General features: G+C 37.0%; 1 pseudogene; it reads right to left on the bottom strand.

Moving 5' to 3' along the window:
• Positions 1 to 43,134: 43,134 nt before the first annotated feature.
• Positions 43,135 to 44,606, bottom strand: LOC145109377 (putative galacturonosyltransferase-like 1 pseudogene; annotated as a pseudogene).
• Between the last annotated feature and the right edge of the window lie 27,483 nt (positions 44,607 to 72,089).

The following is a 72,089-nucleotide window of genomic DNA, read 5'->3' as shown; positions in this document are numbered from 1 at the left end:
GTATGTCATCGATGAAGACGATTAAAAAGATGTCGAGGAATGGTCGGCAAACTCGGTTCATGAGGTCCATAAATGTTGTAGGTGCATTTGTCAGACCGAATGGCATTAACACGAACTCGAAATGTCCGTAGCAGGTTCGGAAGGCAGTTTTGGGGATATCTTCTTCTCGGACCCGTAGTTGGTGATATCCGGACCGTAGATCTATTTTGGAAAAGTAACTAGCTCCTTGAAGTTGGTCGAATAGATCATCAATCCGAGGGAGAGGGTATCGGTTCTTGATAGTGAGTTTGTTTAACTCCCGATAATCAATGCACATTCTGAAAGATCCGTCCTTCTTCTTGACAAACAAGACCGGAGCTCCCCAGGGTGAGAAGCTTGGTCTTATAAACCCTTTGTCGAGGAGTTCGCTTAGTTCGCTCGATAACTCCTTCATTTCCGCAGGGGCTAACCTATAGGGTGATTTGGCAATTGATGTGGCTCCAGGTATCACGTCAATTCGAAATTCGACCTGTCTCTCGGGAGGTACCCCCGGGAGATCTTCTGAGAATACGTCTGGAAAGTCGTGCACATTCGGAATATCGTTAATGTTCTTTTCCCCTTTCTGTTTGTCCACCATGTGGGCTAGAAAGGCACGATTTTTCTTGTGCAGGCACTTTTGTGCCTTGATGCACGAGATAAGACGAAGATTTACACCAGGTTTATCGCCGTAAATGATTAGAGTTTCGTTGGTGGTTAGGTGAAGGCGATCGGCCTTCTCGCGACACATAATATCGGCATGGTGGGGGCGTAACCAATCCATGCCGATGATCACATCAAAACTCCTATTATTTACTGGCATCATGTTTATTTGAAAAGAGTGGTTGTTTAGCGTTAGTGTGCACCCTATGTAAATGTCTTTGGTTGTTTCAGTCTTCCCATTAGCCATCTCCACCGTGAAGGCTTCGCTTCGCTTTTGGGGTTGTTGATTTAGTAGGTGTTTGAATTTATGACTCAAAAAACTCCACTCAGCCCACTATCGAACAAAATGCATGCATAAGTGTTGTTGAGGGGAAACGTACCAGTGACAACAGCCGGATCTCGAACTGCTTCACCCTGCCCCAATGTTAGTACCCTGTCGGATCCTCCTGCACCTTGATTATTGGCTTTTGGACAGTTCCGCTTGAAGTGGCCAATGTCTCCGCATCCGTAACACGTGCGACTGGCCCCGACATTGTTGGATTGAGGGTTATTTTGTTGTGGCTGGGACCTGCAATATCGGGCAGTGTGCCCTTTTCTATTGCATTTTGTGCATTGGAAGTCCTTGCATGCCCCGACATGATGGAAACTACACTTGTCACACTTCGGGTGGGAACCTGCGTAAAGTTTCGCGATTGTTGGGTTGGTTGCAGTGTTTGCAGTTGGAGTTGATGAGGTTTGATCGGTAGCAGCGTCAACTGCTACCGTTTGTTGTTTCTTAGAAGAACCTGAAGACTGTCCCCCTTTCCTTTTATTTTTCGAATTCTTCTTGTTTCCTCCTTCCTTCTTGGCTTCTGCCTCTATAGTCTTGGTGCCTTTCTTGTTTCCACGATCATAGAGCTTCTGAGCTAGACGCTTTGCACTATCGAAAGTTTCAAGGTTTGCTGCAATCACGTTCCCCTGAATTGAAGGAGTTCACCCCCAAATGAAACGTTCGATTTTCTTTCCCTCCGAGGTAATCATCCCAGGGCATAGAAGTGCCAGCTCGCTGAACCTAGCAATATAAGCTTCAATATCTGATTTTTGCACTGTGAGATTCCATAACTCCTGTTCCAGCTTCTGTATTTCCCCACAGGGACAGTATTCAGCCAACAACATCTCCTTGAGTTCCTCCCACGGCATAGCATTTGCAACCGGAAGTGTTAAGGCCTCAACATGGCCATTCCACCATGATAGTGCTCGATCGACAAACGTACAGGCCACGAACTTTACTTTACTCTCTTCATGGCATTCACATATCTCGAAAACTGACTCAATCTTCTCGATCCAGCGTTTTGAAGTTATCACCCCACCGGTTCCATTGAATGTTTGGGGTTTTGCATTGGAGAAATCTTTATAAGTGCATGCTTTCGTGGACCCTTGATTCATTCCCTAGTTGGAGCTTCGTGTTCCTTGGCCATTTCTGCCTTCATTGTTTCCATTGTGTATGTGAGCCGATGCTGCAGTGACTGCAGCCGATACTGATGCCTGGAATGCAGCAGAGTTTACCTCCGGTGGAGGCGGTGGTGGTGGCTGCGTGTTGTTGTTTCTACAAACGTACCTTCGAGGCATCTTCTGTCATGGAACAGAATGATGGTGAGTACTTTTGTTTCGGCGATTCGATTTGTACTTATACGTGAAATCATACAGTATCAAGAAATAATAAAAATAGAACTCATAGTAGATAACAACATCACAAATAAAACACACACTTGTTTCATTACTGATAAAGGTTCGGTACATGTTACGTGAAAATTTGGCCTTTATAAAGCCTACAATACATGGGATAATAGTCAAACAACATAACAACCCCATCGAGTAGTGTAATCACTTAATCGAGCAGTTAACCCTACATACACAAACAAAAAGGAAAAGAGATAACATCAAGATCATGATAGTCCTAACTAGTAGTGCGGTGACACTCATATGACGAAATGACGCACAAGGAATTCGGCCAATTCACTCATCTCACGAGTGATCTCATCTTCCTTCTGTTCAACTCGAATTGCCCTAGCCTCGGCTGCAAAGAGTTGTTGCTTGAGAGTGGCTATTTCTTCCTCGAGAGAGCATAGACGATCAGAAGGGCTTTCCTGCACTGTGCACTGGTCTGGTATGGCTTTCGAAGGATAAGACTCGCTAGGGATCCGTCCACTGTCTTCATTCTCGTCTGACTCCCCATCAATATTCTCTCCCTCATAGTCCATTTCTTGATATTCTTCGGGTCACACTCCTGGGTTTCCCCCTTGAACCTCTTCTGGTCCTTCATCAATCCATCCATTGGCCACCAAGGCCTGGTAGTAGAGGTCTCCATGCTGAAACTCAGCCATGGTGTCTGCACGAAAATGGAGGTGTGAGAAGCGGGTAGAAAGTGTACGTGAGAAAGTTATATAACATCCTAAAATACTCCTATAGTATTTTATTCTTTTATGTTCGGTTAATCAATCCTTTGGGTATTAGGTTGACAAGTTTCAGATTCATTGTCCACCCTGATCACTCCCAAACACATGTTGGTCGTATTTTGAATAAATATAGTTGATCAAGCAATATTTATCCCCAATACGATTGCATAACTGCCTAGTTTTAATCGCAATGTCCAACTCCTCCACAAACTTTTAAGTGTTTCTTATCTTTGATAATACTCTAATATGCACACATAGGTATGCATTTTATTTTTGTTTAGAGTATTTTAGTCCCAATGTATTTATAGTTGCATATCTTGTATGATTAGATATGCTAGTTCACTATAAACGTTGCTCTGATACCAATCTGTAACATCCCCCCTCTGGCACGTATCACAATATTGTCCACTTTGGGCTCCCGGCGCGAAAACTTCCCAGGGGGTCACCCATCCCTGGATTGCTCTTGCCCGAGCACGCTTAACTGCAGAGTTCTTATGGGATCTACTGCCGTCACGACTTTAAAACGCGTCGGGTCGGGGAAGGTATCCACACCCCTTATAAGGAATGCTTAGTTCTCCTTCCCAGCCGATGTGGGATCAGGTGCAACCCACCATCACCCCCCATTATAGGGTTCGACGTCCCTATCGAACACATCGACCCGTGCCCTAGCTCTGATACCAATCTGTCACACCCCCAAACCGGAACGGCGAAAACGTTCGGCGGTGAATGACTTCATCTTGTGATATCATAACAAGTGTATATAAATGAAACATAGACAATCATCATCACCATACATGAAATATAACAACATACATGGTTTGCTTCATTGTATCATTCATAACTTACATCCAAAAATTAACAAGTGTATGGTGAAAACAAAATACTGCATATTCCCAAAAGTCCAAAGCTGCCGACCTGCTTAATGAGTTCCTAAGAATACAAGTTATTTTGAAAGCGTCAACATATAAAATGTTGGTGAGTTCATAAACATGTTTATATGAAAACTTTACGTTAGTTTGAAAACTCCAGAAAATCCGATATTTTCTGTAAAAATAGTTTGTGTGTTTTGTTTCAAATCTTGTATAATAGCATGTGTATCCTTGTTTTATCTTGTTTGAAAAATGTATAGAGAGTGATTCCCATAAAATCCTGTATTTTCTGTGTCATGAGAAATTATGGTCTTAAACCCAAAGACCGGAGTGAGGTGAATAGTACAAATAATCAACACATTGTTTATCCTTTGCAAAACTGAGTGATAAGTATATTCAGCATAAAACTTATAATAGTTTTGTTATTCTCTATGTGAGTCGTTATAACCATACTAATATGACGGAGTGCCTGTCTTGACGTTCTTCAGGCGTCGGTTTCTGAGAAGACATTTGTCACCCTAGACTGGCCTGTGTAGCTGTAGCGAGTAGCTCAGGTGTGGGGTGCCATCCCCGTATAGATCTATACACAAAATCCCGTTCTCCCTCCAGGAGACTCTGGTTATAACTACAGGGCTTACGGTGTACACTAAGGTAGGTACGGTGAAGGTGCGTCTCACAAGAGCCTTAACGAACTTTCTACGCGAATAGTGTGTTTCATTATTTCAGCGTTAAAATAATGTTACAAGTGTATATTTTGACTATAACTCATAAATAGTAAAAATGCAATCATTTTTATCGAGAGTGTCAGAATAGTTCATCATTTCATCGTTGTTATCAAAATAGTCGATTGTTAACGATATGTTCACGACAGGCCCAATATACATAAAATTGACACTAAGGCCCAATAAACACAGAAGGTGTCATATAAGGCCCAATTAGGATGGAAGGGCCATACAAGGCCCATTTTGACTTAAGTATTCAAGAATGGCCCGTATTTGTTTATTTGTTCACTTTCGTACCACTTTAATTAAAAATGACAATTTAGGCCCAATAAAACCGTGAATGACATTAAAAGCGCATTTTTATCAAAAATGACACCTTAGGTCCAACAATACCGTGAATGTCATTAAAAGCCCATTTTATGAAAAATGACACTTTTGGCCCAATAAAACCGTGAATGTCAAATAAAAGCCCATTTTTATCAAAAATGTCACTTTTGGCCCAATAATACCGTGAATGACACATAAAGACCATTTTTATGAAAAATGACACTCTTGGACCATTTAAAACGAGAAGGTCACTAAGAGTCCATTTTTATCTTTATTGTCAAATATGGCCCCTTTTTATACTTTCTTTAGTTCATAGTAACTTTTAACATGTTTAATCTTTCCAAACATAGGAAATTACATAAAGTAACTTGCTTGCTCAAAACTTTAGATCTTGTAATAGATTTCGAGTTTATGGGTGTTTTTCATGGTTTCATAACATATCATGAAAATATACACATGCATGCATAATACAAAGATTATACACAAAACCAAGCTTGTATTCCTCCCCCCCCCCCCCCCGATAAAGATGGAAAAACACGAAAACAAGGGGTATGAAGCTCACCTTGAGGTTTGATCGGTTTTGAAGAGAAAAGGGAAGGAAGTTTTCTGCCTTAGCTAGCTTCTTGAAGAGGTTTTCGAGTGAAGATGTTCCTAAGAAACATATACACGAAAAATAGAGTGGTTTGAAGAAGATTTTTAGTGTATACTTGGATTTAACTATAAGGATTAACAAGAACTTACCAAGAGTGTGCTACTTGAATAGATTCTTTGAGAAAACGCACACCAAAACCCATGGTTTTGATGTAGAAAAGTGAGGAAGTTTCTTGTGTTTTGAGAGAAAATAAGATAAGAAGTAACTTTGAATTGTGAGAAATAGAGAGAGGTGGATGATGGTTTGGCCGAGATAAGGAGAGTGAGAGAGAGAGAGAGAGACTTTGGCCTTGATATTTGGTGGAAAATCTTCTCCCTAGAAACATGGTGGTCTTATGCATGGATATCTTCCATGCGAAAATGAGGTGTCACAATTTGAATTTTATTCCATCTTTTTTTTATTTAGAACCGAGAATAGGAGAGGGGAGAAAGAAACAAATTTTTGGGCTTGGGTTTGGAGTGTAACCGAGAACCATAAGCCCAATGGGTTTTCGGCCCATGAGGGCCCACATACAAGTTTGCGGCCCAAAAGGGTAAGTGAAAGGGTTCTCGGCCCAAATAGGGCCCATTACGTCTTAAAATAATTCATCATGGCCTAATAAGGCCCATTAGAAGTTTACGACCCAAAACTATTTTGATGAAGAGTTTTCGGCCCAACTATGGCCCAAATAAGGTGTTCACGGCCCAATAAGGCCCATTAAGGGTCTTATGGCCCAAAATACTATTGCTTAATGAATTTCGACCCAACTAGGGCCCAAATGTGAATTCTTGGCTCAAAGAACCAAGTTGAGGGGTTATCGGCCCATTAGGGCCCAATAAGAAGGTTTTGATCCATTAAAAGGTTTGAACCGAGAATCCAAGGTCTAAACCCAAAGTTGAGTGAATGAAGCTTCTTGGATTAGGTTTAGGCTTTTACGAGGAAGTTTCGACATGAGTTCAAGTTTTTGGATGTATAAACTGATATAACATTTGAAGTTTGGTTCGCGTTTAAACACATCGTTACATAGTTACACAAAGAACTATCTTTTACATGGATAGGAAGTCCTGGCCCTAAAATGCTAGTTGTGACAACATGCAAATTGAATACCAAAGCATAGAACCCTAAAACTAGCATACAATTCGAAATTCACAAGTAATTAGGGTTTAGATGTTACCTCTCTTGTTATGTAGCAATAACAAGATCACTTTGAAGATCCTTGACCTTTGAAAGATTAGTGCCCCAAGTGTTGCACCTCTAATGGAGTCACAAACACTCAACATAACAAGGATGAAGAAAAGAGACAAGAAATCGGCCACCTTAGGGTTTCTCAAGCTTAGGGCCGAAATTCTCATGTAGAAGGGTTCCTTATATAGTTGGGTGGGCTGCTAGGGTTTCTAGAGGAAACCCTAATTCCTGATTATGGCTTAAGCAGCCCATAGACCTCCACAATAGAAGCCTTGGACGAATTCTATAGGGCCTCCTATAGATTTCGTCCAGTCCTCCCATAGGAGTCCATCAACCCAATTTTGCAACTATTAATGATTTGCAAAATCAGTCCCTCCATTATTAATCAGTTCCTTTAATCACTAAATTAATACTAGATTATTTTCTGATTAATTACTAATTAATAATATGATTTCCAAATAATATATTAATCTTATAATGAATTAATAAAATCATTCTGAGTACCAATTTATTATTCATATAATAAATCCTACTCTCTCTCCACTTGTCATCCTATCAAGTTGCATGAGTGAAGGCAACCCAAAAGGACCATGCTCATAATCAAATCAAGTATATACCAAATATAGTTATGGGCTTAGACACCTAATCCAACATAACACCGCTACCCAGAGCTACCTAATGCCAAACCAAGATCATTCCTCAGCCATATACTCAATTTTACCCAAGTTTTACCTTAAAGTAAACTAATCAAAAGTCAATGGTCAAAGTCAACTCAACAGGTCACCATGCCATGGCCAACTGTTGGTCATGTCGTAGCTGCTAAACGACAAAACAGTTATGATGAGTCTTTCCACCACGTCGTGGGCCTTCCTTGGCCACGCCGTGGTTTCAGTCTGAAAGACTTTTCTTCATTAAGAGCTTAATCCATAAAGACCAAGGCTCAAAACATCAGATATGATACCTAATAGCCTCATAATGAATAAAGTTTCCAACTTTATTGATTAGGATGGTCCAAGTAATCAAGATCTATACTTTTATCTTAAAGGGACAAAAAATGCACCATTCTACTCTTAATCTATTAATTCCAAGTCTCCAACCTTCAGATCTGAATCAACATGATATTTACGTGGATAATGTTTCCAACTTTATCCATAATAATGCCACAAACTTTCAAGATCTAAACTTTAATACTCCAAAATGACCTAAAGGGTCAAAATAAATTACATATCTTAAAGGGAAGGCAAAAGATCATAACTTTCCTAGTCCATGAGGTCCAAGAAGCATTCCAAACTGATTAAAAGGTGTTGGGGTCCTGTCAACTCTAAGATCACCCATAAAATAGATTAAAGGTGCCAAAAACCACAAATAACAAGATCTAAAGATCTAAAGAGCTAGATATGAAATTTATACTCACAATAGTTTAGAAATGGAGTGAATTTGATGGATCCAAACATGAAACAACATTCGTTGCAAGCAAAAGAACTTCCTTGATCTTCAAACTTCATCAAAAAAACCACCAAAAGCATCTAAAATAGGAGAGAAAAGAGAGGATGAGCTCAAATCATGAAGAGGGAGGTTAAGGTTCCTCCCAAGGAGTTCTAGAGGTGATAGAGCCTGCTAAAATGCCCAAAAATCCAGAACCTTACTTTTAAATACGTTGGAAGCCTTAAAACTCATGGGATTGGGCTACCCAGTGTCCACTCCGTGGAACCTGTTTTACACTCCGCGGTGATCACCACGCCATGGAGATTTGCTCTCCATCCCCTGGCGACAAGTTTTCACCCAAATCCCTTCCAACTTCAAACACTCATAACTTTTTCGTTTAAATCCATTTTCGGTGATCTTTATATGCACGCGAAGGTATTGACAAGCCCCACAATTATATATAAGTACGTTTGACTACAACCATACCAAACTAAAATTCATAAATTCGTGCAAGAAGTCTGAAATATCACATTCCCATTTTACACATTGGTTTAAAGCACAAATCAAGGGCTTAGATCACTTAATCAAAATTATCCAAATCTAATAAGGTCTAAGCTTCTATTCCCTTGAAGCCCAAGAACTTTACATGATTGAATTACAACCCAAAATCTTGAATAAGAAACATCCCGAAATTGGTTGTTACGTCCCGAATTTCAAAGGCCAATTTTTTTCATTTTTATTTATTCAAAATATAAGTCTTACAAAACAGTACAATTCATTATTATTTGAAAGAGTATCTTAGAAGAAGTCTATAAAAGTTTATTGATGCTTTAATGCTAATACAGTCATGTGTGAGCCTTTCCACGGTCTGATGAACAACCTACAAAATAGTTAATCAACAACTGTAAGCCGAGGCTTAGTGAATTCCATCAAAATATTCGATACCACAACACATATACAATGCATATGCAAAATTACCTTCAACATATAGTTGGTCCGCCCCTCGGCCTTCAGCATATAGCTGGTCCACCCATTTTGCCTACAACATATAGTTGGTCCGCACCTTGGCCTTTAACATGAAGCTAGTCCATCCGAGTCTATTGGACTTCTTCACGACGCTAGTCCGCCCTCAACTCCATGTATATAAACATACACATATAACAACAGGCAACTAACTATCCTAGTCTAACTGCCAAAGTGCTTAATATAGAGTAACTATATCCTAACAAATAGAGGAAACATACTGGAGTATACAATATAGTAAGAATAACTCACCTTGACATATTCTCAGAAGATTAACATGTAACCGAACAAGTTAGATGACGAGCAATACATCCATGTGGATTCACCTATATTAATATAGTCTATTAGTGCCTATGGGAATATGGTAAAGATGATTAGATCTATCGCTAATCCCAAGGAATCTGATAGTTCAATCAAATAAGGATCAACCAGGCGGGGCAGTTGGGAGGCAGGACCATTTCAGCGTATAGCCTTTCTGAAGTCCAACAATCAAGTCAACGTGACCACTCTAGGCACCTCTCCCATAAGTAGATCAATCAGTATATGGACTTGGAATTACTGATAAATCTTATTTATAGGTTCATAATGACGACTTATGACTAGAAATATAAGTTACACTGAAAGCGATAGAGTGTAGCTTAACTTATAGATCTTTTAGCGAAAACGGGGAAGATACACAAACATAATCCCGACTCAAACACCTCTATTTGCCGAGCACTCCGGGACCTTAGAACCTTACTAAAATATCCTAAAATATGGGCGAAAGTTGGAATTGAAGGAACTAAAGATATTAGAGAGATCTATATAGAATTTGGGGGTGGGAAGGAATGATTTTCAGAGCGACTATTTATAGAAGGAGGGAGGCGTTCCGCGCAAGGCTAATGGGTGTGTCGCGCACCAGGCCCTTGTTGGCTCCTCTCTTCTTTTGACACATGTTGCGCTCCGGTTCCTCCACACCTCACTCATCTAGAATGTGACATGTGTCATACTCTCATGGAGCCATGTATCTCCACTGTATCTTGCCACGCCGCTTGTCTCTTGGAGGAGGGAAAGGTCGGCTTGCCACGTAGCACACTCCGGAGCTACCACATCATCAGCCCATAAGGTTTTTGTAGATCTTCGGACGGCCATAACTTTCACATATGAGCTCCATTTTTTACATTCTTTATATTTCTAGAAACTCGACGAGATCTACAACTTTCCTTTAGATCCCAACAGCTAATTCTTACTCAATCAAAAAATTATAAAAATAATAGGCTTGGGCTGTTAGAGATCACTGCGAAACCATAACTCCTACATACGGACTTCGTTATCGATGTTCTTTATATCGACGGACTCCTATTGACGAGATCTTCAACTCTCTTTTATATTATTTTTCCTAATAATATACCGTTTCTTATATTCGCTTTTTGTGTTGCGCATTGATATACTCGGTTGCACAGAAACTTCAAAAAATCATATATATTCCATACGGAGTCAGATTTGGGCATTCTTTATACTCATGCTCTCGGTTTAATGAATACTATGACTTTCGTTTATATTGATTAAGCTAATCAGCCACCTATCTAAAACTCACTTTTTACGATACGTTGAGCTGTGTCGGTTAATTCGCAAAACTTCGAAGAAGCATAACTTCTTCATACGAAGTTGGACTTAGGCGTTCTATATATCTACAGAAATCGTATTGACGTTTCCTATGTGTCTATGATAATATTTTTGGCTCAAGATTAATATAATTTTATTTCGTATTTTATAATAATTACAATCTATGATCATGGTAAAAATAGGGTGCTACAACGGTTGTTACAACGAACCCTAGCATAACTTATAGATTATAGTGGAACTATTTAGAATATGAAATCCCTACAAATCAAGGATTTAAACATAGCTTTACAAAAATAAAAGATTTTATCATGAAGATAACATATTTGAAAAACCGTGTTGCAAAAGCTTTCTTCACGCTGTCGAGAAACGTGTTAGCCAGTGGCTAATACGAGAATGATGATGTATCGACGTGAAGTAGGCCTGAGTCATCAGATTATATGGTTCAAACCTTACAACAGAGAAATACCCTTTAGGCTAAAAAATGTTGGAGGCACATACTAAATGTTAGTCGATAAAGTATTCAAAAAAACAAATCGGCCAAACCATAGAAGTATATGTCGACAACATGGTAATCAAAATTCGGAGCAATGAAACAGTATTTCAAGACATCAAAGAAACATTTGACAAAATACAAAAGCAAACATGAAGTTGAACCCCAAAAAGTGTATTTGGACCCGAAGAAGGAAAATTTGTTGGGTGCATAATCTTGAAATACGGTATTATGGAAAATCCAAAAAGGTGGAGGATCTTTCGGAGTTTAGATCCCCAAAAACAATCAAAGAGGTGTAAGAACTAACTGGAAAGTTAGTAGCACTAGGAAGTTTATATCAAATACATAGAGAAATAACTCCCATTCTACAAGATGTTGAAAAGTGCAATCCCGACGAAGCATTGTGAATGGACAAAAAATGTCGATACAACTTCCCAAATCTTAAAGGAAACATTAGAAACTATACCAAACTTTGATGAGCATAGTGCCACCAGGAGAGACATTGGTCGTACACTTATTAACCACCAAAGAAGCAATCAGTGTAGTCCTAGTGTCCAAACAAAACAACAACCAATCACCAATCTACTCAGTGAGAGAGCATTGCAAGGAGCAGACCTAGGGTACCCCGCGATAGAAAATTGGCATTATCGCTGGTCTACGCATCTACAAGGATACAAAAGTAAATTCAATCACATCAAATAAAATTCTTGATCAATGAAGCAATGAAGTAGGTCCTACTGAAATCGAAAAGATCACATCAATTGGAAAATGGGCAATTGAACTTGTAGAGCACGAAATTGGGAATTCAATACAAACTAAGAGCAGACATCAAAGGCCAATCATTGACAGAGTTCATGGCAAAAGCAGCACATTATATATACATCAACGGAACTAATATCGAAAAAGAATGATGAATGGACAATGCATACAGACAGATCGTTTAGCAGTCAAGGATCGAGAGCAAGATTAATGCTAACAAACACCGAAGGAGAATAAGCGACATACACATTATGCTTCGACTTCTCCATGCCCAATAATGAATCAAAATATAAATCTTTATTAGCCGCATTGATATTAGCAATACAACATGGATCGAAAATGTTAATTGCATACACTGATTTGATGATAGTTGCCAACCATATAAACGGTAATTTTGACATAAAGGAACACCACTTATCACAAAATACCTGAAAGGTCAAGCATCTAGCACAATCATGTGACAAGATTTGAATTGAACAAATCCCAAGGTAAAACAAAAAAGTGAGCTGATGCATTAAGCAAGGTAAATTCTTCGACCTTCACCCATTTAACAAAAAAAAGTTCTTGTCAAAGTCCTACCGAAAAATAGAATTGAAAGAAAATGAAGTACACGACACTATAGATGAGGAAGAAAAATGGATGACCCCAATAATATAGATAAAGGTACACTCCCTAATGACGAAGGTGAAGTAAGAAAAGTAAGGCTTAAAGCACCAAAGTAAGCATTATAAAATGGTTTGTTATATAAAAAAGGGATACCTCTCCTCATGGCTATGTAGTTTAAGCAAGAAGCCAATGGCATACATAAGCATGGAAACGCATGAAGGAATTGTCCAAGTACATGTCATAAAAAGGGTAATCGTACAAAAAATAGCAAGGTTAGGATACTATTGGCCAACCATTGAAAGGTCTTATTTTGTGGTTTGGGCTAGGCAATTGAATGTATTGATCATATAGGGCTTTTGTGGTTGTTATAGGTCTTATTGTGTGTTTACAATTTGTTGTGACCGTAAACCTGTTTACGGTCTGCCTGGCCGTAATCAGGTTTACGGTCTGTCTTCTTATATATATAGCTTGTCAGAGTGGTTGTTGTCAAGTTGTCAGTCTGTCAGTCAGTTGAGTTTACGGTCATCAAGTTGTACCTGATGTTTTTCAGTTATCAACGTGTGCAAGCTTGATCATTATTCTTCTTCTACTCATTTCTTATTTCATTTGATTGTTTGATTGATCACTGGTTAAGATCCTTGTATTGAGGACCTTACAATTGGTATCAGAGCACAAACCGGTGTCAATTCACTTCTTTTCACATTTACAATCTCAATAGGTGTGTGTTCGTCTGCATTTGAAGCTTGGTTTAGTGTTTTCATAGCGTGGGGAATCAATTCAGCTTTAAAATCCGTGTTTTCGTCGAAATCTGGGTACTTACGGTCAAATTTGTTGCACCCGTGAACTCTAATTCAACCGTAATCTCAAGATCTTTAGAAACCGTATACAACTAATCTTCAGAAACCGTATACAGACAATCTTCATCAACCGTAAACTCCAACCGTATTCTCAACCGTAAACTGTGTTTACGGTCAAAAATCTTTCAACCGTAATCTAGCATTTTGATTAGAGTTTCTTTTAAGTTTTTTTGAAAAAAAAAATAAAACAACAAAATCAAAAACAAAAAATGGAATCTCAAACTATATCTGCTCATCATGAATTGCTTGCTATCATGGGTACCACCTCACGCATTCCTAGATTGTTATCCGCTGAAGGTTTTCCTGAGTGGAAGTATCGCATTGACAAATACATTAAGATGAAAGATTTCAAAATTTGGAGAAGCATTTTGAGAGGACCAATTCGCATCACCATAACATTTGAAGATGGAACTATTACAGACAAGCAAGTTGAAAACTATACTGATGATGATTTTGAAAAAATTGAAGAGCAAGAAAAGGCACTTGCCACTCTTACCATGGCTTTGTCTCCAGAAATTGCACAGGGTTTTCGTGAGTACACTTCTGCAAAAGCATTATGGGAAGCGTTGATTGAAGTATATGAAGGGAATGAAGATATGAATCAAAGTCGTCAAGACATGTTGAGACAAAAGTTCAACATGTTCAATCATGTATTGGGGGAATCTCTTGAAACTCAACTGCAAAGGTTCATTACTCTCACCACTGAGATGAGTTCTGCTGGTGTTCTGGTTACAAAATCCGAAATCAACAAGAAATTGCTGAATTCGTTGCCAAAATCTTGGGATATGAATGTATCTGTAATAAATAAGACTAAAGATCTGAATCGGTGGAGCCTAGCTGAGACAATGGCGATTATTAAAGCTTGTGATCTAGATGACAAGCAGAGAGAAATTAATCACGTTAATTCATATTCTTCTGCTAATCTTGGCATTCAATCCAACAATGCCTTTTCATCCTTCACTACTCCTCAAGTTCAGACCTTCCCTGCTCATCCGTCCACATCATATGTCATTCCATCTGTGCAAAACGTTCAAGTTTCTCAAACTCCAACTTCTTTTCAACAAGCTGGTTCATCTTCAATTGCATTTGTTCAGACTCCTGGAAATACTTCTCAAGCACCGACATCTAAAGAAAATGATGAAAATCTGGCCTTTGCTACTGGACTTGTGAATTGTTATAATGCTTTTGTAGCTGGAGAACTTTCCCCTTAATTGTCGTTTGCTGATCTGGATCAAATTCATCCAGAAGATGTTGAAGAAATGGATATCACGTGGCAAATGGCAATGGCAGTATTTAGAGCAAAACAGTTTGCAAAGAAAACTGGAAAGAACAACTGGGGAATGAATTCTGACAAGAAGGTGGGATTTAATAAGGGAAAGCTGCGGTGCTATAATTGTCATGAACCTGGACATTTTTCCAGAGAATGCCCAAAACCAGATAGAAGAGAAAATACTGAACGAACTCTGGTGTCAGTAAACAACAACAGGGGATCTACTGTCAACAATCAGACAGCAAATCTTGCTATGGTGGCACAATCATTTTATTGGGAAGATCAAATTCAAGCCCTGAACATTTCAGGACCTGAAAATGCTCATCTTGCCCAGATCAATGATGGTACGGAAGAAGAAGCTGAAATGGATCCTGAGGCGGAAATGATGAATCTTCAATTTGCATTCATGGATCAGTCCACACCAGAGTCTGCTAAACCAGAGGTCAGTGAAATAGGTTGTTCTCAATCTTGTATTAAAATTGCTCAATTTTTACGTGACCAAATTGAGATAATTAAGAGAGAGAATGATGACCTTAAGTATGAAGGCTATACCCTCGGGAAAAGTCAGAAACCTCTGAAAACTCAATTAGAGAACAAAATAAAAGATTTCAAGAAACTGCAAGAAGATTACAACAACAAGTGTGAGAATTGTGATCATATTAAAAGAAAACTTGCTGCTGTAACCGCTGAACTTGACACATTGAAAATCCGTTTTGAAAATACTGATTTTAACTTTAAAAAATTCGATGTGTCAAGCAAAAGGGTTGCAAAAATAATCGAGGAACAAATGCAGTGGAGGGACCAAAGATCAATAGGAATAGGATATGAGAGTGTCCCCCCTCCATTTAATCATTCATATTCTGTTACTCATTTATCAAAAGAAGAGATCGAAAGAGAACCTTATATGTTATATGGCAAACCTACTGCTGAACAGGCTACAGGATCTAGTGTTAGGGTTTTGGATACTAACATTTCTACTTCAAGTGCAGATATGTCAGTAATCCAGGGGGAGCAAGAGGCTGAGAAGTTTGAGTCAAATAATTTGGTGTCTAAGTTTGGTGTTCAAATGTGTGATGAGTCTGTGTCAAATTCTAAAACTGATGATTTTGTTTGTGATGATGTGATATCTCAGACTAATTGTGATGTTGTTTTTGAAAATTTTGCAAAATCTGATTCGAGTGCATCTACATCTTCTACATTTGCTACACAATCTAATACGTGCACTTGCAAATGTGGAAATGTTAGAAAAGATAATAAAATCCTGAAATCTGATAAGAATGGTACCAAGTCTAGTAATAATAAGCAAATCTGCTTTAATTGTGGTACTTCAGGTCATATTGCTCGAAACTGTTTCAATCGAGTGTTTGTGCATTTCTTGTCCCCAAGAGGAGAGAACGGATCTCGTGGAAGGTCTTCAACTAGAAAGTCCTCGAGATCTCTTCCTCGAGATGATGAATGGAAGGCAAATAATAACACGAAAAGGGCAGTTTTTCAACCAAACAGACAGGTTTTTAAATATAAAGTCAAAAATAATTTGCTGAAATCGAACAAAGCTAAACCGAGATCGGTTTCGTTAAAAGGAGGATCTGGATTTTCAACCAGTAATGGTCCAAACTCCAGATGCTCAAAGCAAAAAGAAAAGAAAAACATTTCAAAATCACCTGTGTCTTTTCAAAAACCTAAATTTCAATGGGTGCCCAAATCTGTTTCCAACCAATCATCATCAACCTCTAAAAGTGTTTTAAGTGAAAATTCAAAAACAAAAGTCTCAAAAGATAAACCTGTGATTGTCAAGGGTAAACCCAGGGCTGTAATGACCTGGGTCCCCAAATCTCAATAATCCCGCTCATTTTGCAGGGACAGTTGCGGAGGAATGTCGTCAGACCTTGGTATGTCGACAGCAGCTGTTCCCGGCATATGACAGGAGACATCTCCCAATTGAACAACATTCAGACTTTTAATGGGGGGGTTTGTTTCCTTTGCGGGCAGAGAAGGTGATAAAATCACTCAAAAAGGAACCGTGTCTAATGGAGTGCTTAGTTTCGAGAACGTCAATTATGCTCCCGAGTTAAAACATAGTTTGTTGAGCGTTTCTCAGATATGCGACAAAGGTTATTCAACCCACTTCACTGACAAGGAATGTCTGATCTTAAAGCCTGGCATTGTCATCCCGGAAGAATGGATTCTTGTTAAATCAAAGCGAGATGGAAATTCCTACATAATTGACATGAATAGCAACGTCCCTGATCAAGTCATTTGCCTCTTTTCAAAGATCTCCGAACAAAATGCTATGCTGTGGCATCGAAGACTCGGGCATGCCAATGCAAAGAACCTGAATCGTCTTGCGAAAAACAAAATGGTCCGTGGTCTTCCAGTCAAAGACTTCATAACTTTTGAGAAATGTATGTCATGTGCTCAGCGTAAACATCATCGAAAACCACATCTACCAAAACAGGTTAACTCAATTAGTCAAGTGCTCCAATTCTTGCACATGGACTAATTTGGTCCGGTCAATGTCCTAAGCATCAACAGAAATCCATACTGTCTGGTTGTGATAGATGATTTTTCGCGTTTTACGTGGGTCTTCTTCTTATCCAACAAAGCTAGGATTGTTGATCTGATCAAGAAGTTTATTGTGATGATTGAGAATCAAACAAACCACCGGGTGAAGGCGCTATGAACTGATAATGGAACAGAATTCAAGAATGTTGTTCTTGATCACTTTTGCGCAGAAAAGGGATTTGTATATCAATATAGTTCCATTCACACACCGCAACAAAATGGTGTTGCTGAGCGAAGAAATCAAACGCTGCAAGACGCTGCAAGAACGATGCTCTGTGATTCCAAGCTTCCTGTCTTCTTTTGGGCTGAGGGGATCAATATTGCATGCTATGTTCAAAATCGTGTCTTGATCAACAAAGCCCAGATGAAGACTCCGTATGAAATTTTATATGGACACAAGCCATCAGTCAGCCATTTCCGCGTATTTGGTTGTCCTTGCACCCTTCTTCACCTGGAGTCCAACCCTAAATTTAATGCCAAAGCTGATGACTTTTATTTCGTGGGGTATGCTGCTCGCACTGCATATAGTGTCTACAACAAGACGACAAAGCAAATTGAAGAATCCTTCGATGTGCGCTGGCTGGAGGAGAATGAAACAGATGCTAGAGTGGGTCCTGATTGGCTGTTTGATTACACATCTTTGTTCAAATCGTTCAATATGTGTTCAGATAGTGTCTCTGGTTCTACTTCTGGTTCGAAGTTTGTACCTGAAGATGAAGAAGAAGAAGTTGTCTACAGACCACCGATAGTTTCTTCTACAATTCCTTCAGTGGAGTCCTTTGTTCCAATTCCTAGTCTAGAATCTCCTAGTCAACAACAAACTCTAGATGTTGATGCCACTCCTCTTACCCCTGATGAAAGAGAGTTCATGTCACGAGATGCTTCCGCTGTCACTCAAACATTTATGGAACTGCTCTTTCCTGAACAAATTGCTGAAGAGTTTGTGGCAAATCCATCTAATGAGACTGATTCATCTACAGTGGATTCCTCAGCAAATGATGGAGCTATCAACATTCATAATCTTCCTGTTTCACTCAATGATATCAGCCAGGAGATCCCCTCTCGTATTCAACACGATCATCCGATTGAGAATGTCATTGGCCAGCTGGGTGATGGTGTGAAAACAAGAAGTCAGAGTGGAGATGTCAATACATGTCTCTATTCTTGCTTTATCTCTCAAATTGAGCCAAAGAATGTAGAAATGGATTTGAATGAGCCCAGTTGGGTAGATGCTATGCATGAAGAGCTGAATCAATTTGAAAAGCTTGGGGTTTGGACGTTGGTTGAGTTACCCAAGGGCAAGTAGTCTCTTGACACACGTTGGGTTTTTCGTAATAAGCAGGATGATTCAGGGATAATTGTACGCAATAAGGCTAGGCTGGTTGTTCGTGGGTTCAGACAGATCGAGGGTCTTGATTACACTGAAGTCTATGCTCTGGTAGCACGCTTGGAGGCTATCCGTATCTTCCTTGCTTACGCTTCCTACATGAACTTCACAGTATATCAGATGACGTCAAAACTGCTTTCTTGTATGGCACGGTGAAGGTAGAAATCTATGTTGATCAACCCCCAGGGTTCGTTACCTCAAAGTTTCCCAACCATGTCTACAAGTTAGACAAAGCTCTGTATAGATTGCATCAAGCTCCTAGAGCATGGTATGCGACTCTCACAAAGCATTTGCTCGAACATGGCTACTCGTGAGGAACAATCGACTAAACCTTGTTCATAAAGCATGTTGGTGCGGATCAAATCTTGGTACAAATCTATGTTGACGACATCATCTTCGGCTCTACGTGTCCGCAGCTGTGCAAAGAGTTTGAAGGTGTTATGAAGAAGAGGTTTGAGATGAGTTCGTTGGGAAAGATGACCATGTTTCTGGGGCTTCAGGTCCAACAAAGATCAACCGGGATCCTGCTCCATCAAGCAAAGTATGTAGACAATATGCTTGAGAAGTTTGGATTTAGAGATGCAAAACCTGCCCTGACACCGATGGCGGAGAGACCCCTGCTGACTCCAGATACTGATGGCGAATCCGTAGATCAAACTCACTACAGATCGATGATCGGTTCGTTGATGTATTTAACTGGAAGTCGACCAGACATTATGTTTGCAGTTTGTCAATGCGCGTTATCAGGCTAATCCTAAACTTTCACATCTTATTGCTGTCAAAAGAATTTTTCGGTATCTTAAAGGCAGCCCAAAATTGGGTCTTTGGTATCCGAAAAATTCTGAATTTGATTTATATGCTTTTGCTGACAGTAATTATGGAGGCTGTGAGCTTGACAGGAAATCAACTTCAGGAGGGTGTCAATTCCTTGGTGACCAGCTGGTGTCATGGCAGTGCAAGAAACAGCACATTGTCTCAACTTCAACAGCAGAAGTGGAATATATTGCTGCATCTACTTGTTGCTCTTAAGTCATATGGATCCAACATCAGCTGTTGGATTACGGTTTGAATTATCAAGAAACCCCTATTTTTTGTGACAATGAGGCTGCGATTCAGATTGTTAAAAATCCAGTCCAACATTCAAAAACCAAGCACATTGACATCAAAATTCATTTTATCAGAGATTGTTATGAGCGATCGCTCATTCGGGTAGAACAGGTTCCCACTGCTAATAATGTGGCGGATCTGTTCACAAAGCCGTTTAACAAAGCTCGATTTGATGTGCTTGTAGGGTTTTTGAAAATGATTCGTTTTGAGGATTAAATTTTGTTAGGTTAGTTTAAATTTACGCATGTTATTTTCATTCTCACACATGCACAAATTTAGGGGGAGAAATAAACAAAAACCAAACAAAAATTTAAAAAAAAAAACTTAAAAAAATCCAAAAACAAAACAACAAATTCAGAAAAACAAAAAAATTATTATTACTGATAGTTTCTTTCTGTAGGTGATGTTTTGGGAAGTGATATCAATTAAGTGATAACAGACAATCTGAATCTGTGTAAGGTACCAAAGCTGAATTGTCTAGGCTCTGTGTTAGATGCGCTGGTAGGCTCGAAAGATTTTTATGGACTTGACTAGGCATATATGAACTTAAGGAATCAAATGACTTGACAAATCTTGACCTAGATAGTTCTATTTTGTCTGACAATACGTCGCTCGAGTAGGTCGAGCAGGGAGATATACATGGGAATCTACCGGTCACATTAAAAGAACCCGTATCTAGAACTATGGTTTAACTTTTCCTTGATGTACGGACTCATGTCCTTAATTCTGGTATTGACGGGGCGGCTGGGGAATTCCGATAAATTAGGTATGTAGAAAATTGTTTTCTTTCTTTCTTACTGTTAGTCATATGTTGCCTCCTCTGCGCGATTGAAATACATCCGACCTGGACTGCAACATATACAATTCTATCTCTCTGCATCTTCTATCTATGCAATTCTTTCTGTCTGTTAGCCATATGTTGTCTCCTTTGCGTGATCGAAAGATTCGACCTGGTACACAGCATATGCACCATTCTACTTCTCAATCCCTCTGAAGCTCTAGTCAGTCATATGTTTCATCCTCTGCGTGATTGGAAGAGATCCGACCTGGGTGTACAACATATGCATTCTAAATCTATTCTCTCTCCGAATAATTGTCTGCTCACCTAAAGTAAGGAGTATTCTGGAAGTTCCTGATTATTGGGGTATGTCAGTAAGCGGGAAACACGTTCTAGTACAACTAAAATTGAACAATTATAGGTTGTCTGTAGATCTCGCTGCTCAATTTAGGTGGACAACAATATCCTTGGTAGTCTTCAGCTGAATGGTCATTTAGGAATAGTATTTAAGTTCATAGGATCTAATGTCTTGTCACTTATAGCATGTCCAAAATTTTTTCACTTTCTTTCGTGCTTAAGTGGACCACAATACCGGCGATCGACCAGACATCGACATGAAATTAAAGGTACTGATACACGGATAAAGGATGTCTAACAGCTTTGATCCCAATATCACAAAAAGGTTTATTAGCAGTAGTTATGGTAATATTAGTGATAATTCATTTTAGTTTTATTTTATTTTATTTTTTATTTTTTATTTTATTTTTATTCCTATTCCTCAAAATGAATTATTTTTAAATAGCCTTTAGTTTTATTTTGGACTCTATTTTTTAAGCACTAAGGTTTGCGGCCCATTGGTCTTTGGGCCAGGTATATAAAGAAAAATGTCTCAATTCGAAATCTCCTCCTCCTCAGTTTTCTGAACTCCAACTGTAAACTGCTCTCACTCTCTCAAAAAAAATTTCGATTTCTTGTAAAATTGATCTGTTTATCTCAAAGGTATGATGATTTCGATCCTATCAAAGTATATCTCGCATCAAATCGTTGAGTTTTCAGGGTTTAATCGTTAAAAATCGAACTGTCGGCGAGTTTACGGTCAGACAGAGCTTACGGTCCAAATCGGCTTAAGGTCGGCTTACGGTCCAAATCGGCTTACGGTCGGCTTACGGTCCAAGTCAGCTTACGGTCGGCTTACGGTCCAAATGGCTTACGGCCTGAGCTTACGGTCCTGAGCTTACGATCTTGACTATTTTGACCGTAAACTTGCTTTTAACAAATAAAATTTGATTTTTATCATTTCCAAGGCCAATTTAATTTGTTTCAATGAGAAAAACAAAATTTTAACTGTTAAATCAAAGGTTTTCTCACTTGGCTTGGTTTGTGCAGGATAAGATGGCGAGCATGAAGTTCGCAGACAGTCACAATGTGGCTATCATCTTGGCTGACCCTCCTGCTTCTCATGCAGAGTTTGGATCAATGATGCATGGATTAAGGAATTGCTGCCTGGCTACTGCACTCACTGTAAATCCAACCATCTTTCAAGGATTGATAAAAGAATTTTGGAGTTCTGCAAAAGTGATGAAAGGAGATGATGGTGTGATTTCTATTCAAGCCACTGTCAAAAATTGCAAGGTGATAATTATTGAGCAGTTCATCTGGGATGCTCTCAAGATTGATGATCAATCATCCTTTCCTACTGAGATTGAGGCCAGCCAGATTGAAAGATTTTTTATCAAGATGGGTTATGAAGGCGACTTTCGACCAACAATCAAGAAGCTGCTTCCACCCTATTATAGGTTTTTGGCTCATGTGTTGGTGAGCTGCATATCTGGGAGAAAGTCAGGATTTGATGAGATTTCCTCTCGTAACACTCAAGCCATCATTGCTCTGGCTGCTGGAATTGGCTTCAATTTCTCAAGGTTTATATTTGAAGAGATGTCTGCCAATGCCAACGGAAAGGTCAGGGAGAAATTCTTGTTGTATCCAAGATTTGTTCAAGCATTTATTAATGAACAATTTTCGGAGATTATCAAGGCTGGAGACACTCTTGACATGAAGTCCCTTGGACCGAACACAGTAGGTCTTATCAAGCAAAATAGGAAAGGAAAGATCAACTTTCAAGGAAAGTATCCTCTTGAAAAGTTTGGTATGTTCGCCGACTCTGGTGAGGCTTATGAATCTCATGGATCATCAGAGCGTGTCTCATCTGAAGAAAATGTCAATCCAGAAGATTATGTGATTTCAGTTTCTGATAAGGAAGAGAATGTGGTCACTCCTAGTGCTATTGTGGCCGAAGAACATGATTTACAATCTGTACGGGTTGATAGTAACTACAGTGAAGGAACAATGGAGGTTATGACTGAAACTGAAGAATGAGAAGATGATTCTTTTGAAAATATTGATTTATCAGGATTTGACAAAGATGATATTCCTATGAATTTTGGAGTCAATGACAACCCTTTGCCAAATGATGAATTCGACAATTTTTTTGACAATATCGATGACGTTGTTCATCAAACAACGGAGATAAGGGAGAAAGAAGATGCTCGAGAGACGATGCCTCCTACTTCCATCCAGATGGCCGATACTTCAATTCCAATGGATACATCATCAGGGATTCCTCCCCTTGATAATGTTGTTCCTACCACTGAGCCTCTCGTGAGTGATCCACTGACGACTCTGACCTCCCAGCCTCCATCGAAAAGAAGAAGACATGATCCAAGGCCAGGAGTGCTCACTCCTGAACAAGCTCAAGCACCTGTGATTCCTCTTTCAACTACTTTTGTCTCTGTATCATCTGTTCCAACACAAGAAGGCCCAAGCTCAATTCATGAAGTTGGCGGTTCATCAGCTGGTCTGAGATCATCTCCTCCTAGGCCTGAACATGATGTTGCCTCTGTGAGACTTGCTATGCATTTGGCTAAAGAACAAAGCTCATTTCCTTCTCCCCAAGCTAAAGGAATTTCTATTGGGGAAGGCTACTCTGGAGAAGATAATCCCACTATCCTTGAACTTCAAAAGGAAATAAATGTGTTGAATCAAAAAATTATTGAGCTTGACATTCGGGTAGCTGATCGTATGACTGAGAATACCAAGCTCAAAATTCAAGTTACTGATCTTGAAGAGGACAAGACTCTAAAGACAAATCAGATCACTGATCTTCAGACTCACTTTGGCCTCCTCACTGTCAGCTTCTTTGATCTGAAGAAGAAGTTGGAAGAGGAACTTGGAGATAAGTTCAAATCATATGTTGATGAGTCAAGGATGTATCTGCCTTCCCAAGCTCCCCCGGTTGTGCCACCACCTGTTCAAACATCTCGAATTGTGGACCGTTTTGAAAAAGAACCAGCTCAAGCTCCAAATGTCGCAGCCCTGAAACGCGCCAAATTGGCCAAAGCAGCTGAGAAAGGTCAACTCCTGTTTAAAAAGAGCTCAGACCAAAATGCTCCTAGAGATCAGCCAAAAATCACCGTCACAGACCTTCAAGAAAACCGTTTTAGAGACACATATGGTGATAGGTCAGGAATCGTCTCATGGGGCTTTCATGATACGCTAGACATATGGCTCGTGAGACGCAAGAGTGGCAACAGAGAATACTATAAAGATGTTCATGATTTCCATTCCTGTACCAAGGTTGATCTTACAGAATTATCAAAAGCTCCTTTTGCAAATCCTTCACAAAATCCCAAGGCAACACAATTCAAGCTCTTTTTGGAAGATCCAGTGAAAAAGGGTTTTACTTCAATGAAGATTGCAGAGTCAATCATCAAACTATACCCAAGTGTACTTGATCCCAAAACTAAACTTCCTATTCGAAATGTGATGTGGCCTGCTACCAGTCAAGTAAAACAGATTCCTGTGCTTCAGAATTATCCAGATGGATCATTGAAGTTCGTGCTCTACTAGGTTTTTGATGAAACTACAGCCTCTACTGTCATAAAACTTCAAGATGGATGCATTCGATTGTATGACAAAAGAGATCTACTTCAATTTGGAAGATGGGATATTCATCAGTTGAACCTTCATCAGATCAAGGTTGCAGAATACATTTTTGAGCCAACTGCTAAAGAATATACCTCCATGGTTGCTGATATCATCAACAAAAGGATGTGGAACGGGGCGATGGGCAAATCAGATGTTCTTTTTGTTGACAAGGACTAAGTCAAGCAAGTCCCAAACCAAGGGGGAGATTGAAAGGTCTTATTTTGTGGTTTGAGCTAGGAAATTGAATGTATTGATGATATAGGGCTTTTGTGGTTGTTATAGGTCTTATTGTGTGTTTACGGTGTCACCCCAAAACCGGAACGGCGAAAACATTCGGACGTCATGTTTAGTGTCACAAGATATGTATTATAGTAAGCAAGTAATGAACAACCATTTCATTTGAAAGAAAGTGTTTACAATGCGTGTGTTCACAAAACATAGAATTCATAAGCAAATAACAAAACAAGACTTGAAGCTATTATGCTCCATCTTTTGAATTCCCAGCACAAGTACCTGTCAATTAGTCTCCTGAGAATACAAGTTATTTGAAAGAGTTGATCAGCAATTGAGCTGGTGAGTTCATAAGATTTTAGTGATGTAAGTAAGTTGTAAAATGTTGTCGTAAAATGTAGTTGAAAATGTATTTGAAAATGTAGTTGAAAGATGTAGTAAGTTGTAAGTTCTGTTTAGAAAAGTTCGCCTGTTCCTCTAGAAAATCCTATATTTCCTACTTTAATGAAAGATAAGTAAAAATGACTTTACAACCCTTTCTATGAGTACTAAATGGATACAAGTTATATAAGACTCAGAGTAAACAAATAATCGATTGTGCGCATCTGCCATAAGGCGGAAAGCACACATTCCATTAGTTGTTTGATCATTGTGCTATATAACCCTGGTGTATTCACTTGTTACTCATGGAGTTAATTGTAATGATTCCTTTATATTTAATGAAAAGATTCTTTAAGAAAACCCTTATTTCTTATAATAAAATGGTGACCACAGTGATTACTTCTATAATCACTTAGTTTGTATTGGCTATATCTGATCTAATATCGAATAGAAAGTTAATTGGGTGAATCTGCCCTAAGCCCACAACCAAACAAGGAACAGGAAGTAAGGCGGAAAGCACACATCCAACTACCTATTGGGTATTAATGATATATAACCATGATGTATAAACTCAGGTATTATAGAGTAATCACCTAAGGTCCATTAAGTTTATACTGGTTTAATAAAATGGATTAAACCCTTAACTGGAAAGTTTCTAGTTTTGAATACCAAAAGTTCTGATTTGGAAAGTATGTTTTGTACTAGAAAACTGTGCATTGACTTTGTGTCTTATGACTTGACCCATACCTGGTACCCTTATGATGACTTAATGTATACTGAGCATATATATACCTAGAATCGAATAGAAAATAGACTGGGTGAATTCGTTCCAAGCCCACAACCAAACAAGGAACAGGAAATGAAGCGGAGAGCACACATCCTATTACCTGTCGGATCCTATTAATATATATATATATATATATATATATATATATATATATATATATATATATATATATATATATCCTTTAATGTATACATTAAGGAATCATAAGGTTAGCCTTATGGTCCTCTCTATTAAACGTAGCCTTCTACCAAGGCATCTACTGTTATGTGTGTTTGTTTCTTGCATGAGTTGTGTATTTTCCCAAGAGAGACTATCATTAACCAAAAATATAGTTTTTACATTACTGTTTATTGTGAGAAGATCACAATGTGAATGAAATGGGGAAATAATAAAGTACTGTAGTGTTGTTTTATAGTAACTACTGCTGTACTTTCTACCTTAAATCAATTTTTATTTAAGATATAATGTGATATGATTGCACCATATTATCGACTAATAACACGATGATGAAAGACGTCGGAAGAAATGACATTTGGCACCCGTAGACTTGTAAGTCCCACTGTAGCGAACAGTAAGGTGTAGGATAGTCAATCCAGTATATGATTATACCCAAATTCATGCTCTCCCTCTAGGAGATTCTGGCTACAAATCGAGCCATGACAGGTGATGACATGCCCCGAACGATGGTTCACATTTATGTTATTGTATACTTGTATATGTAATGTATGTACTAGCTGTATTGTATGTTCCCTTTGTCTAGTATGTAGTATGTTCTGTTTGTTTCTCATCATAGTATGTTTTGACTCATGTATGAACTGACTCTTTGTTTGCTTCATTGTACTAGAAGTAATGAATAGTATCTTCCTAAACTATACCTATTATAGTTTACTAATGTTTTACTTGAACTGTTATTGAAAAGACTCATTTATCTGCTAAGTTATGCTTTTACTTTAAAAACGGAATTTTTGTAAAACTATAAAGTGACATAACTTTAAAAGAGTTTTTGAAATGTTTTGATCACTTATTAAAGACATAAGCAATCTTTTGAAAGATGTATATAACAAACAATTACACAATTATCATTGTGTTCAACTTGTATTTCCCCCCCCCCCCTTAAAAGCATTTAAAACAGTTAAAAGATTCAATACGGGGTATGAACTCACCTGATGTGGGTGATTCAATGAATACGCGTGTAAGGATGATAAGTTCCACGAATGAAGTCCCGAGACACAACAAGTCCTAAATGACATATATTGGCATGAATATAATGTTTATAAGCGACTATATGAAAGGAAACACCTTCCGGGACTAGGAAACACTTGGAATGAAGTGTTGAATCACATGTGATTCAACTAAGGGATGTTTAAGGTCAAGAAATGGTGTTTACGGCCATGGGTTTACAGCCAAGGTAGTTTACAGCCGTAAACTCATGGTCAAACATGCATAAGAGGGTGTTTAAAGGCTAGGGAAACTTGAGGGATCATTGCACTACACAAGGATGATCAAAACCAATGATTTGGAGGGTGTTGATGAGTTTACGGCCAAGCAAGGAGTTTACGGCCGTAAACTCATGATCATTATGCAAATGAGAGTGGTTTAAGGTCCTATTTTCATCCATTAAGGGTTCAAGGTCACAAGCTTTGCATCTAGGAGGGTTTATGGCCAAAATGGCTCCCCTAAAGGGGTTTACGGCCATGGGAGTTGGCTTGGCCGTAAACTCCTTTTGTTCTTGTGTTTTTGATGTTTTCAAGGCTCTAAGCATGAGTCCTAACTAGATATCAAGTGTAGGGAAGAGTACTTATGATATAGAGGCTTGTAATGATGATTAAGGTCCAAGAACACTAGTGTGTGTTCTTGGTGTTTCTTGAAGATCTATGAAAAGATGATTTTCATGGATGAAATCATGAGATGATGCTAGTTAAGACGGATTAACATCAAACTAAAGGAAGAACACTTACAACTTTTGATGATCTAGGACGAAAATCGGCATGATACTTGAGAGTATTTGGAAGTGTTCTTGAGGTGGAAATGAGATAATTAATGAAAAGTGAAGGAAATGAGTCCTTAAGGGGGAGTTTATGGCCCACCTTGAGTTTAGGGCCGTAAACTTAAGTGTTGTGGCCGTGAACTCTTTTTGATGAGGTTAAGGCTTGATTTGTTGAACAGTGTCTCTAGCAGGTACATTCTAGCACTCATTCCTTAAGTGTATTAGGCTTAAAACTCCTTAGAATGACCTTTAACTAGGCTAGAACTCATTACCAATGAGTCTGACACTCAGTGGAGTTGACTGACTGAGCTTTTTTTAAAACAAAACTTTTTCGGGTTGTCACATCATCCCCCCGTTAGATGGAATTTCGTCCCGAAATTGGCTTTCTTAGCAGTACTATTGGGGGCACTCCTCTGATTTGCAGAATACCCACTCGTAGACCTGGCAACTTTGCCCTGGTGTTCATGATAGGATTCGTACTTGGTCCATCTATCATTACCTCGTGTATACAAGTCGTACATAATTAGGATTAGTAAGACGGTCGGATGTGCGACTCTGCCCCAGGTCCACAACCAAACAAGGAACAGGAGATAGGGCTGAAACACACATACTAAATCTGCGTAATCATAATCATATACCACCCTCGCATATACACTGAATAGGGATAGGTGGGCTGTATGCGTCCTTAGCCTCTGTGCTTGAAATTGGTCTGCTGGACGAGTGGTATTTCGTGACGGTCTGCGGACATCTGACGATAAGGCTTCGGAGGACAAAGTATTCTTCGCATGAGTACTTCGGGGTTTTGAATACGAAAGATAAATTTGAGGTTTAGGTCGGACTGTCGATACGAATGACGAAAGTTTCGAGAACTTGTCGATCGAGGCGATAGAAACATATGAACTTAGTATGGTGAGGACCACGCCAATTCATGATGAATGATAGTAACGGACTCTGCACTGAACAAAGTTTTGACCAATTTGAAAGAAATGTATGTTATACGATGATGTATCCCTAGTGTATTCGACAATGTACTCTTTGTGTGTTCCAGTGCTTTCTGTTTTCCCTTTGATGTTAACACTCCTACGTATCGTATCGCTATGTGCGCATACATACAAATGAAATTGCTTTGATACTGGTGATGATACTTTATATCATGATCCTCCTTGGTACCACTACGATCGCCTGTCATATACAAGTTATGGATAATTAAGATGAATAAGACAGTCGACTGAGTAACTCTGCCTCAAATCCTCAACCAAATAAGGAACAGGGATTAAGGCGGAATCACTCACTCTAAGCCTGCAGCCTCTTAGTTATTCACAACCATGATGTATATGCTACGCCATCATAGCTTCTCTAAACGGATCTTTTAGTTCTCTTGAATACTGTGATCTATTTCAATATGTGAGTTATTATAATTACTTTTTAAGTGTTTTCCCCAAGTTTTAATCTTATATAAATATTAATTAATTAATTTTTAAAGTAATTACCATTTCGAAAAAATGTACCACTGCTCGCTGACGACTCCGGGGTAGATTCTCCGGCGGTGATCATCAGAACTCGTCCATCAGCTCCTGAGTTCTTTGCTATCGGGCAGTCCCTCTGATTGTGTCCAGACTCACCACAGCCATAATAGGCTTGGTTTTCTTTAGCTCCGGGGACTTGGGAGATCGGTTGAGTCGGTGCCCTATAGAAACGGACTGTGTGTCCCTTTTTGTGGCAGTTCAGACACTGCATTTCCTGGCATACTCCGGTGTGGCGATAGTTGCACTTTCCACACTTCGGGAGGGTTCCAGCATATCGACTGGCAGGTGCTGGAGCAGCATGCGTTGTAGCGACGTACATAGTACTCGCTTGTTTCTCTTGCGGGGTGTCCTGTGTTGTTCGCTTCTTCTTCCTCTTGTTCCCCGACTTCTTATTATAGTCCTTTCCCTTTGATGGCTCGGGAACGAGGACTCCTACACCATGGCGGACTCCATGATCAATGAGTCGTTGGGCCAGGCGTTTGGCACTATCGAATGTGGTTGGGTTAGAAGACAACACATCTCCTTGGGTCGGAGCAGTCAGACCCCAAATGTATCGTTCTATCTTCTTGCTCTCTAGGGTAACCATCCCGGGGCATAGTGCTGCCAGGTCGCTAAAGCTGTCAGTGTAGGCCACTATGTCTGAGCCGACCATCTTGAGCTCCCATAGTTCTTGTTCCAGTTTTTGTACTTCGCCCATTGGGCAGTACTCTTCCAGCATTAACTCTTTTAGGTTTTCCCAACCTATTGAGTTAGCCACTGATAGGGTCAGTGACTTAACATGGCTGTTCCACCATGTCAGGGCTCTATTGGAGAAGGTGCAGGCAGCAAACTTCACTTTGCTCCCTTCTGGGCACGAACAGATTTCGAAGACCGAATCTGTTTTCTCGAACCATCGCATCAGAGCGATCACTCCACCATTTCCATTAAAGGAAAGGGGTTTGCAGTTGGTGAAGTCCTTGTAGGAGCACTCTCTCGAGCGCACAGGGACCTCACCTTGAGTAGAATGAACAGGTGTTCCACCTCCGTTGGAACTGGTAGGATGATATTGAGCCATGGCTGTTGCCACAGCCGCAGCTACGGCATCATTTAGAGTTGCCGTATCGATTTGTGGAGGAGGCATCTTTTCTAAAAGAGTACAAAGATGAGATGGGAATAAGTCTATAGCAGTGGAGATAAGTCGAAAGCTGAAAGACAAGGTTATCCTAGTTCTGAGTGTATCTGATCCTGACTTCCACAGGGTTCTGGAAACAATTCATAAAAAGTCTATACTACATAAACTTTATGAATTAGAAATGGCTATCCTCGAATGAATATCTGTTACCTGAATAACTGTTACCAGCTGTATGTAAGAAAATAATCCTAACACATAATGTGAGCAGTGTCTCCACTCGCTCATTAAGTTAACCAAGAGTATTATTTATTAGTGTGACTCATAAGACGTTTTGGTTACTTCGGTTGATCCTTCTTTGATAGCTCCTCGTGAACTTGCTCTCGTTTCTTCCTGACTCTTCTGTTGTCTACTATGAGGAAGTGGTTACATCTATCTGGGTTTGTCGTGCGAGAATGGACGTGACTAAAGAATCTATGAGATTTAAGGTAACTTTATGGGGTGATCCTTACAGAGTCCTCCTATAATTGCACAAGGTATACCAGTTGTATATAATTCAAGATTAAATAGACCTTCAAATAAGTGATCCTACTTCAAAACCACAACCATAAGAGGAATGGGTAGTGAAGCGTAGATCACAAATTCTAAGTCTATAAGATCTCAAGTATATAAAACTTGAAGAGTATACATTGCAAGATTATATACCTATCCGTAAGGGTCTTTTAAGTTATCACATAAGTTGTTTACATGGCCTAAAATACTCCTATAGTACTTTAATGTAATGTACTCGATCTAGAATTCTCTTGACTGGTGTTTAGGTAAGTTTTAAGACTGTTGCAACACCACATCACTCCCAAACACATGTTGGTCACATCTCGAATAAATATAGTTGATCAGGCTATATTGATCCTAGCTATGATTACATAACTGTTTAGGTTTGAAGACAATGCTCAACTTTTAAATACTTTAGTTCTGTTCTTCTTGTGATACTTGGTCTACATGTATAAGCAAGTAGGTATATTTTTATAACTTATCGTTATACTCTTAAAATATATCGTTATCCAGAGCACTTAAGCCCCATTGTATTTATAGTTGTATATCGTTTATCGGTTGATATACTTAGTTCACTATAAACAATGCTCTTATACCAATCTGTCACACCCCAAAACCGGAACGCGGAAATGTTCAGGGGTGGAGGACGTCATGTTTAGTATCACAAGATATGCATTATAGTAAGCAAGTAATGAATAACCATTTCATTTAAAAGATAGTGTTTACAATGCGTGTGTTCACAAAACATAGAATTCATAAGCAAATAACAAAACAAGACTTGAAGCTATTATGCTCCATCTTTTGAATTCCCAGCACGAGTACCTATCTATTAGTCTCTTGAGAATACAAGTTATTTGAAAGAGTTGATCAGCAATTGAGCTGGTGAGTTCATAAGATTTTAGTGATGTAAGTAAGTTGTAAAATGTTGTTGTAAAATGTAGTTGAAAATGTATTTGAAAATGTAGTTGAAAGATGTAGTAAGTTGTAAGTTCTGTTTAGAAAAGTTCGCTTGTTCCTCTAGAAAATCCTGTATTTCCTACTTTAATGAAAGATAAGTAAAAATGACTTTACAACCCTTTCTATGAGTACTAAATGGATACAAGTTATGTAAGACTCAGAGTAAACAAATAATCGATTGTGCGCATCTGCCATAAGGCAGAAAGCACACATTCCATTAGTTGTTTGATCATTGTGCTATATAACCCTGGTGTATTCACTTGTTACTCATGGAGTTAATTGTAATGATTCCTTTATATTTAATGAAAAGATTCTTTAAGAAAACCCTTATTTCTTACAATAAAATGGTGACCACAGTGATTACTTCTATAATCACTTAGTTTATACTGGCTATATATGATCTAATATCGAATAGAAAGTTAATTGGGTGAATCTGCCCTAAGCCCACAACCAAACAAGGAACAGGAAGTAAGGCGGAAAGCACACATCCAACTACCTATTGGGTATTAATGATATATAACCATGATGTATAAACTCAGGTATTATAGAGTTAATCACCTAAGGTCCTTTAAGTTTATACTGGTTTAATAAAATGGATTAAACCCTTAACTGGAAAGTTTCTAGTTTTGAATACCAAAAGTTCTGATTTGGAAAGTATGTTTTGTACTAGAAAACTATGCATTGACTTTGTGTCCTATGACTTGACCCATACCTGGTACCCTTATGATGACTTAATGTATACTGAGCATATATATACCTAGAATCGAATAGAAAATAGACTGGGTGAATTCGTTCCAAGCCCACAACCAAACAAGGAACAGGAAATGAAGCGGAGAGCACACATCCTATTACCTGTCGGATCCTATTAATATATATATATATATATATATATATATATATATATATATATATATATATATATATATATCCTTTGATGTATACATTAAGGAAACATAAGGTTAGCATTATGGTCCTCTCTACTAAACGTAGCCTTCTACCAAGGCATCTACTGTTATGTGTGTTTGTTTCTTGCATCAGTTGTGTATTTTCCCAAGAGAGACTATAATTAACCAAAAATATAGTTTTTACATTACTGTTTATTGTGAGAAGATCACAATGTGAATGAAATGGGGAAATAATAAAGTAATGTAGTGTTGTTTTATAGTAACTATTACTGTACTTTCTACCTTAAATCAATTTTTATTTAAGATATAATGTGATATGATTGCACCATACTATCGACTAATAACACGATGATGAAAGACGTCGAAAGAAATGACATTTGGCACCCGTAGACTTGCAAGTCCCACTGTAGCGAACAACAAGGTGTAGGATAGTCAATCCAGTATATGATTATACCCAAATTCACGCTCTCCCTCTAGGAGATTCTGGCTACAAATCGAGCCATGACAGGTGATGCCATGCCCCGAACGATGGTTCACATTTATGTTATTGTATACTTGTATATGTAATGTATGTACTAGTTGTATTGTATGTTTCCTCTGTCTAGTATGTAGTATGTTATGTTTGTTTCTCATCATAGTATGCTTTGACTCATGTATGAACTGACTCTTTGTATGCTTCATTGTACTAGAAGTAATGAATAGTATCTTCCTAAACTATACCTATTATAGTTTACTAACGTTTTACTTGAACTGTTATTGAAAAGACTCATTTATCTGCTAAGTTATGCTTGTACTTTAAAAACAGAGTTTTTGTAAAACTATAAAGTGACATAACTTTAAAAGAGTTTTTGTAATGTTTTGATCACTTATTAAAGACATAAGCAATCTTTTGAAAGATGTTTATAACAAAAAATTACACAATTATCATTGTGTTCAACTTGTATTCCCCCCCCCCCCTTAAAAGCATTTAAAACAGTTAAAAGATTCATTACGGGGTATGAACTCACCTGATGTGGGTGATTCAATGAATACGCGTGTAAGGATGAGAAGTTCCACGAATGAAGTCCCGAGACACAACAAGTCCTAAATGAAATATATTGGCATGAATATAATGTTTATAAGCGACTATATGAAAGGAAACACCTTTCGGGACTAGGAACCACTTGGAATGAAGTGTTGAATCACATGTAATTCAACTAAGGGATGTTTAAGGTCAAGAAATGGTGTTTACGGCCATGGGTTTACGGCCAAGGGAGTTTACAGCCGTAAACTCATGGTCAAACATGCATAAGAGGGTGTTTGAAGGCTAAGGAAACTTGAGGGATCATTGCACTACACAAGGATGATCAACACCAATGATTTGGAGGGTGTTGATGAGTTTACGGCCAAGCAAGGAGTTTACGGCCGTAAACTCATGATCATTATGCAAATGAGAGTGGTTTAAGGTCCTATTTTCATCTATTAAGGGTTCAAGGTCACAAGCTTTGCATCTAGGAGGGTTTATGGCCAAAATGGCACCCCTAAAGGAGTTTACGGCCATGGGAGATGGCTTGGCCTTAAACTCCTTTTGTTCTTGTGTTTTTGATGTTTTTCAAGGCTCTAAGCATGAGTCCTAACTAGATATCAAGTGTAGGGAAGAGTACTTACGATATAGAGGCTTGAAATGGTGATTAAGGTCCAAGAACACTAGTATGTGTTCTTGGTGTTCTTGGTGTTTCTTGAAGATCTATGAAAAGATGATTTTCATGGATGAAATCATGAGATGATGCTAGTTAAGACGGATTAACATCAAACTAAAGGAAGAACACTTACAACTTTTGATGATCTAGGACGAAAATCGGGATGATACTTGAGAGGATTTGGAAGTGTTCTTGAGGTGGAAATGAGATAATTAATGAAAAGTGAAGGAAATGAGTCCTTAAGGGGGAGTTTACGGCCCACCTTGAGTTTACGGCCGTAAACTCAAGTGTTGTGGCCGTGAACTCTTTTTGATGAGGTTAAGGCTTGATTTGTTGAACAGTGTCTCTAGCAGGTACATTCTAACACTCATTCCTTAAGTGTACTAGGCTTAAAACTCCTTAGAATGACCTTTAACTAGGATAGAACTCATTACCAATGAGTCTGAGACTCAGTGGAGTTGACTGACTGAGCTTTTTTTAAAACAAAAATTTTTCGGGTTGTCACATACGGTTTGTTGTGACCGTAAACCTGTTTACGGTCTGTCTGACCGTAATCAGGTTTACGGTCTGTCTTCTTATATATATAGCTTGTCAGAGTATGTCAGAGTGGTTGTTGTCAGGTTGTCAGTCTGTCAGTCAGTTGAGTTTACAGTCATCAAGTTGTACCTGACGTTTTTCAGTTATCAACGTGTGCAAGTTTGATCATTATTCTTCTTCTACTCATTTCTTATTTCATTTGATTGTTTGATTGATCACTGGTTAAGATCCTTGTATTGAGGACCTTACAACCATGTATTGGGATACCGAAAATATAATATCCAAGTGCGAAAAATGTCAACAATAGGACCCAATCCTAAGGCTATTGACTACAACCTTAATGAGTATAACGGTTCCATGGCCGAATGTAAAAATAGGGACTCTACCATCCGACCATCCAAAGCCGAATGGAAATGTATGTACGACCGATACTAAATACGATGGTATAGATATAAGCCCACATTAAAAATAACGGTACTAGTAATCTAAAACATACTTAGTTAAATCCCATGAAATCTTAACCAAGGATGAGCACCCTAAAAGACAACAGTACAACCATGGACAACTAAGCATGGAACATATAAACAATAACATGCCACATATCGGTACATTCATTACCTCACCCATGCACTACCTATATAAACCATACAATATTATCAATCAAAGGCACAGGAAGAAAATGTCACACTCTACATACACATATACTCTAAACACTCCTCGTACAATAATACTACGACCCAATGTCTAACTTAGGCATTAGAGAGTATTACTAGTCCTCACCATGTATTACTCCTGATTTTTCTTGTTTCCTCTTAGATATCCACTCTAAGTCCAAAGATACGCAACAATGCCATGCAAATATCGACGTACCACATTATATATATATATATATATATATATATATATATATATATATATATATATATATATATTCAAGATCAAATAAGAAGGAAAATTTTGGTAGGAAGGTAACAAGTTTTTTTTCTACATATTTTTTTAGCGAACAAACAAAATGAATCATTAGATGATTCAAAAGTTAGATGATTCACAAGAAAAAATTCTCAAAAAAACATCTTCATTATTCATTTTTAAGTAAATTAAGAAAAAATTCACTTTTGTGACAATTTTAGTGAATAACAACAAAATCATTGTATAAATGAATCATCGAGATGTTTTTTTTAGAATTTTTTTTGTGAATCATGTTATTTTTGATTCATGTAATGATTCATTTGTTTTGTTCGTCAAAAAAATATGTAGAAAAAAAAACTTCTTACCTTCCTACCAAAAAAAATTTCTTACGGACTCTTAAATACTTTTTTAGTAATTATGATTGCGATATTAATAAACATTAAAAAAAATTGTTATGAAACCCAATCCAAACCCCCTTAACCTAAAAGAGATAAGTCAACCCGAAACAAAATACAAGTTTAAGTCTCAAAATAATTTATTTATAACGATATTATTTAAAAATATTAATCTAATACTTTGTTAAAGGGTATTCGGTAGAGGAAAGTTAATCAAACGAATAAGATTATCTTTATTCGATTAGCCGAACAAAATAATCAAAACCAAGTAAGCAAAACTTATTGGATTTCGATTTTTATGACACCCCAATTCAAGTATTATCACGGCCGTATTAGGTCTAAATTTTCATATAGTAATTATTTTTAATAAAGTTTACGTCATTTTGATTTGTTAATTTGTTATTGAATTTTACTACTAAATTTGGTCAATCAGTGGAAGCTTTGGAATTTAATATGTTACTTAATGATGTCCCCATGCTATTATTATTTCTCTATCCATGTGCAATAAATTGTTCTTGACAAATTTCTAAACTACTCTATCATTTCTATTCTAATCATAAGAATATTAATCTTCCAAGTTTGAACGTCATATTTATCACTCCGTAATAAAACATATTGGAATACATTAAAACCGAAGGACACATGGTTTACATGATCAATGACATTTTCCACGACTTTTGCGTTACGATCGAAAGAGATATGTAAACAAACAATAATTATACATGAAAAAAACAGTGAATTGGAATTGTTAATGCATGCTGTGTGATTTCTTCCTACATAAATCACATGTTCTCTCCATGTGGACTGTAGATGTCAACCTCAATATTGACTGATCCATCATCTCACTTTCTTTCTATTTATGGTTGATCATCATAACTTTTTCTAATCTATGAAAAGGGCAAGTAGCACCGACGGTCCATAAATTTGATGTTTATGGGTATTTTGTCTAAAATAAACAGGAACCCATGGTAAATACTAAATAGTAACTCGTGGTAACACGTAGCATTCAATTTATAACATTTACTAGTTTATAACCCGTGGAAACCACGGTTAAAAAATTAATTAAACTTTAATAGTAAAAAAACTTAAAATTATTAATCACTTATTTTAAATAAATTATTAATTAAGAGATTTTTTAGTTATATAAAATTATAATCATTGATTTAAATAAATATGTAAAATTATATCACTTTATAATTTGTATTAATTTTAATTTAATTTTTATTCTAATGTTATTAGTTTAATGTAATTAAAGTGGCAAATTTAAATTTTGAAATTTGAAATGGATAATCAATAGGTTGACAAGTGACATGCATTAATTAGGAGACATAATAGAGTGACACATGACAAAAGAAAAATAAAATATACATTAATTATGAAGGCCTAATATGGTGACACATGTCAAAAGGAGATTAAAACTATTCTTTTATTAGAATATAGATTTGAAACCGAAAATCATTAGCATTTATTCGTATTTAAAACTTTTTTAAGGGTGATATATAATTTTATTACAATAGATATGACTTTTTTTTGCTATTTGAAATAACTTTTAAATCATAAGTATTTCTTAAATAAAAGTTTTGACCTCCATGTATTCAAAAGAATTTATATAATTCAAAGTTCAAAAGTTAAAAGCCTAACTTCCTAAAATTTATCAAAAGTTTACTGCCAAAACTCGCCCTATAAGTAGGTCCCACCTATACTCGCATGATATATGCCTGATACACATATAAGGATGTATGTTATACACATGCCATACAACGTAACCACATCATCATATCTTCATCTTCACTCCATCACATCGTGAAGTAGTGATGGCCCTGGGTGTATATATGGTGCAACCGCATAGTATCTCAAATCGTAAGGGTCATCTAATCAGGTTTTTTAATATTACGATACTAAAATAATAGCACATAAAAATAATAATTTTCACTGATAAGACATTAGTTAAAATATAGTCGAATGCTAATAATCTCATCAATGTCAGGTTTGTTAAATATAATATTAATATCATTTAGAATTTAGATACAAATATAAAGACATTTATATATCGATGACACTAAAGGTCTAAAGACCAATCGGAAATATAGCATGAAATTTCGGTTTTAGGTACAAATTAATTATACGACTAAGAAAAAGAATATAGCATTACAAATTTACTTTTTAGTGTTTGGCTGTTATGATTTCAATTTTACAACATCGATAATAGTTAAATGAGAAGTCCCACACATTACAACTCATGAACTTCGCAAGTCAATTGCCAATTGCAATCGATGTACTTTGAATGGTGTATATTTGTAATTGAACAAATAATACAAACAAGTAAGTATAATATTTAAATTTGATTGATATAATATGTATATTTATGATTTTGGTTATAGTTAATTGAAACGTCTGTCCTAATGCCATAATTATGTTAAAATTAATTAACTTTATATACTTTTAAGTTACTAATATTGATTTTTTTTATAAAAATGATGTCCCCAACTAGAGATTTTGAATCAACTTGTTCGAAACATAAAAGAAAACCAAAAAAAGAAACAAATAAATACCTCAGTAAATTTATTATCAAACAATTGCTAAAAATGTCATCATAATGAAGAACCATTTGAAATCGAGCAAAATGTATTCAAAGATAACATTGTAAGTTTAGATAATCTTCAATCTAATGATGATAAATATACATAAGGGGCAACACTAAATCGTGGATGAAGTTGATGAAGTTGTAGAAGAACATAGAAAAGAAGTAGTTGAATTACGAGTGTAAGAAAGTATGCCTGCAGTAGATGAAAACATAGGCAACTTGAATGGTAATGGTAATGACAAAGAAAATATTCCAGTAAACATCTATAATTCTAGAAATTAGGAAACGTTTAATGAATAATTTGAGATATTTACGATTGATAAATAGATAAAATTTTTACAATAAGTACTTATCAAACTGATAAAAACATTATAGTGATTAGCTTTTGTACTATAAGTATATTGATAAAGTATTTTGTTTCCCTTATGAGTTATCTAAGAAGAAAGCAAAATGAAGTAATCTAGAACATGAGGGAATAATTATGGACATCTTGTTTATAGTTCGAAGATATATGAAAATAATGCATGACATGTCGATTATATATCATTTTTGGAAAGTTTTTTTTGTAGCAATCTCAACTTATTATTTAAGAATGAAGACCCGTATAAAGTGCTAATGTAGGGAATTTATAGGATGCATGTTATCAACTTTAAGTTTTGAATTTAGTAGTAGGGAATTACTTAATAACTATTTTACAAGAATTTGTTTTATAAAGCCTCAATTTAATTTTGACACACAGCCTTCAAAATGTTAAGAGCAAGTCTGTCGTGAATGTCGTGAGGAGGAGTGATATTCTCTACCTCAAGTCGTGAATATGAGCCAAACGATAGAAACATGTGGTCATTTGTGGCCTTGGTCATACCCCTCTATGTCACATGGGGTTCTGTGAATGCCAACCTCTCCTCCACCTCAATTTTCACCTCAACACCACGCCCATGACTTGGATGGTATATCGTACGACTTAATTAAAAGTAGGGCCGACCCATGGGGAGTTCAAAAGGTGCCCATGAACATGGCCTAAAAAATCGTAGGGCCTAATTTTTTAGCAATTATAATATACTATGTTCAGTTAGGGCCCAAAAACAAATTAGGTTAGTCTTTTTTGGTAAGCAACAGGCAACGCAAGCAACAAGAGAAAAGAGCAGGAAAATTAGAATTTTTGGGAAAAGAAAAACGTTTCGATTTTTGTTTGTTGATTTGCGTATGAGGCAGAAATTAATGATGGCCAGTTAATCGTATCCCATCCTTGACGGCAATGACCTCATTGTTTCTTAAATATCAAACGATTTTAGAGGCAACAATCTCTTACAATATCACTTCTTATTTTTTTTCGAAAATCAGAAGCAGCAATTCTATAATTTTATTGAAATTAAGCTTTGAGTGCTTCCAATCTCAAGGGGGGGGGGGGGGGGGGACTGAATCTTATAATCGTTTTTCTTTGTTTCGAAAACCAACCTCGAGGTTTCGAAATCAGAAGGTAAGGCATTTCTGATTTGACTTTTCTGGTTCATTTTTTCGTCTTCATTTTATATGGTTTAAAATCAAAAGGTAAGTGATTTTTGATTTTTGATTTTGAAGGTACAAACAAAGTACTTTCGAAAATCGAAAGGCACCAAGAAATCAGTTTCGAAAAATAAGAAAGGAACAAGAAAACCAATTTCCGATTTTGTAGATACAAACAAATCAAATTATGTTTTTCCTTTTAGGTTCTATTTTTACTTATGATAATTTCTAATGTATTATAAGTAAATTATTTTCTTTTCCTTTTATTTTTTCTTATTCCTATTTTTTTAAAGTTAGAGGCATTGAAGCAACAATCTATGGACTGACGATCATTGTTTGAGGTTTAGAAGTTTCTGATTTCAGATTTTTTAGAAGTTTCAGAAAATCAGAAAGTAACTTTTTGATTTCTGATTTTTTTAGATTGAAGCCAGTAAGAGTTCTATATGTTTGCTAATGTAATATAATTTGCTTATTTCATTTCTATTTTTTCTTACAGTTTTATTAAAGGAAAAACACATAATCAAGTTTTATTCTTCAAAATCAAGAACCAAGAAGCAAATCATTGAATCATAGTTTTATTTTTTAGAAGGATTACAATTTTCAAGTAAAGAAGCAAATTTCGTTTGTCGTATTATTTTGAATGAAAATTTTTATTTATATATTTTTCAATAAAAATGAAAAGTTATAATACTTTTGCTAAATTATTTAAATAAGAACATCGTTTTCTTTACTGATTTGCATTTTGCATAGTGCCTCCTAAATCTTGTGGTCAGTCAGTGTCTCCTAAATCTCACGGCCGGCCATGATTAAAACACTATTGGATGGTTTATGTGTCAAACACCCACTATATATGACGAAATGTTCATTTGGCCTTATGTAGTGCAAAACCTATATCTTAAAATATAGTAATTTTTAAAATCTTATGGCATAACCTAAGACACACCAAAGTCACCACCACTAGTTATATATTTACAGTATCTAATGAAAACAATACACCTATGACTGTAGTTCCACGTATACATTAGTAGTTATCATGGTGGATATTTACTATTCAAAACATGAAAATATATATATATATATATATATATATATATATATATATATATATATATATATGGATGTTACATGTATGCTATCCACAAACAGTACGTATAATCGACAACTTTAATTTGATTTTGGAATCTGCCTAAAACTATCGACTTAAAACAAAATTTGCCAAACTAAAACCGACAAATTGGTAAGTTGAAAAAGCTTGCGTTTATTAAAAATGAAAAAGAAAACTACTAGACATTAAACCAAATCTCATATTTAAGTACTCTCAGGTGAATTCTTAAAAATATATCTATCTTTTGAGATAGATATTAAAGTGAAATATAATTATAAAAAAATCCTTACATATGAACAAACAGGAAGTATTGAAAATTTCAGCGACAGCAACAGTGGAGAAGGTCCCGCTATATCAATTTAAAAGAAACAGAATAGAAACTTTCTTGCAGTGAATTATTTAAGTTATAAAATAAAATTCTTTTCCCACCAAATCATTAAACCTTTTGTAGAATCTAAGAGTATACAAACAATCAAGTTATGTTTTAAAACATCTATTTTATCTGATTTTACACTTGAAATTAATATTTCGAATGATCTTAATATACCAATAAACATTCGAATTGCCTCATTCCTTTTCAAAGCATTAATAGGTTCAACAATTCTTCTGACATGAATACCTACCTTTGGTTTACTTCTTATAATAATTGATGTTTTTACCGACACAGTACAATTTGAATTTATGGTAGATGTAATTTAAAAATATTTCATATGTTTGTGATTTTTGTCCATCACACCATTAGGTATAATCTTGATTAACCGGAAACAAACTAGATTTAGCTTTAATTATATCGTGGGTTTGGAGGTGGGGAGTACACATTCGGATAAATTAAAGTGATCACAAGAACGTAGGGTTGTGATGCAGTGGGCAGCACCCCTGGTGGAGTTCCAAAGGGCATCGCACCTGGAGGGGTCCAAGGGACAGAGAACCCCTAATAGTGATCACGATTGCATTTAAATCTTTGATTTTGCCTCCAAATTCTTAACTGAAAACAACTAACTTTTTTATGTATTCAAGATTTTGGTTGTTACATAGACAAAATCTTCTCTTTGTAAAAATTCAGTCCCAAAAAAACACCAAACAAAACAAGGTATTATGTGTTTGAATATTGGATTCTTCCTTAAATTCAGATTGCATTTCTTTATTGGATTCTCACAACGATCTACATGGTAGAAATCACAAAAATTTTGGGAAATATTTCATACACGATCTTTGAGATATCCAAGTTGTTACGTGTTACTAATAATATCCCTAATTTTTAAACACCATATAACAAAATAAATAACTAAAAAGCAGAATTTAGCTCAAAGATATTACTCTGATTTTACCATAAGATAAGATGAGTGTCATATATCTTACATTTGATATCATTTTTACAACACATAGCTTTTCTGTGTGCTACGATACTACACTAGTAAAAAAAGATGGAAATCTAGCACGTGTATATATCTTTATCTTTAAAGGCGTAATAATTTACACTCAACAGTTTTTCCCCCAAAGATACATATCAAAATATTATCTCAAACGATCTTTAACGACTTATTAGAGTCGTCTATAGAGTCGTATAGGTAAAATACGTAGACATACGAATGTATACATGTATTAATGGACGTATTTTGATTTATAATTTGGGGAAAATTGTTGAAAATTCTTGTACCTCAAGATTCAAGAACAGTTGAAGTTTGTAAAAGATCGTAAGGTGCCCAAAGTGTATCCAAAGGACAAGCTCTATTCCCATCTAGTCTAACCCATGGCTTCCCTTTCCCACTCCAATGCAGTAAACTCACCGGCCCCGGATGTAAATCACGGCAAAGACCTTGAAAATTATCACCACCTAATCCATGTTGGTTCCATCGGTGGTCCACCGGAGCTATCTTTCCGGCGAAAACAAGTAGGAAAGGAGGTAGTGATCCCAGTTCGTATATCCTTATTCTTTTCTGTAACTCCATCCATTCTATAATCTTTGTGGTGTAATCTCCCTCGCGCCACCTTGCAAGATCGATCACCATGACTCCGGTGTTGAAGTAACATGCTTTTCGGTCGGAGAATGTGGCGGAGAGAGAAGGGTTTGACCAGAACGTCGGCGTGAAGTAGGATGTGAAGTTGGCGTTGCAGTATTCCGGTGCGGCGAGGACTTTGCGATCAGTTTCGTCTCCGAATGGTGTGGCGGCGAGCTTAGCAATGTCGTCGACGAGTACCAGGTCGGAGTCGAGGTAGACGACTTTGTTGACGCAGGCGGGGAGGAGGTCGGCGAGGTAGTTACGAGCGTAGTTTAGTGGGCAGTCGAGGGCGGAGCGAATGGAGGTTGAGATGAGTCCTAAAACGGCGGGGTCGTCGAATCTGTAGACGTTGAAACGGAGGTAAGGGAAGGAGGTGGCGAGTGTGAGCTGGATGTTGTCGGTGTATGCGGAGGCGGAGGCGACGAAATGGAAGCGAATGTTTTCCGGGCAAGAAGAGTGTTGAAGGACGGAAAGAATGGCAGCCATGGATCCCCGGAGGTAAGCAGCATCAAGAGTCATGGCGACGTGAACTGCATTACCGGAGCAGATATCATCGGCGGTAAGGCAATTGGGTGAGTTGTAGAATTTGGGTGCTTCTTTGAAGTAAAGAGGGGCGGCGGCGGTGGTGGTGGTGGTGGAAATGACGTCGGTGGAGATAAGTAACAGAAATGTTAATAGGAGAGAGAGATTTGAAGGAGGCATCTCTTTGGTGAAAGCATAGATCTTTTCTCTTTTTTTTCCCACTTATCAGTGGACGATGATATGGTCTTTGGTCTTTTGACCGTTCGAAGATTTAAGTCTAAAATATATTTAAATTATTTAATAACAATATTCTCTAAGCCTACAATATATACAAACTGGTATTTAGTAACAATATTCATAAACAGATAAATAATTTAGTCCAAGGCACCAAAAGGTTATTAGTCCAATGGTATTAGTTGATGTCATTCCTTTTTAAGGTGGACGGTTCAAGTCTCGTCGTGAACATAAGTAGATTTAAGTATTATTAGTTTAAAAGTAGATTAGATTTGTCGGTTAAAAAAATTTAGTTTAAAACATCTTAGTGTATAGGAAATACTAAAATGGTTGAAGTGGTTGTTTCTTTTATAAATGGATTATAATCCAACGGTCTCAGATGTTGTTGAAATGTATATTTTTTCAACTGTTTAAGGGTTCAAGTCTTGTTGTTAACAAATGAGTAGATTTTAGAGGTGACGGAGTCATGGCAAAATGAAGGGGAAGTACCCCAAGTACCTCCGGCCAAGACACCACTCCTTCCTCAGTAGGTTGTGAGTGGTGGATTGTTTATGTGATTTCACTAACACGATTCTTTCTCTCTCTCTTGTATCATGTGCTTTAAAACTTTTACTTTTGTTGTTTTGTATTTTTTTTTTTTAAATTTAGTGGGTTGAGTGAGTTGAAAAATATAAATTTTCATATGTTTTGGAGTGGGAAAGATAGAAAAGAGAGGAAAGAGAAAATATCTAATATGGAACTGATGTAATAGTGGGTTAGGAGAGTTAGGAGGGAAACTAAGGCCATGTTTGGGTCCCGGTTGTAAGGCCATGTTTGGGTCCCGGTTGTAAATTGAAAAACTATCTCATAGTTGAAAAGCTAGCTGTCAGATTATAAAAAAGCTGATAAAAAATAATGTTTGCTAAAAGTAGCTAATATGGTAGCTGATATATATATATATATATATATATATATATATATATATATATATATATATATATATATATATATATATATATATATATAATGATATTTAAGATAATAAATTTTCTATAACTAGTTAAATGTATATTTGGAATATTTTAGAAAACTCCTCGAAAGCTAGTTTAAAAATATATTTAATAAACTAGCTTATAATCAATTTTTTGGTTTGTCAAACATGACAACTTAAATACGTTGGAAAAATAAACTAGTTTATAATCTAGTTGTATCATGTCAAACACAACATAACCACCTACTTTGGCAATGGGACATTCTGGAGTAGAATATATATAGCCCATATCCTATGCTTGAATGTCATTTTGGAAAATCCAAAAATCATAACCCTAACTTTGAAATTTTCTTTGTTTTCGACCACAGATTCCATAAACGATGTTAGTTTTACATATTAATGTAGTTAGATTATATGCATATGCGTAAATATCTGTGAGAACAAGAGATCTGATGCGCAGGGACAAGGTTTGAGAACTCAAACCTTGAGTTAATGCTTAAGATCAATGTCTGCTTACTAAGGAATGTTCCAGTCAAGTCTGACAAGACCAGTCAAGTCTGAGTTAATGCTTTCAACAAAGTGTTCAAGATATTAATGAAGAGAGAAGATAATGATCAAAGTAAAGATAATAACAAGAAGAATGTTTGAGAGAATAACTTGAAAGGTGAAGTAAACTAGAATATTGCTATATTTGTTTGAACAATCTGTCACTTGATTTATCATAGAAAGCTCCTTTAAATAGGAGAACAGGTTACATCGAACTGACCAAATACAAACATAGGACCGGATAATAGAGTTGTTTCTGACACTCTGATTATCTAGGTTTGACAAAAGAGACTAAGTCTTATGACATGTTAAATCAAGCTAAATCACAAATACAATCAATTCAGACGGACAAAAGTACATTCGGACAACACTAGCTCAAAAACAACAACTCCGGAACATAGACTTTGTTCCGCACACCAATTTCACTCTGGAACACTGATTGACTCTGGAACACCATCTGACTTCGGAACTGACTTGCCACAGAACATACAAGGACAGAGATTGCTAGAGGTTCACTTTCAGGTTCCAACAATCTCCCCCTAAGTGAACTTAGCAATCTGGTAAGTCTAGCTTGAGTCTTCCTTGATGAAAACGTATGTCGTGTATAGCCATTCTCTAACCGCAATGTACCATTGAAGTTGGCTTATGAACTTTGTCTTCATATGCTTTGGAGCTTCGGACTTGGATGCTCGACTGATGAACTTCTGAAGAGCCTTAGTGGGAACCAGGTGCTTGTCTTGAACTCGGAAGAAGTCCTTCTGATTTGTTTTTCTTTGAAGGTAGACAAAGCCTAACACCGGTTCATCGATGGGTCCTTCCGCAAGGATTTCAGCTTCAGGAAGTTTGAAGTCGATTTTGGCCAAATATTTATCTGTTCTGAACAGGTTGGCCAATTCATAATCACATCTACAAAACTCAGCAACATAATCCTTAAGAAAGCTTAAGGCAGAATTGTAAGCTCCCATATTGAGATCATCTGACTGGATGCTTCAGAAGTGAGCAGCAATAGTCAGGATATCATTTGGATTAAGAGCATGGAAATCAGCATCAGTAATGGTCTTGTAGGTTGGTTTGTTCCGAAAGATGTGATACCGGAATAGAATGCAATTGAGTTCAAACTTTGTCAGATTTTTCCTTCCGAATCCGGAAATCTTAGTAATCCTTTTCCGAGACCAAACTTCTTTGAGAGGAAGTGCGTTATTGTCATAAAAGGTTTTCAGTCTTTCATGTTCAGTTCGGATGATCATTTGAGGATCATCCTCCGGATGGAGAGGAGCAAATTTCGTGTAGAACTTGTTGAAGGGAGAAAGAGGAAGGTCAAGTTGTTCCGAATCATTATTGGGGATGTCATAGTACATGAACGACACTATGTCGACATCCTTTAGGATTCCTTCACGACAGAGGGGAGAGATCTCTAGCATCGGATGGGGATTGTCATCCTTAAAAGATTGAATCTGGATGCTCTCTTCAAGGGCTTGAAGGATCTCTTCTTGACACCAGCCGAATTTTGGCTTTGGTGGAGGTCCATAGTAGTGAGCTTGATGGCTTTCAGTGATGGGCTTCTTACCCTTGTCTTGTTGCTTCTAAAGAGTGGAGAGGATATGCTGCATATTTTCATCGATTGTAAACTTTGGAGGAGAGGAAGGCAGAGGCTCTTCCAAAATTTCATCTAGCTTCCGGAGTGGAGAGCCTTCGTCGATTGGAGCAAGTTTTGGAGCCGGAATAGGAGGCAGCACCGAGGTAGTGGCTCGGAAGGCATCAGCAGTCAGTTCACTTTTGGCCTTAGCCATTTCAATGCTTTTGTGAAGGACTTCAGCCACAGTGGATGGCCATGATACTGCTAACCATATTCATTTTTCTTCCTCTGTAAGGGTCTTGGCAGGGAACTTCGTTGGAGCTTGCAAAGGTAACACTCCATTTGTTACAAACACATCCTCATCGTCGCTGTCATCATCATCATCAACACCTAGGATACCTGAAAGAACTTGAATATTGTCATCAAAATTTTCATTTTCATCTCGGAATTGATATTCCGAGGCAGATTTCCAGGGTTGACTTGGGCCTTCTCCCCCTCTTGCAACGGTGGGCATGAAAACCAGTGTAAGTACAAGAGACTCCTTCAAATCAGAAAAATTTTCAAACACCTTCTGAAAGTTGGTGTTGAGTTGAAAGGTTAGGGTGTCATAGGCTTTAGCAGTGGGGGCCTGGGCTTTGAGATGGTTAAACAGCTCCTGAAGAATGGACAACATTTCATCGAATTTGTTGTTCGGAACATCCATGATGTTCCAACAGGCTCTGAGAAGCTTGAGAAGAACTTGATGCATGATGAGGTTAATCTCATCTTTCTTCCGAATCTCTTTCTCTAGTCGTTGAATCTGCTTCTCATGACGAACATGAGTTTTCTTAATGAGATCATTGTTGGCAGCAACTAGGTCATCATGGACCTTCAGCATCTGGGTGATTGTATCCAAGTAATGATCAAAAGAAGCATCATAGTTGTGTTCAACTTCTTTGATAGTGTGTTTGAGCCGGAGAGAGATAAGATGATCAAGTTGGGCTTCACATTCAGCAATGGTTGGTCTGGACGTGTTGGTTGCGGACAAGGATTTCAGGATTGCATCCAGTTTAGAGTCCAATCTGGAAACCTTGACGTCAAGTATGGTGTTGAGTCTGGCCACTGAAGCTTCTATTGCGTTCACCTTCTTCATGGTATCAGAAACATAGTCTCGGATTTCAAGGAGGGCACACAGATCGACGTAGTTTCCTGCAGAATATCCGGTGTCAGAAGTGGAATCCCGTGACTTGTTCTTGTTAGCTTCTCGATTAGGTTGTTGTTGAGGAGATTTAGGAGGAGTGGGAACAACGTTGATGTTCTTGGGGGTGGACTCAGTTTCACCTTCAAGAGTGTCTTTGACATGATCCTCCTTATTGTGTTGTTCATCAGTTGGTTCCGAAGAAGAGGAGGAGAGTCCGAAATCCAAATCTGGCCTATATGTGAAAAGGCTTGGAAGGGAATGGAAATGAGGAAAACATCTTAGGAGCAGCGCTTGAGGCTCCTTCCTCGTCAAACATTACTTCATCATATAGCTCTTCATTAGGATTGGAATGCATTGCATTATGAAGTGGATTTGTGGGAGTTTCTCCGGAAGCAAATTCCAAGTCGGTTACGTCATCAGTAGGGACCACGCAGGGCATGTTACTTTGGATTGCCCTATTCCTCATGGAGATGAGGGTTGCTTCCACCTGGGATCTTGTGAGTTCCGGATGTCGAGACTTGGCCCTGTCAACAAAATCTTCCCATAGCGGGTCGTTAACGCCTGGTCGTCCTGTACTCCTTCCGGGTATTAGACCAGTTGAGGCATCTGAAGTAGGAGGGACAGCTCCCGCTTCGAAATGCTTGGGGTTCGGAACAGGGCTTCCGGACCGTGCGTGTGTTGAAGAAATTGGGATATCAAAAGTGACACGTGGGTGTGTTCCACGGGGGGGGGGGGGGGGGGGGGGGGGAACTATCATCAACACCGGCATCACCTTTTGGGAAGGTGAGGGTGGATTATGAGCAGACTCCCCGTGAGTGTGTGCTTGTGTTTTTGAAACATCGAGGGGTACCTCGGATGAGTGGGCAGGTGGGGTAGACGGATGGCCAGAGTCATCCTGAATGTCCTTGACTCCTTCCTGTTCAGAGGAGGGGTCAACTTTGGATCTCTTTTTGGCGATTGGCTTTGAGGGAGAAGTCTTTCTTTTAGCGGACTTCTTTTTCTTTCCTCCGGACGAAGTATGTTTGGCCACTTCCGGAGTGGGCTTAATGGAGACGGTGGCAGGTTGTGTTGGGTCATACACAACCGAAGTCTCCAAGTGGTATTTCAAATTAATAGATCCGGAAGGAATAATGGCCAACATATGTTCAAGCAAACGTTGAATTGGTCTAAAGGAAGATTGGTACGGAATGCGATAATGTTTAATAGTTTTGAAAGTAACATATACCTCTTTTCGGAATAGTTGCCACCGGAATTGGTTCGTACCTCTCTTTGTAGAGTTGTTGGATCGTCAGTGCCCAAAACCTAGGGCTTGAGATTTCGTTAGCCTTCCTTTTGATGGTGAATTTTCGGAAGTCTTGCCACCGAACTTCTGGAAGATGCACAACGTTTTCTTTTCCGGAGAAGATGCTGTAAACGACGTATAACCAGTCTTTGCTAAGGGTGTCCATACCTCCATGCTTTCCGGACAACCCACGGATGATGAAGTGCATCAGAACGGTCCAAAGACTAGACACGGCTGATTTCTTGAACTCTTTCGCCTTGTACTCTTGATCGTAGCCAATGTGGTTCAAGAACTGTTGAAATTCCTCGGAAGTTGGTTCTTGAACTTTGAATTCCTTGGGATTTTCCTTAACTTCGATCGCATTTAGGAAGGTATACTTATGGATTGGCACGATGCGATCACCAGTGATTTTAGTTCCCAGAATAGTATTGAAGATTTGAACCCTTTCAAAGGCTGTGAGAAGAAGAGAGAGTGGGAGTGGTGGTTCTGGGATTTTAGTGAGGGGAGTGGAGATGGGATGATTGGAAATGAACTCGATCATTACTCGAATGGGTTCATCAAAATCCATAGGATTTAGCGAGAAAAGTTGTGTCGTATCCCTAAGGAAAGGTTCAGACGACTATGATGATGAAGATCCCTTTGATGATTTCTTCTTGGCAGCAGCTTTCGTGATTTTGGGAGCGGCTTGTTCGATTTTTGTGGGCGAAGAAGAATATGCCATTGAAGAACAGGTGCGAGCTTGAAAAACAGCTTGAATGTATGAAGGAGATGAGTTGGAGGTTTTGTGAGCGTAAAAAGGTAATAGAGGGTATAAGAAGGTTTATATAGGTGATGAAAACGGGCCGGGTAAAGAAAGGTAATGATGAAATCCGAAATTGGAAACGGTTCACATTTAATGTTTTGCTATATTTAGGGTGATTTGACCTGTGATGAAAAAAGTTCTTATTGGCTCAAGGCAAAAATAAGGAACCGTCGTTTGAGTGATGGGATGTTTGCTTTTTGGAGACGAGCAATCGTGGAACGGATTTCGAGGATACAGGATAGGTATCGATAAAAGTAACCGTTGGAACACGTTTCGCCTTATAAACCTTTGGACTGCACAAAGTTTGATTCCGGAACAATGGTGTTTCGGAAGTTTTGAAAATGATTTGCATAAAATGAGAAGTCCAGGATGAAAGTTTATGATTTGTTCCGGAATGAAGCAAATGAGCTTAAAATGGTCCGTAGTGATTTTGAAAATTCCAGAGACAAAAGTTATAAAGAGATTCCGGAGCAAAAATGATGAAAAGATTCCGGAGAGAAAAATTTGAGATGAAATTCCAGAATAAGATTGTATAAGTTCCGGAATGATACCTTGAAATTCTAGAGCAAGATTTTAAAAGTTCCGGAGCAAAAATTTTAGAAATTAAGAAGCAAGGTTTTGAGATTCCGGAACAGAGTTTTGAAAATCAGAGTTTTGAAGTTCCAGGATGATCACTGAAACGTTCCGGAGTGCATTTTGAAAGAATTTATGGAGCATAATTTGAGAAACTTCTGGAGTTTAGAATACAATACCTTTTCTAGATTTGAATTCAGGGATGGCCTTATGAAGTAAGTTCCGAGGTGAAATGTGTACCAATGTAACTATGTGGGCTATGTACATCATATGATAAAATGAACTGTACAACTTAAAACTCAAGTGGTGGTTAGAGATAAAGACAAGTAAAATGATCCTATGTATTCCGAGAGACAATAGTTCCGAGATGAAAAATGATTTTGAATTCAGAACCAATTTCTTTCTGATGTTTCCATCAGAGAGTGCAAGACTCTTGAAAGAACTGAGGATCAGACATCATACCCATTTTGTTAAGAAACCCATTGAATTTGGTTTCGTCTAATGCCTTAGTAAAGACATCAGCAATTTCATCGTCAGATGGAACAAAAATGAGTTCAATGTTTCCATTTAAGACATGATCTTTTATGAAATGGTACCGTATGTCAATGTGCTTCGTCATGGAGTGCTGAATTGGATTGTGCGAAATCGCAATGGCACTTTAAGAATCACAATAGATCGGAATGCGTTGAAAGCGGTAACCATAATACAAAAGTTGAGATTTCATCTAGAGAACTTGAGAGGTACAGCTGGCAGCATCAATGTATTGTGCTTCGGCTGTAGAGAGTGCAATACAGTTCTGCTTCTTGGATAACCAACTAACCAATCGACCACCTAAAAATTGACAGCCACCAAATGTGCTTTTTCGGTCCAATTGCAGACCACCATAGTTTGAATCTGAATATGCTTGAAGTAGGAAACTCTCATTTACTGGGTACCAGATTCCGAGATTCTTTGTACCTTTGAGGTATCGGAATATTTGCTTAATAGCCAAAAGATGAGACATCTTTGGGTTGACTTGAAATCTGGCACATAAACATATTGAAAACATGATGTCTGGATGACTTGCTGTGAGATAGAGTAGGGATCCAATCATTCCTCTGTACTTCTTTTCATCAACTGCTACACCTGAAGGGTCCGAAAAGATCTTGTGTCCGAAACCCATTGGTACCTTGGCTGAGGCACAGGTTTCCATTGAGTACTTTTTGAGGAGTTCTGAAATATACTTCTCTTGGTGAATGAAAATTCCTCTATTTGTCAGTTTGACTTGGAGCCAAGAAAGAAGCTTAATTCCCTATTCATACTCATTTGAAATCTACTGACCATTAACTTAGCAAAGTCAGCAACCATTGAAGAATCGGTGGATCCGAAAATGATGTCGTTAACATATAGTTGGACCAGCATGAGATGCTTTCCATTTGACCTTCGGAACAGAGTAGGATCTAGAATTCCTCTTTGAAATCCTGAACGCTTGAGAAAATCAGTGAGGGTCTCGTACCATGCGTGAGGAGCTTGCTTAAGGCCATAGACAACTTTCTGGAGTGTGTAACAATAGTTTAGATATGATAGATTGACAAAACCGGGAGGCTATTGAAGATATACTTCAGTTTCGAGTTCACCACTTAGAAAATCACTTTTGACATCAATCTGGTAAACCTTGAATACTTTATGAGTAGCATAAGCAAGAAAGATGCTGATAGCTTCACGACGTACAACAGGAGCAAAGGTCTCATCGTACTCAAGCCCTTCAATCTGTGTAAATCCTTTAGCCACCAATATTGCTTTGTTTCGAATGATAACTCCTCCATCATCTAATTTGTTCTGAAACACCCATCTAGTACCAACGATGGGATGATTCTGAGGAGGAGGGACGAGAGTCTAAACTTCATTTCTGTCAAATTCTGCCAATTCTTCTTGCATGACTGTAATCCAATCAGCATGGTCAAGTGCTTCTTTGATGGATTTGGGTTCAACAATAGAGATATATTCCGATAAATGACATTCATTTTGAAGACTTGTAGCGGAGCGATTTTGTACACTAGCGTTTGGGTTTCCAATGACTTGGTTCGGAGGATGATCCTTGGTCCAAACAAGTAATCTCGGAAGTTCTTGTGCATCAGATGATCCAATATCAACAATGGGGTTATGTTGCTCCCCTTGAATTTGTTTGAACGTGTGGATGATGCTCCCCCTGAACTTCTGAACTGGATAGGTTGACGTCATCTTCAGGTGGGAATTCAAAGAAGTTTGCATCATCATCGATGTTGATAGGATTGGAATCGAATTCAGCAGCTGCATCTTGAAATCTATCCACATTTGATTCAAGGGAACAATGACCATTCTCCCCCTCAACCTGAGAAGGTTGAAACGGTTCGGAATCAAATGGAGGAAGACTAGGAGTTGGATCGGAGACGTTTTGCGAGACCGGAGCTTCGGGTGTGGTTGGTCTTGTTCGGGATTCCGAATCAAGAGCCGTTTCTGAGGGTCCGAACAAGGTCTCAAAGTTAACTTCAAAGATTGTTTGCTGGTTCGGACATCATGGCGCTGGAGCATCAGACTCCATAATGTGTGTTGGGCCAGAATTCCGAAAAAAATTGTAATCAAAGGTAACATCAAAGCTTTCTTCCAGAACACGAGTTCTCCGATTAAGAACTCGATAAGCCTTTGATTTAGCAGAGTATCCAAGGAAGATGGCTTCATCAGCTTTGGGTTGAAACTTGGTAAGCTGATCACGGTTGTTCTTGATGAAGCATCTGCATCCGAAAAACATGAAGAAACGAGATTGTTGGCTTCCGACCATTCATGGCTTCATACGGTGTTTTGTTGAGGCGTCGATTGATGATACTTCTATTCTGAGTAAAGCATGGTGTAGAAACAGCTTCAGCCCAAAGATTGAGTGGAAGATTTGCAAAATTGAGCATGGATCGAGCAGCTTCAACAAGTGTTCTGTTTCGTCGTTTGACTACACCATTTTGTTGAGGAGTGTATGGAGCAGAAAAATTATGGTCGATGCCCTTCTCGGTAAGGAAGTTTTCAATGGTGGAGTCAGTAAATTCCGAACCATTGTCACTTCGGATTCTCCTTACAAGGAGTTTGATGAGAGCTTCAATTCCTTTGATAAAGTTGATGAGCTCGGAGGCTGTTTCTGATTTCAGCCTTAGGAAGAAGACCTAGGTGAACCTAGTAAAGTCATCCACAATCACAAGAATGTACTTTTTGTGATGCAAACTCTCTACTGTTGATGGTCCACACAGATCAATGTGTAGAAGTTCTAATGGTTCCGAGATTGATTTTTCAATGATGATGGGATGACCATTCTTTGATTGCTTTCCAAACTCACATGCAGCACATAAATGATCATTTTCGAACTTGAGGAGTGGCAAACCTCTAACCATTTCACCCGAAACAAGATCATTCATATATGTAAAGTTCAAGTGAGCAAGCCTCTTATGCCATACCCAACTGACGTCAGGAACAAATTTTGAGCGTAAGCAAAGTTGGGGCTTGCCAATGATCATGTTGATATCAAGAGGATACATGTTCTTGTTGCGATTGGACTTGGTCAAGCATTCCTTTCGATCTTCGGACATGACGTAGCTATGTTTCTTGTAGAATTCAACTCGACGATTTGCATCAGTGAGTTGAGCCACACTTATAAAATTGTGCTTTAAGTCAACTACATATGCCATGTTCGAAATAGAGAAGTTGCCATTGGTAAGGATGCCATAACCTTGGATCTGATAATTGGAGTTGTTGCCATACGTCACATAGCCTGCATTTGGTGCAAGTTTGAGACATCGCAGAAAGTCCTTCTGCCCCGTCATGTGCATGGAGAAAGCACTATCAATATATAATATTTTCTCTTGATCTGAAGCACAAAGTGCCTGCAAAATTAGTGAGTGGTGGAGCTTTTAGGCTCCGAGTTAGGTTTTGGGACAAAGGCACGAGTCTTAGGCTTCGGTTGTGACTTTTGAGCAACAGATGGTTTGGAAGGTTTGTTCCGAGATTCCTTAGGAAACAAATAGAAGGTCATGGTTCTTTCATCTATTCTGTAGTCATACTCAATGACATGACAGTTCGGAACAACTTTCTTTGGACATTCAACTTCCGGAGTTACTTTGTCTACCAGAGTTGTTGTTTCATCATTGTGTATTTTGACTTTCCAAAGAAGGTTTTGTTTTGAAGATTTTGAAGAATTTTTTTTCTTAACACTTTTTGTTTGGGTTGATGGCACATTTGATTTTGAAAGTTGAGGTTTAAAAATTATACCATCAGTTTTTGCAATGAAAACCAATGAAACAGTCCGATGAGAGGTGTTTCAGACAGATGTGGTGCTTACACTTGACTTTTTCCTGAGTGGGACTGACGGCTTTCTTTTATTCTACAAGACTGGGAGGATTGGAAGGCCTCTTGAGGATCTTAGTGGGTGTGAAGGAGTTTTGACTATGGGTTGATGAATGAGAATTCCGAGATACACTCTTTTTGTAGTTCTCAAGGAATCTTGAATTTTATCTAGTCTTAACTTCCTTTTTGTGTGCATTCCGAGCTTCCACTTTAGGATCTACAATATCCTTCCTATTTAACATTTGCTTTCTTTTGGAATGAGACAAAGATTTAGAAGTTTATCCTACTAAGGGATTGTTGAACATAGGCGTAATGGGAACTAGATTTGTTTTGGAAATCACTTGAGGTTCCGAATCACATGAGATTGACTCATCAACATCACTATCTAAAGATGCCCAAACACAATCTGAATTTTTAGGTTCAGTTGATTCCGGAAAAATTTCCTCAACAACACAGTTGTTAGGAGGGTTGTGGTTCGGATTTTGAACAACAGACTTTGGAGTACTAGAGTTGAGTTCCGAGGTCCGATTTTGGTCCAGGTTTATCAAAGGCGGAAATTGCATGGAATCGGGACTCTTGACAACTATAGGCTTAAAATCAGGAATCAGGGATGCAGAATGATCAGAAGTCTCATGAAGGGGTGACAAGGGAGAAACAGGTGTATCCGAATGTTTAATGTTCGAAACATCTCCCATAAAAGTCATATTTTGTAACTCCTTTAAGGGACGAACAACTGGTTTCGGAAACTCGCTTTTGAGACCAGGAGCTTTTGACCAAGGATGACGAAAATTATGAGTCATCCGTTCATTTTCTTCAAGTATGTCTATGGCATGGTGCATGACATCAATCTTAGCAATAAGACGTTTGTTATCAGAAATTAAAACATTTCTTTCCGAATAAGTGATTTTACATTTGTCCTTAAGAATGATACATTCATCATTTGACATTACAAGCTCATGTTCTAAAGACTCTATTCTTAACTTCTTATCCTCGAAACGTAACCTAAGAAGACTCAATTCACTGTCCTTCTTCTCACTGGCTTCTATGGCTGACTCATAGGCTTTGTAAATGATGTTCATATCTGATTGGATCTGGGTTAGATACGGTTCTAAAAGAGACAAATTAAAATTATTATTAGTAATCATAGATTTTACCCGTTGAACGATGCTTCTGCCAGGTGTATCGTTGGTAGCCATGTAGAAGTAGTTCGACTCAGCATCTTCATCATCTCTTTCGGACCCAGACGACCAATAGCCTTCATCAGATTCAATTTCTTATCGAGCCATAAGACACATGTTTCTGCCAATGGTTATGTCATCATCATATCCAGACGACCAATACCCTTCCACATCTCTTGATACAGTAGTAAAAAAAGCCTTTTCACTTTCAGCTAATTCTTGAGCTTGGCGAGCATAGTAAGCAGAGTCCTTCATCTTCAGTTTTTGTGGGACTTCAGCTAAGCAATCTTTGGCAAAGTGATTTGCATGTCCACATTTTTGACACATAATCTTGGGTTTTTCAGACTTTGGAATCTGTGAAGGTTCCGAGGTAGGATTCAGAGTAGGAAGATTTGGCTTGTAGGCTGGAGGATTTTCGGAAGTTTTGTTGAATGGTTGATGATTATTTTGGTGAGGAGCTTGAAAATGATTGTTGTGGTGAGGTTTTTGGAATCGATTGTTGTGAGGCTTGTTGAAAGGACGGTTGTATTTAATGGAAAGTAGAGCAAACTCTTGTTGAAAAAGTAGTTCGGAGTCCATTTCATCAGGATTCAAAGTCTCCATAGACTGATAGTTAGAGTTTGTGAGAACCGGAACGGTTGGGGTGAGGATTGGACAAGAGGAATGTATGGAACAACAGTAGTGAGAGGGTCCGAAATGGTTGGGTTGGAAGTTTGTGGATCATAGGAACTGACTAGAGCTAAAGGACATACGGGGAGTTCGCGTAGAGTTTGAGCAACATTTGACTCATGACCTTGAAGCTCATCAAAAAGTTGATAGAGCTTGAACTTTTTCAGAGACCCATTGCTCTGAAGACATGATTTCACGTTTCCCCATCCCTTTCCTAGACTGTTAATGAACTTAATATTGTACTCAAGTGGAGTTCGGACTATCCCATGAGTTGTCATGTTGTTGACAACGATTCGATATCTATTTGAAGCTGAGGCAACAGATTCACCAGGTGTTGTAGTGAAAGTGTCGAACTCATTGACAACCGAAGTCAAACGCTTATCCTTCACGTTCTCTGACCCTTCAAACAAATCTTGAAGTGTGTCCCAAATCTCTTTTGCGGACTTGCACAGTTTGATGTGCTCAAAGAGAGAAGCTGGAACACCAAACACCATTTCTGAAAAGGCAACTTGATCAGCATGCAACTTTTCGAGATCATCAGCAGTGAGAGGTGCTTGACGTTGTTGATCCTGTCCCAAGAGAGTTGCAACAACATATCTAACAACGGTTCGAACTGGAACATGAGGACCTTCTTTAACGGATCTCCAGATAGATTCACCTTTCTCTTTTCAAGTAAAAATCTTTCCATTCTAACTTTCCAGTGATCATATTCTTCAACAACTAGCAGTGGGGCACGTGTAGGGTAACCCACGCTATTTGCTATTTGCATTGAGTACATTTGTTGAGTATTAGAAGCAGCCATTGAAGTTAAGATATCTTGAGCAAAAGTGGTATATAGAAGAACTTTTATCCTGAACAGAGAAATGATCGAAATACCAAGGTAATCTCGAATCAACTATAATCTGATCTTATGGATTCAAAGGACAAGCACTCAAGCTCTGATACCAAATGTGAGAACAAGAGATCTGATGCGTAGGGACAAGGTTTGAAAACTCAAACCTTGAGTTAATGCTTAAGATCAATGTCTTCTTACTAAGGAATGTTCCAGTCAAGTCTGGCAAGACCAGTCAAGTCTGAGTTAATGCTTTCAATAAAGTGTTCAAGATTTTAATGAAGAGAGAAGATAATAATCAAAGTAAAGATAATATATGAATAACAAGAAGAATCTTTGAGATAACAACTTGAAAGGTGAAGTGAACTAGAATATTGCTATATTTGTTTGAACAATCCGTCACTTGATTTATCATAGAAAGCTCCTTTAAATAGGAGAACAGATTACATCGAACTGACCAAATACAAACATAGGACCGGATAATAGAGTTGCTTCTGACCCTCTGATTATCTAGGTTTGACAAAAGAGACTAAGTCCTATGACATGTTAAATCAAGCTAAATGACAAATACAATCAATTCAGATGGACAAAAGTACATTCAGACAACACTAGTTCAAAAACAACAACTCCGGAACATAGACTTTGTTCCGGACACCAATTTCACTCTGTAACACTGATTGACTCCGGAACACCATCTGACTTCGGAACTAACTTGCCATGGAACATACAAGGACACAGATTGCTAGAGGTTCACTTTCAGGTTCCAACAATATCAATTTCGAAATATGAAGACAATATTTGGAATACATAGAATATGTATAGAATTCCATATTACATGTACTATTTTTTATTAAAAAATTTCTATATAATAATTGGTTACCTGCTAGTAGCCTAAAACCCTCATTAATACATCATGGAATGTTAGGTAATATACATAATGTTTTAAATTAGTTTGTGGAATGGGAAGAACTAGTGCCGAATATGAAGAAAATATCTTGAACGCTTTTAACTAGAATCAGATGTTATGTTCTGAAAAGACATGAAATGTCTAGAATAACTTGTATTGTTTTTCATATTGCTCTATTTCTAATTTAATAGCTACTATTTCTTTACATAAAACCAATTAATATCATCAAATTAGTCTGAAATCATAAGCAATGGTTTAAATGAATTTTTGATCAATTTGTGTGGGCATTGTTTAAGAAAAATTGGGTTTTACAGATAACATAATTATATACGATCAATAAGAACTTTCAGAATTATACCAAATTATGGTAAAATGAATTAAAACACTTCTATTATATTTGTATTTAAGACACTAATAGTATAAGTTTTTATTTGTAGAGATAAATACATAATATGGAAATTGAAAAACATTCGCATACAGACTATCCAAGGTCAAACAATAAAATAAAAAGCAAATTAGAGAAGGTGTTAAAGCTTAAACTGAAATTAGATATAACTATCAAAGATGAGAAGAGTCAATCTTACACAAATCTATTATTTTAGACTAGTTATTGTTTTATAATGTTTGTTTTGGATGTCAATAACTCCATGTCGAAGATATCGTTTTATAATGTTTATTTTTAGAACCATTTGTTTTTTTTAAAGATTTCTCTATTTTCTTAATCATAGTCTTCAACATCCACTACCGCACCGCCCTTACAAATAAAATATGAAGTGTTATGTGTTGAGGTATTGTTGATAGGACTTTATTAGAAATTATTCATAGTTTTCAAAGAATGAAAGAGAAAATAGTAATATTGGAAATCTCATTACCTCCTTCTTCTATAGTCGAGGAATGTAGAAAGCTAGCAATATATAATATAATTGCTTATCATTACAAAATCTGAATATATACAACAGTTTGTCAACTTAATGGAAAGCATCGAAGAAGCATATAGGAAAAGTGCAACACTAGATGAATGAGTGGAAATGGTTGATAATGTGTTCGGCCTAATTGAGAGTCACATGGAATTATTTGAAGTTCGTGTAGACACTGATAGTTTGCACCAGATGCAATTCCTAACTTATCATGGAAATCATATGTAATATAGAAAATGTAATGTAATTTTAATCTTAAATATGTAAAACAATATGTTTTTCTTAAATGGAAATATTTTTAATTAGCATTAGGTAAACGAACCATACAAAATCTATTACATATTTAACTTCCTTTCCACAAATTAAGAAATTGCAAGCGATGCATATTTTGTTAATGGTAGACAAAATCTCCTATAATTATAACAACATCTATAAGACGGTCACATTTTATGTTGAGGTTTATCAATCTCTGTATCCGTACCTTGAATCCACTTCTTAGCCTCTTTTTAATTTTTTCGGAGTTTCAACCAACCATTTTTCTTTTTCATTCACATGTGTTGCTAGAAAGCATGAATGGTGATTAAGTAGTCGAATTGTTTTAGTCCCTTCGGTTTGCTTATTTAGCTTCCGTCATTGCTTTGAAAATTGTCATCGAGTATCTTAGCCGGGAGTGAAAAATTTGGGCATTTAGGAAATAGATTAATATCAAAACAAATATAACAATCTTCATATTCATAATGCCAATCACCAAATTTAGATGAACTCATTCTAATGCAATTACTTTGATCCTCTTGTTGGGTTATAACACTTTATATAATGTTGAAGTAAATTGGTAGGTAGTAAACTGAAGGCGGTATGTGGTGAGTCGAAGGTGATAAATTTAAGCATGTAGAAGTGTTAAGTGTGTGTCCGGAATGCACTTATAAAGTTTGGAATGTGTGTCTGGATTCTTGAGTTTCTAACATTTTATCCTATAAATAAGACCTATTACTCCATTAACTTTTCAAACTTGTTTTCAATTATTCAACCTAAAATTGAGGAAAACGTATCACTTTCATTGACTACGAAGGAAAATATTGCATTCATACGTTCTCGAAATATGATTACGGATGATAGTATCATCATCGGCCCCCTATATTTGATTGTAGGTTCACTTTGGATCCTCTTGACACATACATTTCACTATGAATTGGTCATAGAGCCTATTTAACAAACAAAGTAGTCAAGACAAAGTTTAAGGATTTAAGAAGGAAGGTGAAGATTTTCATCATAATTTATCACAACATTACAAATGCACTGCCGAAGCTGACTTTGCACACTAAGTTGCTTGGTATATTATCAAACATGTCCCTTAATTCTAATTTGTAGTTTTTTTTTTTGTTATTTGTAGTATGTAATAAAAAATAATGATAAAAATTGTCATTCATAATTTCAAACACATAATTAATTCAATTACATAGGTATTAAAAAGTTCATCATTGGGTTTGATATTTCTTATTCAGAGGGTAGAGGATTCGTAATTTCCAATTGGTATGAAATTTGATACACTACAGACCTCCAAATAAATTTGAACCATATGGTAAAAGTCTGAGAAGGAGAAAGATCGTGCTACAACCACATCATAACCGTTCGATATACGACAACTACATCATTTTTCACATGGACACGTTCAAATTTAAATATTGACAACAAAGTGTTCATAAAAATCTCTTACTTCTTACATGGATAATGCCATTTTTCTCACCCCCCCCCCACCAAAGAAACTTGTGCATCCTATTTTTAAGCACCATCTCTACATAAATGGTGAGTTCACTAGAGATCCCACCTACAAAAAATATTTTGATTTTGGTCAGTTAAAAGCTACACAATATTTCCTTATTTATACGTTATTTTACCTCCACATATACTACATTGAATATAAATTCGTTGAATGGTGTAACATATAACCTTAATGAACATCGTTATTGGTAAATTGTGTTCATGAATCGATAACATGTGGATAGCATCTGGAAAATCAAGGTTCATTACAAAATGGAGGTTGTGGAAAAAAGAATTTACCCATTTCGCATGACCGGTATTTTTAAGACAATCATGTTCATTCCTGATCGCATGAGATCCAAGGACATATTCTAGTCTACCAAAATTTTGTTCAAAATCTGACAATGTATATGATTTGCATGTCATGAAGAACAAAGGTTCTATTAGTCTACTTCGCCTAATCTTAGATGAAAAACTTAAAGTCACGCTCTTATAATAATAACCATGATATAAATCTTGGAAGACCTAACCAAATGAAGAAGTTTATCACATCGTCCATATTGGTTGTAAATGCTACTTCCATGGCGTTCCTGAGACATTCTATGAGCCTCAACAGGAACAAGATATAAGAGTTGAAACTATATATCAAACCCAAAGAAAACGTTATAGTCAAGGTCTAATTGTTTCCATCCATAGCAACCGCTATGAACATTGAGTATAGGTAGTCCCCTCTCAGAGAGACATTACCTATAAAGATCATTGGTAGCATGCATGTGATGAATTTATGAACCTACATTTATTTGCCATATCAATTGTAACAAACATAATGACTAAAAGTAAACAATTAAAATTTGGCAAAAAGTTTATTACCACACATCCAAAATCCTTAACCACATAGCTGAAAATGATCCAAAACATTTGTTCTAATGTTGGTAAAACTATGGAGGTTGGTTATTAAAAGGTTATGTAAGCAAACATAGGGGTTCACAAAAATTTCTTCGTGATAACGATCTAATTAAATTATTTTCAAAAATTGTTAAACACAATTATGAATTTTTAGTTGTAAGTGAAAGAAAAGATGATTGAACACATAACATATTTAGTGCAAAATATACCAAATTTGTTGCCCAGAATTTACTAAGACAATCCAAAATTTACACAAACTATCAGGATTGCTGAAAGACAATCCAAAATGTAAGTTTGGCATGTGCTATGCCATATTTGAAACCACTTTATGTCAAAAGTCACCTAACTCATACCAACACCAGAACAAACATAATTACTAGGAATACAGTATTCCGAAGAAAATGGTTACATTATAAAGAATAGAAAAAAACAATTATTTTTTATAAGGTCTATATAGGTTAGATTACTCAATTTTCCTTTAATTTAGACGTAGTAAGTTAGTGAGTTCAAACAAACAATGCTTAATATATTACAATTGTCAAAGTTAATTATCCATTTTTTTTAAATTAATAAATATTACAAACTTAATATATTGAAAAAAATAGAATTTTAGTCTAATTTATATGGTTTATTTGTTCTTAAAAAGGCACATAACTTATCTACACGACATTTTATCTAAATGTAAACAACATTTTATCCTAAAAAATTTCATAAATCATTCAATATCTTTACTTTTATAGAACTTGATTTAATATATTGGAGCATCAACAATGAATTAATTCAATAGGAGAGTTGAATTAGATGACAAACATAATTATCATTCAATAGATAAAACTATACTATTATAAGATGTCATATTAATAGATAAAACTATACTATTATAAGATGTCATATTGACATTCAATAAGTTTGAAGTTCAATTGTCATCCATTATTCAATAAGAAAAATGAAAGTTTCTAATTTTAAATAAATGTTTCAATTAAACTTTTTAGAGTTTAATCTACTATAATAAATGAAGATCAACTTTGTCACATATCAATTTCTCATAAGTTTTGATATTTGTCATTTTGTGATATCTTTTAAATAAATAATATCCACATGTCAATTTATGTATTATTCAATTTTTAAAAATAAAAAATCACATAATACTTTTACTTATATATGTAAAATATTAAATGTAATAAATATGATAGTAAATTGCAATTAATATGTTCTTTCATTCCTTATTTCAAAATATTATTTTAAAAAATACTTATTATTAAAACTTTAATATTTAATTATTTTAATTAACCCATATAATATACGGGTCTTACACCTAATATATTATAAAAATCGAATTATAGATTTTTTTGAAATATACTATAGAATTCAATACTGTAGATGCCCTTGATTGGTTTATGTCACAATTAATATATAGAATTGTATTTTAATGAAAAAACAACTGATTTTTTAACCTTAAAAATTTAGTCGGTTATTATTAATAATATTATATTAAAGAATCGAATTATAGTTATAAGGAGTGAACAATTCTAAAAATGAGTTAATGTTGGCTAGAAAAGAGGATCGTAGAGAAATGACAATAAAGTCATCGTGAATGGTGGGTCATGGGTGTGCTGTCAATTTGCCTCTAAAATATGCACCAGCATTCATTAAACACTCTAATACTATACCAAATCAATAAAACTATTCTTACATTTTATTAATTCATGTGAAATTATATGGTTAAATCTTACATAATTAATATAATACGGAAACATTGACTTCTAGGTTAAAATAATATAGTACGTATTTAGCAAAGCATATAGACATCTTGCATTTAATGATTTAACCCGATCTCGGCACTATATTCCTTTTCTTTTTTACATTTACATTTCGTTTGACCCTTTTACCCATTTATAGACACCTAGTTTGACACGTTATTATATCATAAATACAAATAAAATAATTAGGAAAATATAATATATTTAAAAACAAGATGGAAAGTGCACGTAGTCAACGTAGTGGAGCCATGGTATGGTTAAGTGTGAGGCATACACGTTACGAATGACAAGGGGAGCATTTCATGCCCTCAAAACACAATGATAACTAATGGCTAATATTGAGATATTGATTTATTCAAATGAGCAATAAAATATAGAAAAAAATACAGGTTTTTCTTATCAAATTTTAATATTCGAAAACTGCCATTTCAGCAGAATTGCAATACATAAATAATAAGCTTAGAAAGAAAACAATTATTTGATTTAAACAACATTAGTTCGTCCGGTATAACACTACAAGAATAACCGACAATAGCGGCGATCCCTTTAGCCGCGACAGACACTTTAGCAGCGACAACAAAAAAACGCGTTTTTTGGTCGCCGCTAAAAGCGTCCGTCGCCGCTAAAGGCTTTTGTTGTCAATCCTCGTCATTTCAATCTCATCTGTCGATTTAAACGATGATCCAACGACTAGGAGGACGTAGAAAACCCCACATTGTTTTCCCTCCGGTGTGTCTCCGTCAAAGAGTGTCCGTCGCCGCTAAAAGGCTTATGCTGGTAATCCATGTCATTTCAACTCATCCGTCGATTTAAGCGATGATCCAACAACGTAGCAAACCCCACGTTGTTTTCCCTCCGGTGTGTCGCCGCCAATGAGTATCCGTCGCCGCTAAAGGTATCGCCGCCAATGAGCAAGATCTTACCAAGTTCCCGAAGAACAGGAAATCAACCTTTTCTCGAAAACATGAAGATATGACAAGTATATCTAAGGATATATAACTTATAAGCTAAATGTTGATCCAAGTTTCAGTCCAGTTCATCAAGAAAGAAGGAAATTCGCACCTAAAAGGAAATTAATCATCAAAGAAGTGATTAAAAGATTGCTCAAGGCTAAGATTATTATAGAAGTAAAATTCCCAAAATGGTTGGTCAACGTGGTGGTAGTCGAAAAGAAGAATAGGAAGTAGAGAGTATGTATGGATTTCACGGTTCTTAATAAAGCATGCCCTAAAGATCCATTTCCTCTTCCACACATAGACTCTTTGGTAGATGCAAATACCGGACATGAAATCCTTACCTTCATGGATGCTTAATCCAGATTTCAATAGATCCACATGAAGCCTTGAAATCAAGAAGATACCACTTTCATAACCCCAATGAGTATATATTGTTATCAGGATTGTAAAAGTCGTTAGGCGATGGTCGGGCGGTCGACTAGGGTTAAGGGACTATCAGGTCTAGGCGGGGATTAATTGGTGCCTAGGCGGAAATCCTTAATTGTAATAGAATTTATTTTTGAAAAACTAAATATTACTTATATCCTAAAAAAATAAGTAAATAACCATAAAACTTTGGTATATTTAGTCATCTAAATATTTTAGTGGCCGTATATGATAATTTTTAGACTAATTGGGGATCTTTTTAACAGTTTTAGTAATCAATCATCATAATTTAGTTACGCAATATCATAAATTTGAGTAATAGGGGAATTTTGTTTTGAAAATTTTGAATGTTTGACTTTTTTTTTATCGGCTTAGACCACCTAGGACCGCCCAAGACCACCTAGGACCGCCTACAGCCACTCAGGACCGACTCCACCTAACTCAACCAACTAGCATAAATCGTAGACAGTAAGTGGTCGCCGAGTACCTAGGAGCCGCCTAGGCCAAATTTTACAACACTTATTGTTATATAACTATGCGTTTTGGTTTAACAAATGCAAGTGCAACATATCAAAGACTAGTAAACAAGATGTTCAAGCAACAACTTGGGAAAACCATAGAAATCTATATAGATGACATGGTAGTAAAATCCAAGAAAGCTGAGAATCATCTCCAAGATCTTGAAGAGGCATTCAACATCTTTGATCAGTTCAACATGAAGTTCAACCCTTCTAAATTCCAGTTTGGTTTCAAAGCTATGAAATTCTTGGGCTACATGGTAACAAAGAGAGGAATCGAAGCCAACCCAAAAAAAATCAAGGCTATCTTGAATTTGCAATGCCCAACTTCTACTAAAGATTTCCAAAGATTGATACTAAACATGTTTATCTCCAAAGCATCTGAAAGATGAAAGCCCTTCTATGTTGTTTTGAGAAAGAACAAAAGATTCAAATGGACATCAGAACATGATAGGGCATTCCAAGAGCTAAAGAGTTATATATTTTCAACACCATTGCTAGCTAAACTAGAAGATTAAAAACCTTTATTCCTTTACTTAGCCGTATCTAAGATTGCAGCAAGTTCAGTCTTGGTCAAGGAACAAGATGGTGCTCAACATCCTATATATTACGTAAGAAAGAGTTTCTTGGATCCTGAGACCAGGTAATCACGTATTGAAAAACTAACTCTATCTCTTATATGTGCTTCAAGTAAACTATGTCATTACTTTGAAACTTATCCTATTTTTGTAAAAACTAACTATCCAATTAAGAATGTGATGAGAAAGTTGAGATGTCAGAGAAAATGGCCAAGTGGTCTCTACAATTAAGTACCTACAACTTAAGATACGAGCCAAGATATGCCATAAAATCATAAGCATTAGCAGATTTTGTGGCAGATTTCAGCCCGGATCATCAACCTAAAGCCAAGAAAGGAGTTCAATGGATTCAAGATATAGAAGAATTGAAGAAGTGGACCCTCTTTACAGATGGAGCTACTAATTCTAAAAAATTAGGTCTTAGAGTCGTACTAAAGCTGCCACAATGGGATGACGGGTTTCGAGCCTCATTAGAATAAACAAAAAGGTAGCGGAAACAACAAACAGTTTGATCTAATAATCGAAACATATGGATCTAAACTCAACTAATCTACTCAACTTCTTAGAAATTGTTAGGATATAAATCCTTGAAAGATCGATTAGATTCAAAACCGATTATGAACAAGAACAACACAATAATTCAAAGTATGCTGAATGATTATAAGCCACAACCTCAGAAGAACTCGATTAAGAATTGCTACTGTAGAGGCGTGATTAGGGTTACAAGAATAATTGCAAAAGTTGTGAAACACGGTGCATGCATGCACCTTAAATACACTAACCCTAATAAATGATGGGTGGACAAGCCCAAGCCCGTTTACATAAATGAACTATTAAAATAAGACTCAAAGACGCAACTATAATTCCCAATAATCTCCCCCTTTGCGTCTATTTAGTCGAGAGTCTCTTCATAGTTGAGTCTTCTTTGTAGTCTTGAAGAGTTTGGGAATGACTACGAGAAGATGCATGTGAAAGGCAATGTACCGCCTTATCATTTTAGAGAAAATCTTCTTCGCAACATCGTCATTCAGCTTCATTGGCATTTGATATCCAAAATGAATTCCAAGCAAACTATAGAGAACAGATGCTTATTAGGCAGTACGAAGAGGCATTTCTTCAAAACTAGCTCCAGAACCACGATGAAACATTACGGTCCAGTTATCTTTGTCAATCTTCTCCATCTGCATTGTGTTGATATCTTTCGTCTTGCCCAGTAAGGGGATCAGTAGGTTTCTTCTTCAAAACTGAAGCAATTTCTATGTCAAATTTCGCCACCTCATGGATGTACGAAATCAACATTCGTTTTAAATGCCCCAGAACAGTTTTGTATTTCTTTTCATCCTTCAAAAGAAAGTGCAGTAAAACGATCCAATCATAGGGATTGAGACGTGGCAGATCAGCCAAGGAAAACTCGTGTACAATGCTTTCTGATCCTCTTGTTGTTTTGAACATGACGTTCATGAAGCTCCCTGTTTCTATTGGCCCAATGACCTTCACGGCTGTTATCTTTTGCGCACTCCAAGTGAGATATTGAGGCTTGGAATACGAAACATAAAACTCCATTAAATTATTATCGACCTTTTCGTTTGTTGCAGGAGCATTCACAATTACATCAAAACAGCGAAACAGAAATGCTCTCGGAGTGATAGGCATGTCGAACTGTAAATCAGCCGAATTCTCCAGATCAAACGAAGTAACAGGCTCCAACCAACTTTCGCTTAGATTATTAACTGCCTCATTGAGGATTCACTCCAAGGTCCACGGTGGAAACAAAGTCTTCGACTTTCCAAAGTAACCTGAGCTTCACGTTCTACTCGCTCTTTCGCTTCTGCCTCTCTGATGATTCGCTAATGTTCATCCAACTCAGCCTCACGAGCCTTTCGCCTTTTGAGCTTGTTTTCATCAAGCTCTTCATCCTCACTGTGAACAACTTTCTCTTTTCCTCTTGTTCCCGAAGCTACATTATTCTTCGGTTTATTTGAGAGTTTTGGTTTATGCTCATCAGTCTTCGAAGGTTGTTGAGATTCTTTTAACGATTCTCCCCCTTGTTTTGAAAGGTCAGGAGACTCCGAAACACCCTCTATCTGACTAAGCATGGCAAGAGCAGGACGAAACTTTTCAGCCAAATGCCTTCGAATAGAGATTGAAAGAATTGGATCATGAGCATCAAGAATATTCGAGAGCAAGGTGTTGACATCTCTAACAACGCTTTTAACAACAATGCGTTCAGACTTAAGCTCCTTGATCTCGTTGTTTGTATGGGCGAGTTTGGCAGCTTGAACTTGAACTTTTGTTGTTTTGGCATCAAGTTCATCCATTATACCGCTTTCAACTGCCAGATCTTCACGAAGCTTATCAATTTTTGAGGAAATTGTGACATCCCCAAAATCACGGCCAGAAAAGACCGGTTTCATTTATGCTTTTTAATAAAATCAGAGTAATCTTTTAAAGAAAACGGTTGCGGAATTTGTTCCCAAACAAGATATGATAAAAGTTTATCCAAACATTTCTCAAAGAGAATGTACTTTTCATTAAATAATAAAATCTCGGGATGTCATATTCCGATACAGACCAAAAGCATAAATAGATTAAAATGGACCTTACAACAGTTATTTACAACTACTGGTCTATAATCCAGAATCTCTCGTCAAGTCAACGAACTTATGCTCTTGTGCCTTTACCTGTAATGCAAAGAAAACTGAGTGGGTCAGGCTTGGGAGCCTGGTGAGCATATAGGGTTTTCAACTCACAATAATACAATTATTATATCCAATCATCAAACAATCAACCCAATTACCCATCCCCATTATCTTCTTTATTTCTTAAGGTTTTACCCTAAGAATCAACTATCCTTCATTCATTCATTCCTAAGGATTGACCTAAGGAATTGGCACAAAATCCTGTTGGATTAGTGTCTAAGTCCATAACTATAATTGGTATGTACTTGACCCGACTCGGCATGGTCCATTTGGGTTGCATGGCATCGGAACATTTGGATAGACCGTTTATGAGGAAAAGACATTTTGTGACATATTAATATATTATAAGTTCTAATATATTAATATGAAATCATGTTATTTAATTAGTATTGATCAAGAATTAATTTGGACTTAATTTAATGATCAAAAAGAGACTAATTAAATATATGGGGATTGATTGTGTAAATCATTCATTCTTATATATGTGGGCTTATGATCCAAGATTCCTTTATGTTGGGTTTAACCCATGTGGTGATCCATGGATACTCCATGGAGGTTAAAACCCATGGAGCATAAGGAATGGGTAAAGTCATGAGTTACATGGTGTAACCCTAATAGCCACACTATATAAGAACCCCTTTAGTTCAAGAAATTGGCACTAGTGATACATATTTTGAGGGCTAGCCGATTTGAACATGTATGTCTTCTTCTCATGGTTATTCCAAGAGTTCATGATGTTGTGTGAACCATTTGAGGTGTCACACTTGGGGCACTAGGCTCTCAAGCTTCGTGGAGTCAAGCAACAACAACAAGGTATGTATTCTATCTATTTTATTATCCTAGTATCAATGTTTTGGTATGCTAGTTAGGATAATACCTTGGATAATCATATTTGCATGTCTAATAGAGAAAACATAGATCCAAGGTATTTAGGGTTGCATGTACACTTAGGAGTGTTAGAATGCTCAAAACCCAACAGTGGTATCAGAGACTAGGCTTGTTTTCAATTATACTTGATGCAAACTGCTGAAAAATGCTGAAAAAGTCGAATTTCGGGCATTCTGGGCACTGGACTCGCCGAGTCCACTGATGAACTCGCCGAGTCCATGAAGAAAATCATCCTACTCGGCGAGTAGGTTGATACACTCGACGAGTAGGAGCCCCAGATAGCATATTTTCGAGTTTTTTTGGCTAGAAATGGACTAGGAACATTACCATAAGCTGTTTTTGAACTTATAAACTTGTTTTTGATGTGGTAATGTTCATACTAATCCAATTTCAAAGATAATTGTCAATAGATTCATGTTTTGTATTAGTTTAGTGATTAGGCTAATTACATGAAAAAGTTTGATTTGAATTATCTTGTTCTTATGAGTTGCTTAGATTAATAGAAAAGTTATTTGATTATGTGTTTTTCAATCCATTTTAATCTAAGAGTTGATTCTAAAATGTGTTTTTGTAAATTGTCCTCAAGTTATATGAAAAGTCACATTTAAGTTTCATAAAACTCATAAAAGTTGGCAATGGTTACAAAAATGAAGAGTCTTGTCCTCAAGTTATGGAGGTTCAAGAGTCACTTCATTAAGTAATAAAATGTGTAACCTTAATTGATTCCATAAATTACAAAATAAAGAAAAGTTACATTCTTTTATTAGTTTAAAGTCTTCCATAACTTGTCCTCAAGTTATGGAACTTGAAGAGTTTTTTAATTAAAACTAATTTAAACACATAAGTTATGGAATTAATTAGTTTTGAATAGTTTCAAAACTTGCCCTCAAGTTTTGGAATTTGAAAAGTTTCACTTATGAATACTTTAATTCCAAGTTAGCCCTTAGAATTTTAAAAGTTAAAATTCAAACCCTTATACTATTATTATAATTTTAATTATATAGATATGTATAAGATAAAGTCAATCTTACCGTTAGTAGGCCTCATTCACGAAGCCGGTCTATAAGGGGGGTATAAGGTTACTGCCTATAAAATGGCAGTTTAATGGGTGTCCACTCTCACCCACCGCTTCCTTGACTGGTGGAGGGTCGTTAGCCGAACGGGTAGGACAAAGACTATAATTCTCCCTTCATTAAAAATATTAATGATAAATACTAAGTAACTA

This window comes from Lactuca virosa, chromosome 4 (genome assembly GCF_052849685.1).
Source record: "Lactuca virosa cultivar CGN04683 chromosome 4, Lactuca_virosa_CGN04683_v6, whole genome shotgun sequence".
In the NCBI taxonomy this organism is placed as follows: Eukaryota; Viridiplantae; Streptophyta; class Magnoliopsida; order Asterales; family Asteraceae; genus Lactuca; species Lactuca virosa.
This window is presented reverse-complemented; position numbering and strand designations above follow the sequence as displayed.